The sequence below is a fragment of the Onychomys torridus genome, chromosome X (genome assembly GCF_903995425.1).
Source record: "Onychomys torridus chromosome X, mOncTor1.1, whole genome shotgun sequence".
In the NCBI taxonomy this organism is placed as follows: Eukaryota; Metazoa; Chordata; class Mammalia; order Rodentia; family Cricetidae; genus Onychomys; species Onychomys torridus.
In genome coordinates, this window is record NC_050466.1 from 47,775,802 (window position 1) to 47,847,890 (window position 72,089).

General features: G+C 39.5%; 1 protein-coding gene across 1 annotated transcript; it reads left to right on the forward strand.

Annotated features, from left to right (window-relative positions):
* Window positions 1–20,778: 20,778 nt before the first annotated feature.
* On the forward strand, window positions 20,779–55,015 carry Tmem185a (transmembrane protein 185A). The gene is made up of 7 exons (XM_036174576.1): window positions 20,779–20,961; window positions 43,708–43,884; window positions 46,294–46,501; window positions 48,044–48,127; window positions 51,330–51,506; window positions 52,112–52,235; window positions 53,427–55,015. The coding sequence occupies exons 1-7, from the start codon at window positions 20,924–20,926 to the stop codon at window positions 53,669–53,671; spliced, it is 1,053 nt and encodes a 350-aa protein (XP_036030469.1). The 5' UTR covers window positions 20,779–20,923; the 3' UTR covers window positions 53,672–55,015.
* Window positions 55,016–72,089: the final 17,074 nt, after the last annotated feature.

The following is a 72,089-nucleotide window of genomic DNA, read 5'->3' on the forward strand; positions in this document are numbered from 1 at the left end:
TGAAACACATACCCATTCCATATTTCATTCCTTTGAATACCCTTTGCGTTACTTCTGCAGGTAGTGATTTCAGGTGTATAAAGAACAAGTAGGACATTTCCTTATAATTTTTTGGTTGTTGCCAAGTTGTAGAAAAGTCATTTTTAAAACCTTTTCTATTGACATGGTGTTATTTTATGTCATTCTGAGGATTCTAGCACATTTCTGAAAATAGTTGATTAATTTCTTCTTTACCTTGTGCTAGAGGGTCTGCCAGACCCATATGGGGTGAGATTTTTGTTGTATATGTGGGATGATTTCTATTCCTGATTTTTTTGTAACTGAATAAATAATTAAGTAAATTCTGTATCATCTGGTGTAAATTCAAAGGTTTCAATATGCAAAACAACTCTTTCTGTATATTGAGAATCAGTAGCTATATTAAGATGTTCTGTAAGGGCTGGAGAGATGGCTTGGTGGTTAAGAGAACTGGTTGCCCTTCTAGAGGACCTGGGTTCAATCGCGGCACCCACATGTCAGCTCACAACTGTCTGTAACTCTCTGGTTCCAAGGGATCTAACACTCTCATGAGACACTAATAAAATAAAAAAAATAATCTTAATAAATAGTTTAAAATATATTTTTTGCCGGGCATTGGTGGTACACACCTTTGATCCCAGCACTCAGGAGGCAGAGGCAGGCAGATTTCTGTGAGTTTGAGGCCAGCCTGGTCTTCAAAGCAAGTTCTAGGAAAGGCATAAAGCTACACAGAGAAACCTTGTCTCAAAAAGGAAAAAAAAAGATATTCTGTAAAATCTATCAAAACCATAAAAAATAGCATATAATTCTGACTTTTGGCAGAATCAGAAGGGCTTTGAACCACTTTACTTAAATTTCCTGATTTATACCCTGCCTTTATGATTTTTTTTGCATATGAATACAATGTAGGGGCTCCTGATATTGGTGTACACCATACAATTTGAGGGGGAACCCAGTTAGTTCTCTTTATAAACTGAATTCTCTTGCTTTGGGGATATTTGTTGTTAATCTCTCCCAAAAATTATTGCAAGCTCTTTGCCAATGTTCACTTTCTGCCCATAATCTGTCAATTTCATCAGTAGTTAAAGGTACTACAATTTCTGCTGGTTCTACTCCTGCTAATTGATGAAGTCACAATTATCCTTTTAAAATCTACTCAGAGATTTTTTCCATATAAGTTTTTAATTTTTTACTGTTTATTTTGTAGAACTCTCCACTCCAATATACTATCTTCCCTCTGCATTAAAATTCCTGTAGGAGAATGCATAGAGGGCAAAATAACCAATATGCAATCAAGCTGTGGATCCAAATGAACCACATGTGCATCCTGTAATTTCTTTTCCACATAACACATAAGCCAATTCTCTCTCAGATTCAGCTGATAATTCCATTGGACTACTTAAGTCCTTGTATCCTTTTAAGGTTTGGAACAAATTACTCAGTTCTTGATTTCTTACTCTAATAGTGGGGCATAGATGGGAAATGTCATTAAGAGTCTGCAAGTGATCTCTCCTGATTTATACCTTTTGGGGTCAAATATTTGTAGACCTATTTTAGACCTTAATTAAATAGTAGAATCTCCCCTTTGTATTTTTTTTTTCCAGGAGCAATTTGTAAGTCCTAACAAGGCAAAATTTTCTTTACTTTTCAAACATTCTTTCTAAAGTATCTACATATTAGTCAGAGGTAAAATATTGTCCTTATAATAGTAAACTTTAGATTGTGGATATAGCTTATGTATCATTTCCAATGTCTGGCATATAAAATACACAGGGTGGGGCTATTTAACATTCCCTGTGGGAGACCCTTCTATTGACAACTCTCAACAGGCTGGGAATTATTATAAGTAGGCACTGTGAAGGCAAATTTTTCTGTCTTTTTCTTGCAAAGGTATAATGAGGGAACAATCTTTTAAATTAATATCATTTAATATTATAATAGGCCATTCTTTAGGTAATGGAGAAGGCAATGGAATTTCAGGTTCTAGAGAGCTCCTTGACTGAATCACCTTATTTATAGCTCTTAAAACTATCACCATTCTCCATTTTCCAGATATATTTTTTTAAGATTTGTTAATTTATTATGTACACAATGTTCTGTCTGCATGTATGCCAGCAGAGGGCACCAGATCTCATTACAGATTGTTGTGAGCCACCATGTGGTTGCTAGGAATTGAACTCAGGACCTCTGGAAGAGTAGCCTCTGCTCTTAACCTCTGAGCCGTCTCTCCATCCCCCAAGATATCTTTTTAATAACAATTACTGGAGAATTCCAAGGGCTGGTTGCTTCTTCAATATTCTGAGCATTTAACTTCTCCTATACCAGCTGTTCTAAGGCCTGCAGTTTCCCTGTTGTTAAAGGTCCATTGCTCAACACATACAGATTTGTCCATCAACCATTTTAAAGGTAGGGCTGTTGGTGTCTTTGAAATATAGCATCCATTGTACCCTGTTCTTGTACGATTTGAATGGTTGGTAACTGTTCATTATAATATATCCTAATATTTTTTTCCCAGAAACATAGGTTAATTTAAGTTTTGTTTCTGAGATTGGAGGAATGTTGATCTGAGTATTCCATTTCTGTAACAAATCACATTCCCATAAGTTCATTGCTATGTTAGCCACATACGGATTTAATATTCTTTTCTTTCCTTCTATCCCTATACATTTGACCCACTTTGCACTTTGTTTTACTTGAGACTAACTGCCAATTCCTAAAAGCTGAACATTTACTTCCTGAAAAGGCCCACTTGGATGGGTGCAATTATTGATACATCTATACTTATGTCTATCAAACTCTCAACTTCTATGCCATTTATTCATATTTTTAATTTTGGTCTTTGGTCATTTATAGATGTTTGCCAAAGTATTTTTTTATGATTTCTTCTGCAAGCATTGTTTTATCTTCTAAAGCTATTCTGGCATACAAATAGGTGTGGTTTTTAACAACATATATGAAATAGTTTGTTTTGTGGAAGATTTTCCCCAATGCTAGAAGAGAATGATTGAACTACATTTGATATTGGTGCCTGCGAGAGGCCCCAAAGGGCATTTTCTGGAGATAAAGGGTTACCATGTCTGTCCCTTTTTGATCTTCATTAATTAGTACAATGCCAACCTTTGCTACACCTTCTGTATACTCCAGAAGGCTGGGGCCTTCTGTTTGATTTATTTCTAGAACAAGCATTGTTTCTAGGAGCACTTTGCCTACACTCCCTTTTCAGATGACCTTGTCTACCACAATTAGAACACCTAACATTTTGATTTTTTCATATTCTTAGAATGCAGTGCTCCTATCCAAGTATCATCATTAGAAATATAGAGGCCAATATTAACTGTATTTCTGATCCATTCTTCTATGGGTGCTGATCTTACCTTTAAGGGCCTAATCACCTTTTTGCATTCTGCATTAACATTTTCAAAAGCCAGAGTTTCAATTAATATTTGTCTAGCATCTGGATCCAATATCATTTTATTTATAGCTGATATTAATCTGTGTAAAAAATCAATGAATGATTCTTCTAGGCCTTGCATAATTTTAGCAAATGATTCAGTGCTCTTTTTTGATTTTTAAATCCTGTCCCAAGCACTCAAAGCTGCTATATTACACAGAATCAGGGCAAATCAGCATACTGACCCTCACCAAGAATTTGGTCTTGGGGAATCTCATGACCTCTAGCCCTACCTCATTGTTCCAGAGCCCTAGCTTCCTCTTTCCACCAGGTTCTCCATTGTAATTTAGGACCAGCTACTAATACTGCTATATCTAAATCCTTCCAGTCATGTGGAATAATTCTATTCTTAGTTGCCCATGAATTTAACATCTGTCATACAAAGGGTGAGTGCATACAATATGAAACTACTGCTTTCTTAACTCCCTTTAAGTCTAACATATCTACAGGATTCCAATTAACTTGTGCTTAGCCTTGGGGATACATATCATCTGGTTGTTGTTGTTGAACAGAAATTGGGTATATTAAAGTTGGTGTTCTAATAATCTTAGGCAGTTTCTCTTCAGTTTCACAATGCAATGGTATGGCAAATTCTGCTCTAAATTCCTGCCTGTATCTGAGCATTTTTCTTTTTTTCATTAGTATATCTTTCTAAGGCCTGTATCCTATGGATCCACTTGTCATATTCAGCACAAAAAAAACCCCCAAGGCTATTATTGATAAGACATTAATTGTCATATTAATAGTAATTATTATCAGTATTTATCAATGTAAAATAAATCATTAATCTTCCCATATTCTGTTTCTATATTCAAGCCTTCTAAAGTAGCAGAATAGAGAACCCTAGCACCCTGCATTGTTATGTTTCCCATTCTTAATGTAGAAAAAAATCTTTTCAATATTATTTAAGTCTCTCCTACTCTCCTAAATGATTTCCCAAGTCTCTCACCAATTTTGTTGAGTTCTCCAGGCAGGTGGCAGCCAACTGCTACCATGGAGAGGCTCAAATGGTAGATGCAGCAGAGCCAGCTGGCATGACCCTTCTTTCTCTGTGATCCTTACCACACATTGGAGTGGAAATATTGTTGACTGCTTATTATTTACAGTGGCTGCCCCTTAAGCAACTGCTGTTCTAATTAGCGACTGCAACTCTCCACTACCAGCAGCAGTTTGGCGGCAAGAGCCATAGCCTGAGGGAATTCTGTTCCCTCAGGCAGTGACTCTTACAAAGCTATTAAGGGAAACCTTATCTAGATCTCTATCCCTCTAAAGAACTCATGATTCAAAGGTTGAGGTGGAATTCTGCTCTCACTCAGAGAGGCTGAATATCAAGTAGCTAACCTTCTACATTTCCTTACATCTTCCAAAAAATCTGGGTGTCCTACTGCTCAGTCCCACTTAAGAACCCTAACTACACATGATTTCTCTCTACCACTTCCTGTCAGCTACTTGCTGACTCAGCCTCCTGCTCGCAGATTAATTTTATTTAATCAAACAAATGTAACACATCTTTGCATTGTTAACAAAAACAGCAGGAAAAAATGCAACATACTGTAAAATAATATTCCACAATATCTGAATGCTGCCTTCTGCATTTACTGTGGATCTTCATTTTATAAGGCCACTTTCAGCATATTTTCTGTTTCTCAAAAATGATTATCACAACACACATTTAAACACACATGCATTACTCTTGGGCCAAGGGCATGGAAAGTTTGTAATTCAAGATTACAGGTATGCACTGGCTTAGGTTGTAAAAATTGATTAACATTGGAAATCCCAAGAAATTAAGTAAGGCTAGTTGTTACAGTGTTCTCTTAAAGGCATGTTAAACAGGCTTAATGCGCAGTAGGATAAGAGTCTTATTTGACCTAAAGGTAAATTAACTCTGGCTGTGAGGTCCAGCAAAAGTTCCAGTCTCTTGGGATGTAATAGACATTTTTATCATGTATTGTCACAAGATATCACTGAGTTAGCAATGAGAGTAGCAGAGTTGAGAAGAAGAGACTGAGAATCAGGATGATTCAGTAAGATGGTATTTCACATATCAAAGTTTCAGTTAACAAGGCCTATATCACTTAGCATCCAATCACAAAACGTGAAACTACTGTAAGTTTTATAAGACAGTATATGAAATGCAGAAATCTAGGTTTATAGAAGATAGAATTCATATAAAGGTAAATTGAATCTGCTGACTCTTTTCAGTGGGAAATCATTACCATCTCTCTTTATATCAGACCTAGCATCCCAAAGCCTCCCACCTTCTTACCACTACATAGGAGCCATTTTGAAGGTTCTTAAAGAAGAGAAGTCCATGTCTCTTTGTGAGTCAAGGTGAGATCTGGGAACGTGTTATGGAAGATGCAACCTATACAGGGATTATCCATCCTCCCAATGCTCCCATTGATAACCATCCAGCAAAAGTGTTCCAGTGTTCTGTGAACTTCCCATCTTTCCTCATTTGTGTCTGATGACTTGGGGAAATAAAACCAGTTTTGGGGGTTCCTGGAAGGGAGACAGCTATCCATGCCTCTTTCTGAAGGTGGACTATAGACTCTTTCTTGAGAGAATATTCCTAATGAATGCACCCTATTCCAAAGTGGGGTGTACCTAGGAATCACATTATTGGACTTGAGATCATACTAGGACCTATAGACTCCTGTCAGCCCTAGGAGATCTTGGGAGAGTATAATCAGACTCACTGCAACTTAGTATCATCCTGTATTGTGTCATGGAGCACCAAACATTTCTCTGGAGAAGTAGGGCCTCAGATCTGTAGAGGTAAGGGACTAGGATCCTCAAGGAAGAGCAAGGAGACCTCTGATACAAGACACATGAAAGCTGTTTCTGATGTCAGCCCTTGTTCTGGTGAAGTCTGTGGCCCAAATCTGCCACTTCTGACTTCCTGTTTAAGTGGTAAGGTAGGGAATCAGAGGTGGCATTTGCCTGAAAGATGTATCTCAGGTTCAGCAGATGCCTTCTGAGGAATTAATACAAAATTCTTCAGAATCCATGAGACAAAAGAGGACCCCTTCACCTTTTGCCAGTTCTGGGAAACACGCTATGTATGTACAGGTGTGCTCCATCTTTACATTTGTCTTTTCTCTTAGGAAAGTGAATTATACTGTAAAGTATTGTTGGTAGAGCACAGGGGGAGCCCATTACTGTTATCAGAGGGGTTGTCTAGTATCTGCCAGAAATCCAGGTGATCTACCATGGTAAGAAGAGAATGTGTGTCTAACATCCTCTCAAACAAGGAGGCACATAGAGCCCATATGCTTTTTTTGTGATTCCTGGCAAGCCCTGGAAGGGTGGTTGTTGTGGCTAGCTCTCTTTTCTGCCTCAGGACTGGGGATATGAGGATTCAGGTGCTGAGGGCCATGGCAGTATACAGCAGGTGACAATTAGTGTTGACAAGTCAATCCACCAGACTTGATGGGGAACCCCACCTGGCAAAGCCATAAGATCATTGGCTGTGGAAACCAGTTGTTTTCTGTCTGCAATTTCTTTCATGTGCTACCACAATCCTTCCCTAAGAACTGCTATGGGTGTTTTCCTACTGCTTATGTGATTTTCTCATGAAAAATATTCCATCTTTGGGCATTTTTATAGTTGTGGATCGTCAGGAAGATTATTTTTGTTTAACTTGTATAATTTTGATGATAGAAATAAAGTTATTTTCATAAATGACATAAGTTATTGTCAGTCAGTAAGAGCTGATTTTAGACTTGAGAACAAATTCAAAACAGACTAAGCTGCCCCTGTAGAAAATACACAAAGACAAGATCCCAGGTGTTGTTTGTTGCTGAATCAAGGTCACAACTAAAGCAACTTTGGTACATATAGCTCCTTGCAATAATTCTCCTTCTGCACATACTACTACTCAAGGTTAAGCCTGCTACTGTTATTGTTAAGTCCTGAATTTCAATGTCATTTTCTATCTGGGGAAAAAGTTATTTGCAAGGCCAAGCATTTACTCACTGGCCAGTCTTTGTGACCTTAGTAGTCTGAGGAAAACTGTGTGACTTATCATGTGTTATAAGAATGGGTTGTACCCTGAAAATGTAACATATAACTGTACAGAATTTGGCTGGGAGTGGGCAAGGAGGAATGAGAGAGTATGTGAGTGTGTGTGTAGGTGTGTAAAGGAGAGCTATGAAAAATTATGGAGAGAACTGCTGTGAAAAGGGCTAGCTAGACAGAGGGTAGGAGTGAGTGTGTGAATGTGTATGTGGGTGTGTGAAGGGGAGTTGTGAAAAGCTATGGAGAGAAATGCTATGAAAAGAGCTGAGCAGTTTAGGAGTGAGTGTGTGAGTGTGTGGTGCTGAGTGAGCAAGGTGAATGAATGGTGTAAGAGCTGGGCAGAGGGTAAGAATATGTGTGTGAATGTGTATTGGTGTGTGCAAGCAGAGCTATGAAAAGCTATAGAGAGAACTGCTGTGAAAAGAGCTGAGCAGAGGGTAAGAGTGAGTGTGTGTGGGTATGTGCTGAACAAGTGATAGGAAGGAATGGTGTAAGGCCTGGGCAGAGGGTAAGGGTGAGTGTGTGAATGTGTATAGGTGTACATGCTAAGTGAGGGATGTAGCTGTTTGGGCAGAGAGAAAGAAGGAGAAGTGTGAGAGATAAAAGAAGAAGATGTATGAGTGCTATGGATAATGCTCCGTGTAAATAAAGTTCTGATTGTCCAGTGGCCAGGCAGGAAGTACAGGTGGGACAAGAGAGAAGAGAATTCTGGGAAGTAGAAGGTTGGAGGGAGACACCGCCAGCCGCCGCCATGAAAAGCAACATGTAAAGACACTGGTAAGCCACAAGCCATGTGGCAAAGTATAGATAAGCAGAAATGGGTTAATTTAAGATAGAAGAAGGAGATAACAAGAAGCCTGCCACGGCCATACAGTTTGTAAACAATGTAAGTTTCTGTGTGCTTTCTTGGTTGGGTCTGAGCGACTGTGGGACTGGCGGGTAAGAGAGATTTGTCCTGACTGGGCCAGGCAGGAAATCTCTAACTACATATGAGAGCAAGAAGAATGAATGAATGAGAATGAGTGAGTAAAGAATGAATAAATATAATAATATTTAAAGGAATGTAACAGAGTAGAGAGAAGAAATATGTAGATGTAACTGTGCAAAAGAGGTATGTGGCTATGTGGAGAATTTATGGAAAATGTAAGAATGTGAAATGTAACTTGGCTGTACAGAGAATGTAACAATATGGAATATTTATGTGCAGATAGAAAGAGTCAGAGACCATTTTTTAAGGTGAAGTAAAAGAATAAGTTACCATCAGAAAGTATGTGTTTCCTTATTTTAACCCTCAGATAGATAGACACTTATTTCTAAATACCCTCTGATAGAAAAAGTCTAGCCTCTAGATAGAAAAGAATTTTTTTTCCTAATCCTTTGCTACTCTGAGGTCTTCTAATCACAGCCCTGGAGCAGTTTTGGGGAGCTTGACTAGAATTCCCACCATGCCCCCACAGTTGTGCATGTCTAGCAGGACACTTAGTCATTTCTGCCTAGTCATTTCTGGGACATGCACATGCATGGAATAGCCATGTGGGCCTGTGTGCATAAGTGCAGCTTGACCTTTAAAAGCTGCCCCCCATGTTCCCCAACCCCCTTCATACGTGTCCTTTCAGCAGGCCTGATCACATGTATCCTTTCTTCCTCATCTTAATAAACTTGTTAGTGGATTCTGTCATGTTTCTTGACTTTTCCTTGCAGGGTAAGACTGCTGCTAAAAACCAACAGAGCTGGCCTTCCCTGGTCTTTAATACTCAGGGACGTGACAACCCTAGTTAAGGTGTTTAGAGGGTGAGCAAAGAGAAGAGTCCCAGAAGGAGCCAGATCCCAGACATGGACCTCTCATGATGACTGCATGTGTCCACAGTTCAGGAATAAGGGACTGTGCTGTCTGGGTGTGCCTGGGACCAGCCCTCAGGGGAACTAACTTACTTGAACTACATTAGGTAGTAAGGTTGGGAAGACTAGTTCTAGTGTAAAGGGAACCTGTCAGGGAGGACATGTCAGATGAACGCACTATACTCAGCAAGGGAAAACTCTCCAATAATTTGGAGGCAACTGTTACTAGGCAGATTATTTTTCTAATTCTCTATTTAGGTTCCCTCAGTGAGCTGATACTTAACTGATATGTCCTGGGAAACATAAAAAATTTCTTCAGAAGGAGAAACTACTAGAAAACACCTGACAATAAATATCCCATATGCCAGTTACTGTGTCAGGTATTTTAATGCATTTGTACATTATACCTCCAGATAAAAATGCCTATATGACACATTTTACACATGAAAAAGCATCTCACAGATTTTAGAAATTTCCCAGGATTCCTACTGTTAGGGTCCTAGAGAAGTCCCACAAAAGACCACCATCCACATATGCAATCATCACAAGAAAGATTCCAGTATACTGAGGCCAACCACACAAAGGCAAAATGGCAATGACCCTGAGAAAAGCTTGCAGGTTCCTGTTATGCACAACTAAGGGGAGTTCCTAGAGCAGTCAGGTCATTTTAGATATGATTAGCTTATGTGAGTGGCAATTGTATTAGTACATTCTAATTGGCTAGGGTTCGTTGGGGGCTGGTTTAGGCTATAACTTTTCTATTTTGGGGCAGGCCTGGACAGGTCTCAGACTTTGTCCTTATTTGGTCACTATTTCAGGCCAGAGTACATGCAGTTTTCTTTGCCCCTGCTGTTAGGGACATCAGTGATTAATGGCTCTTTATTCTCAGCTTTGAGAAGCAGAAAGTGAGACATATTGAGGCCTAGGGAAGCCTATGGAGGCCCAGGGAGGCCCAGCTTTCAGCTGAGCCTCTATGAGCCTGATATTTGCATGGCTTTCTCACCTATCAAGTTAACAACAAATCCAGGACTTGATACCTGTGTGTATCTAAACACAGATACCTATTTATCTAAACACTATACTGTTACCACTCTTCCCAAGGCAGGCCTGTGTCTCTTAATTCAATTCTCGATCAAGTACTTCCCAATGCCTCTCATTGAATAGAGTGATCCATTCTGAGTGTATTGCACTATAAATCTACTACACTATTGCAACCTAAAGTGAAAAGAATCTGCTGACTGTAGCATGAATCTTAAAAGGTCTTATTAATAAAATCAAACCTGAGGCCAGTTATTGGGGTGAATGCTGGAAGATCAGAGAAGCAGAACAAGTCACAGCCACCTCGCCTTGCCAGTTCCTCAGCTGATCCTATTTCCTCAGACTGGAAGCCTCTGAGTCCTCATCCAAATGGATCTCAGCTGAACTGCTGCTCCAAAGCCTAAAAGCTTAACCAGCTAAAAGCTTCTAGTTTCTGGTCTTCATGATATATATATATATCTTTCTGTCATCACTCCCTGGGATTAAAGGCTCACTTCTTTCTGGGATTAAAGGCATGTGTCACCATGCCTGGCTGTTTCCAATGTGGCCTTGAACTCAGAGATCCAGAGGGATTTCTGCCTCTGGAATGCTAGGATTAAAGGCGTGTGTGCCACCGTTTTCTAGCTTGTGTAACTAGTGGCTGTTCTGTTCTCTGACCCCAGATAAGTTTATTAGGGTGCACAATATTTTGGGGAACATAATATGACCACACCTGACTGCACCTTACACCCATGGAACCACCCAGAATCACCTGCCCTCCCCCTAACATTCCTATATCTTTGTTGTTCACCATGGAACCCTTTTAATAGCAATAGGATTTTTGACATAGAGTTCACTTTGAAATACCATATTTAGATATGTGGTGATATGTCCTCTGAACATTTTGAAAAAAAAAAAGCTTCTGTATTGGATGTGCTCACTCTGATTTTGTAAAGAAGCTTAAAAAATAATTATTCTTCTATTGCTATTTTTCTATGTACCTCCTCACAGGAAATATCCTCATTTGCAATATGCCTAAAGGCACTGATATAGGTGTTCATGAAAGTCCTGTCAAGTAGAGCATATACATGACACACAGGCATTTACTGGCCATTCAGACAAAAACAAAAACAAAACAAACAAAAATAACCCCACAGATCTCATCTTAAAGGTAATAAAATGTCATTTATCCTAAGCCAAATGAGTGACAATGACTCAGTAATATGGATTAAGTTGCTCTGAGTAAAATATTCTAATGTGGAAGTAGTTGCGTGAACCTCTATAATTACAGAAGAAAATAAGCCATTAACCAAAGGGCTTTTTAAATTACATTGGTAGGAACTCTTTATTTACTTATTTATTTTGTTTTTTTGAGACAAGATTTCTCCACATAGTTTTGGTGCCTATCCTGGATCTCACTCTGTATACCAGGCTGGCCTCGAACTCACAGAAATCTGCCTGGCTCTGCCTCCCAAGTGCTGTGATTAAAGGAAGGTGTGCGCCACCGCCACCCAGCTATTAGGAACTTTTAAGTAAGCAGGTTACAAGGCAGAGAAATATCGGCTTTGGTTTTAGATACTATTTGATGGCATTCTTAATTGTTGGGGTTAATGAAAACTAGAGACCTGTTAATATATTACAAGTGTTTTATCTGACATTTGCAAATATGGTAGGTCAGACACAAAAGTATAAATGTACGGCTACCAAGATGACACAAGATAGCCCAAGGTAATTTGGTAATGTATCTGCAACATTCCAAATGTCTACAGTCAAGTCATAAGCCCTAATCAATCAATCAGTCTTTTAAAAGCTTTAGCATAGGTGTGGCTTTATGGGGGAGATTTAGTTCATAACCATGAATCAAAACAATGAGAAAACAGTGTGCTGAGATGAGAACTTACTGTAAAATTACAAAAAAAAAGTGCCACTGAATGAAGATGAACCCTTCCTATTGATGTATTTACAATAATTTGAGGGGTTTCTTTTTGGGTTTCAGTTTTTGATTGTTCTTGTTAGTTGTTTTTGTGGTTTTGAGAAAAGGTATCATGTAGCCCAGGCTGGCCTCAAACTGTCTGTGTTGTGGAGGATGACCTTGAACACCTGATTCCCCTACCTGTATCTCCAAGTACTGAGATTACAAAGGTTCACTACTACATTCAGTTTTAGAGTGATTTGAAAATTAGGTATCTTGTATTTGAAGTATCTTTCATCTAGAAGGTAGGCATTTGGGAAAGTGAGGAATTTCCAGGCATATTTTTCCTTCTCAGAAACTACTCTGAGAAACAAAGATTTTATTATAACAAATATTAATTGCTTTTTGTTGACCAACTACTACATAACCATTTATGATTTCCTCCTTGGTTTCAATAGAAGGCAATGGCCCAAATAGTCCAAATCCCTGTTGTAATCAGAACTTCCCCACTGTTGTGGTCATAGCCAGCCTCCACACTAAGCCCAAGCTAAGACTTCTGCCAATGTTAACATGCAAATATCTTTTTTCCATTAATGGAAAATTGATCACATTACTGGGGTGACTATGAAGCTTTGCTTTCTGAGGTTGATCAGAAAGATAGGAGTGTACCTTATCAGCCACTCAGAGAACCTGCTAGGAGCATGCATAGTATTCCCATAGGACCATGGCTTTCCCAGATGGAAGCTTCAAGTAGACTAAAGGCTGTAACAAATAATGGAGTAGTGGTCACTAGCCCTCAGTCAGTAGAAAACTCCCAAAGATGCAATTTAGGAATTAGACAAGAGCTAGACAGGAGAGGACTTTGATATCCTGAGATGGCTGTGAAGAGGTAATTTTACCAGATCCATATCAATTTTTCTTGGCTTGTATGGGGAGGTATGTGAGAACCAGAGTCAGCTGAAGCCCTGGAGGAAGATAAATGAAATGATCATAGAAAAATAAGGGCAGCTCTCTATATGACTCCAGAAAGGTCACTGGTAAAATAAATATACCACTTGATATTTAGACAACAGGTACAGAAAATGCTCATTAAGGAGGCTAAGAATGCCAAAGCTATAACAGCCAGGATGCTCACTGTGTCCCACTATCTTGAGGGGAGGGATTTCCAGCATCTAGTGCCCTGCACATCAGTTTCCTGGATGGACCTACACCATCCAGGACTGACGGGTGCAGGGCAAAGCAGGTAAGAGCCTCCTTCCTTCATGGAGATCATAGGAAGATGGTGAGGTTCTCTGGGTGCCCCAGGGGGCTTATGTGAGGCCTTGAAACCATAATCATGTATATCTAAGAAGCATCTAGATGCTTTTCCTTTGTGTATGTGTCTAGATTTCCCTTTTCTCAGAACATAGTCATATTGGATTAAGAACCCACTCTAATGACCTCATCTCAACTGCAAAGTCTCTATTGTCAAACAAGGTTGCTTTCACAAGTATTATGAGTTGTATTTAAGACTGCAATTAATCTGTTTGGAAGGTACATTTTCAACCTATAATATTATCCAGGTTCACAAACAGTAGGAGACTAACACCGAATATAAGCCTTCTCTCTAAGACTGTAATATGATTGAGACTGAGTCAGTATGTATCACACAATTCATAATGTACATCAATTGAGGCAGTTGTTTTTTTCCCCTTCAAAATCTGTTATTAAATGACTGGCTTATCTCCCATCTTGCCAACATGTTATAAGTTGTTCTAGGCCTAGGGAGATAGGTCTGTCTGGAAAATGCTTGCTGTACAACATGATAACCTGAGTTTGGACTCTCTGCATCCATGTAAGAAGAAAGCTAGGCATAGTGGTACATGCTTATAATGCCAGTGTTTTTGTTTGTTTGTTTGGTTGGTTTTGTTTTTGTTTGTTTGTTTTTTGGTTTTTCGAGACAGGGTTTCTCTGGGTAGCTTTGCGCCTTTCCTGGAACTCACTTGGTAGCCCAGGCAGGCCTTGAACTCACAGAGATCCACCTGGCTCTGCTTTCCAAGTGCTGGGATTAAAGGCGTGCGCCACCATGGCCTGGCATAATGCAGTTTTATGGAGGCAGAGACAGGAGGAGCCCTGTAATTTGCTAGCCAACTAGTCATGCCTATTCAGTGAGTTCCAGGTTCATTGAGACACCATGTATCAATAAATAAAGTGGAGGGTGACAGAGGAAAACATCCAATATTGACTTTTGGCCTCCATATGCACAGTTACAAACATGTATACACACCCCCACACATGTGTACATACAAAATACACACATATATGCACATGCATACACCACAGACACATATTAAAAGTAAGGTATTCTATAATAATAACAAAAAGCTTCTTTGTGTCTCTGACCTTAAAGAACCTGGTAGGAACACAGGAGTGTGTGTGCCCAGAGGTAATGTCTACAGACTCTAGAAACTTTGGAAGGAAAGAAGAGGTATGCTACTCAATTCATTTCACAGAATTTTTTTCACTTTTTTATTTATTTTTCTATTATCAGCTTGATACAGTATAAATTCCTATCCTAATTGTGAAATGTTTCATTGAGGCTTGCCCAGTAATTGAGTAAAACTAAAACTTTTTATAAGCCACAGTCATCCTAAGGTCCCCCTGCTATATAGCCTCCCTGGTTCTGTGGGTTGCAGACTGATTGTTCTTTGTTTTACATCTAGAATCTACTTATGAGTGAGTACATACCATGTTTGTCCTTCTGGGTTTGGGTTACCTCACTCAGGATGATTTTTTCTAGTTCCATCCATTTGCCTGCAAATTTCATGCTGTCATTGTTTTTCTCTGCTGAGTAGTAAGTACTCCATTATGTATATATACCACATTTTCTAAATCCATTCTTCAGTTGATGGGCATCTAGGTTGTTTCCAGGTTCTGGCTATTACAAATAGCGCTGCTATGAACATAGTTGAGCATGTATCTTTGTGGTATAATTGAGCATTCCTCGGATATATGCCCAAAAGTGGTATGGCTGGGTCTTGAGGTAGATCGATTCCCAATTTTCTGAGAAACCACCATACTGATTTCCACAGTGGTTGTACAAGTTTGCATTCCCACCAATGGTGGAGGAGTGTTCCCTTTGCTCCGCATCCTCTCCAGCATTGACTGTCATTAGTGTATCTCAGAGTCGTTTTGATTTGCACTTCTCTGATGATTAAGGGTGTTGAGCATTTCTTTAAATGTCTTTCAGCCATTTGTGATTCTTCTTTTGAGAATTCTCTGTTTGGCTCTTCAGCCCATTTTTTTAAATTGGATGGTTCAGTATTTTGATGTCTAGTTTCTTGAGTTCTTTATATATTTTGGAGATCAGACATCTGTCAGATGTGGGGTTGGTGAAGGTCTACACTTCCTAAATATAACACCAGCAGCACAGACACTGAGCACAACAATTAATAAATGGGACCTCTTGAAACTGAGAAGCTTTTGTAGGGCAAAAGACACGGTCAATAAGACAAAAAGACAGCCTACAAAATGGGAAAAGACCTTCATTTCACAGAATTCTTGAGCATTTGTTATATAAAAAAGCTTCAGAGATGCAAGGAGGTTGTAGGAGGCATCAGACTTCCTGAGCTGAGTCTTCAAGGAACAGAGACCTAGCACAGTAAAACAAGACTTCATGTGGGCTATTTTGAGGCAGAACTGGCTGCTCTAGGTGACAGAAAAAAAGAAATCAAGTCCAGGATATCATAGGACTCCAGTATAGATATAATAAATACTGTAACTACATGATTTACCTGAATTAGAAATTCTTCTATTCTTGCATTTGTACAGTGAATTCAGCATAGCTTAATTATGGCTAATCATAAGAGGGAAACAATTTTGTGATAAATGCTCAGATTCCAGACTGGATTGATGGCTGAAAAAGAGGATGTTGCAGGCATCTTCCCCAAGATCATTTCCTCAAGCTGTTTGGGAACTGTTCAGGCTTATGGCTAGAGATTGTTGTTCATTCAAGTGCCCTTGGCCATGTGGCTGCTGTTCAGTTATTGCTGCTCATAATTGTTTTCTGACCTAGTAAGCATAGAGAAGTCAAGGATAGGTACAGACACTTGTGAAGTGTTTCCTCTGCTTGTAATTTCCTTTTCACTTTCATAGCCTGAAATCTTTTGTCCTTTCAGATTCAACTCAAGTTCAGATTCAATCAGTTCTCAAGTTTTGGAAACTTAGCCACAATGCTGTTTTTGATTATTCATTTCTGCTTGTTCTCATTGCCTCGTACAGCATCTGGCACAATGCAGAGGATTTAGAAACCATATTCTGGATGAAGGAAGCTGAAGGAATAAAGGTTATAGGCTAACTCTGCTTAAAGGATGCTTAGACAAAATAAAGGAAAGGATAGGACATCTATCTAATTTTAGGCAGAAGGTCCCAGAAGAACAAGACAGAAGCACAAAGGGGAAAAAGGAAATTGAAGGAGAGACTGAGATAAAGATGGAGATGAGAACAAATGCAAGTTTTGTGTGAATCTAGTCAATGACCTCTAGCAGACCCATCCATCCTGTTTTTCGTAGAGAGCAGAGGAAGCACTGAGTAAATAGCATGGACACAATCATAATGACTACAATGCCTCAGCCTCATGGGAGTGGCAAAGCCTTTCCTGGGTGAGGCTCAGAGGGATAGTAAAGCTTTCTTGAGGGTTTTCAAGCAAACTACTGATCAGTGTGTACAAAAACTAGCAAAAGCAGCTTCTTCTTTCTGGCTGTTTACAGCCTGTGACTGCTCACCTACAGAAACTTCCTACTGGGACTATCTAACCCCCCCCCCCCCCCCCCCGCCCTCTGCTGTGCTTAATAAACATGCTGAGGCTCCCTCTTATGGTGGCAGTAGTAACTGTCACTCTGTCAGAGTGCACACCACACTTGACCCAAGCTTTTCTGTATTCATGCATCTGTTGTTCTTTCCATCATTCCATTTCGACCCCTAATCAAGATTCCAGGACCTAAGCAGTGCTGGATGCAGCAGTCTTCCATTTGTGTTTGGCTATGTTCATTTGATCTTGGCATTACAGAAATAGAGTCTATAATAGAGCTTCTCTAGATCCTATCCTCCCCATCTACTTAAGAAGGCTTTCTAAAACCCTTGGCAGCTGGGAAAGTTTAGAGAGGAAACAGGGAGACCATGTTGGCTCTGAAGGTCAAGGTACAGTTTTACCACTCTGCTTCCCAATAGAAAACAGCCTCAGTTCCTTCAGTATGTAGGAAATCCTACTAAGGGTTGGTGATCACCAATCCCATTATCATCAATCGCATGAGGGTTGGTGGCCTACCTTTCTTTGGTGTTGTCCTGGATGCAAGAATGGCCACTGGCTCTTTAGAATTCTCTTGTCCTCTCCAAGACTATTCTGGTCACAAGTCCTAAAAGAAGCTTCCCTAAGTTGGTTGCTACTTATAGTCTCTGTAAGAAGACAAAGAAAGGAACAGTTGCAGATGTCATTAGAACCATAGATACTTTCATCCTTTCCACTGGCCTCCCAACTCCTCCTCCAGATTTTCAAGTTCCCAAGTAGAGCTGTGCAGTCTATTAAACTCCTCTTGTTCAGAATTCAGACACAACCACCTCATAGGAAGATCTCAAGACAAGAAAATATACAGGTTTATGAAAATCACACTAAACTCAGGAACAATAGGTTCTCTTAGGAAAATACAGGTTGCATTTTTTTAAACAAAGACTCTCTATGTATATCAGGCTATTTTGGAACTTGATATGTAGGCCTCACCGGCTTTGAACACTCAGAAATTCACCTGTCTCTGCCTCTTGAGTGCTGATATTAAAGGTGTGTGCTACCACACCTGGCCCAGGTTGCTTTTTGTAAGTGGACAACATCCTGGTGTCTGCAGCAATTCTTTAGTTGGTGGGACTTCAGGGAACATAGGGTAAGACAGTTTTGGGAACTGGTATCTGTTTCTTGTCTGAAGAATTCATCAATCTATCCTGGAGGATAGATTGACCATCTTTAATAAGTCCAAGAATAGATACTAGCTGTCACTTCTCCCACTGAATTTAGAGGTAAAACTAGTGTTTAATCTAAGTCTTCTAAATCTATACCCTTTCCACTTTACTAATGAAGCCCATGGAAGAACCACTGGTAGTGTGTATATCTGAACCAATAAGAAAAGCTTCCTTCCTCTAATCCGGGTCTCTTAATTTAAGTGTCATAATGCACTATGATTCTCTCCTTTAAGTCTCTGATCTTCAGAAGTCTGTCACGGAGGCCAATGTGAATACTAGTAGAGTATAGGGCAGGGCATCTAGTGCATTTGAGGCAGTCAAGGTAACTCTCCCTCTTGAAGACTGAAGATCTGAACTTTGTGATAGTCCAATTCCTTCAGTATTTTTCATTGCAGCTGGGTTTGTCAAAGTAAAATAACATAATGACAATAGTTGGCATACTTTTGTCATGGTATTCAGGATAAGAAGTCCCCATGGCCTATCGTAGAGAGAACTACTAAAATTGAGTTCATGAGCCTGTAGAAAAGTGTCTCAGTTCCAAGAGTTCCCAAGAATTCACCAAAAGTAGCATTTGGACTCTAAGCAACTTGCCTGGCCACTTTCCATGAAGCTTTTGAGAAAACCATGATACAAGTTATTCAAGAGTTAGAGCTGACAAGCTGTTTTCTTGATGTCTGTTTGAGGTGAAACCCTCAGGAAATAAGATGATGCTGGCTACTCTGTACAGTTAACTTTTGTTAGCAGTGTAACCACTGGTTTCCTGGAATGTTAAGTTGCATCTTTGTTCCTCTACCTTCACTAGCTACTTTGTACAGGACACATTATGCAAGCTTCTCTATGCTTTAGATTTTCTGTACTTTACTATTCACTAGGAGAGTCCTCAGGGCTAGACATTGGGCATCATCTGGAAGATGGTCAGGGAAGGTGCTGTAGTTGGACTTTTTCTGTCCTGCCAGCTAGCTCCCAAACAACCACGTGGAGACTTTTTATTAATTATGAAATCTAGGCTAATAGCTTAGGCTTGTTTCTAACTACCTCTTATAATTTAAATTAACCCATATTTTCATTAATCTATGTCCTACCATGTGGCTTTTACCTCTATCCCATTTTGTGTGTCTGACTTGTTTTGCATCTGGCTGGCTTCTCAGCCCTTCTTTGTCCCAGCATCCTGTGTGCCTGGAAACTTTTCCAAGCTATTGGCTGTTCAGTTTTTTATTAAACCAGTCACAGTGAGATATCTTCACATAGTGTATAGGAATATTCCACAACAAGGTGGATCAAAATTTCTGAGAAAGGGTCATGGTGCTTCAGCAGCTGGATGCTTCATTCAGGTTACTCACTCATAAACCACTCATATAATAATATCCATTTCTCAGTGGGTGTTAGAGATTATAATTACCACTTGTGGAATGTTTTTAAGTTTCCAGAAGAAAGATGATACATCACAGCAAAGTATGATTCTACGAACTGTGATCTTCTTAAGCTTCCCCTGGGGCTAACCAACATAAAATTGCCATTCATGAAACTCAGCTATTGTAAAAAAAAGTATGGCTATTACCTGTAATGATTCTGATTAATGTTTAAGGTATCGGAGTGCTCATGAAAACAACAACAACTCTTAAATTGGTTGGAAGTAAAGATGGTAGACTAAGTCCTTTGTTATGAGCCTGTATTACTATTGGATTTGAAAAGCAAATAGAATCCTTTAAAAAGGTTGTCACTTAAAAGAACAACAGCTAGTAACAGCATTTTTTGAGCGTCTAACATATGGTAGGCTATGCATCATGCATGATCTCTCTGAACTTTCCTAACCAAGGTTGGAAAGTAGTTTTTTTCATCTTCGTTTTGCAGAGGACAAAATCTGAGCCCCCAAGATGTTAACTTGCCCAATAAGATGAACCTGGCAGTTCTAAATAGTATGGCTGGGAGTGGAAAAAGCCAGATTTGAAGCCACCACAAAGTCCAGACAGGAGCCAAGAAGACTCCGAACTAGATTAGGATAAGGATGAGTTCCACATCTCCAGTTTGGATATCCTGACGAATAGACATGCTGCCAATCACAGTGGGGACCCAGGATGGGAAAATGACTTTGGAGCAGGATAATGTGAGTTTGGAATAGTCAGGATTATCTGGGTACCCTAGGGGCATGGAAAGGAAGTTCATATGCAACCTGGATTTACTGGCAACTCAGGTGGGTGTAGCTCAAGATTCAGTCAATTTTGGGGAAACCTCCAGACCATAGTATGGGTCTGGGTGACAGGTGGCCAAGGGGACAGGTGTCTCAAATGATCTCACCATGGGACTTCTGTTTGGCGTTCCCTCTCCTTAAGGGCTTCCATCCAGTCAGCGCTCCCCACCTCTGAGGTTCTCCGTGCCTTCCCTCCTCTTTTTGTAGTCACTCTGCCCAGTAGGCCGGGATTGGGGAGCAAATATAACCACAGCCACCCAGCCTGTAACCTCCGGGTCTGGCGAGCTCGGGGACAAGGCTCAGAGCGCATGCGCATCCTAGCTACGGAAGCCGGAAGGAGTGTCTGAGGCGGTTGGTTGCTTGGGTTTCTGCTGGTGGCGGCGTTGGCGACGCGGCTGGTTTTGGCAGCATGAACCCGCTGTAAGGCGCAGGCTTCCCGGCGAGGGGGGCGGGGGAAGAGGAGGACGCCTCGGTGAAGTTCTCCGCCATGAACCTGAGGGGCCTCTTTCAGGACTTCAACCCGAGGTGAGGCGGTTATGTTGGCGGTGCAGACGGGGTCTTGGGTTCAGGCAGCGGCTGGGAGAGGAAAGGCGGCCGCGGTGTTGCAGCCTGAGGACCTAGGTACCGGCCCGAGGCTCCTCAGGGCTGCTAACTGCTCTCTGGAAAGCAGCAGTGTTGACCTCAGAGTTGGTTCACCCGCTTCTTCCTCCCTCACCAATTGGAACCAACTGGCTGTTGCCCAGGTTGCCCAGCTTGAAGCTGTGTTCTCCTGGAGGGAAGCCCATTGCTCTCCACTCGTCTTCTTTTCTTGGTATTCCAACTTCTCTGTCTGGATTTCTTTTTTCCCCTCACCGCTCTGCCTGTTCCTATTCTCATTGCCATCTCACTTGATCCCAACACCCACCCACCCCCAGCCACCTTTCCAGATGTTTCCTCTAGTTCCAGCCCTTGGGGTTTTCCTTGAATTTATGCCTGTCCGCCATTTCTCTGCTTATTTATTTAACTGATATCTGAGATATTGAATTTTTAGAGTCGTTGCCAGGGTATGGTCAATCTTACATAATACCTTTGGGGGTGAACTTGATCGTTTCCATAGGCATAGCCTTTGCTATAAGTTTATTTGCAAGAAGTAGATACTGCACTGCTTATTTCCCAGACTTGAAATACCTAATGGGCAGTGTGGAGAAAACATTGGCTAAAGTATAAATCCCTGTCCTTGCACTTGCCAAACTGTTGTAAAAAACAAAACAAACAAACAAAACCCCTGTTCCCTCTGCAGGCTGTGATCTCCTGAAACAGAAACCACTTCCTGGTTGTCCCCTTCCACAGCACCTCCCACCCACCCACCCCATCTGTCATATAGTAGACACTTATAAAACGTCTTTAGAAGTAAACTGAGTCAAGACCTAGATTGGAGCCCAGGACATAGTTAACTAGTGATTCTTTGCTCTTCTTTAATAAGCTGTGAGATGAGTTCACTTCACTGATCTCTTTAAGTCCATTACTATGTAAAAGGAGTATCTGTTCATTTATTTGTAAGTGGGAAGCCATGCACTCAAGTAAGCTAGTCCTGCTCTGTGTGCTAGGTCCTATGCTAGGTACTTAAGATGCTTGTCAGTCCTAGCCTGGAAGTAAAGGGAAGGTAGATAGATGATTTGCTGTATTGTGCATTCCTGAACTTTTCCAGCCCAGTGAAATCACTTTCTTGGCTGTTTGTTGGACATGAAAGGAACTGGAGAGAGGGGGAGAGAGGACTATTTGCAGTGCAGTCTCCTTGAGGGTGGTGACATTTTAAATTATAAAGCCACTGGTAGTGGCTGGGTGCTCTATTTGTCTTTGTGTTCATATTCTGCCCTTGATCTATGATCATCACTGTTGGCCTTGAAGGTATTCTGCAGAGAGGAGTTCATTTAGAGTAAGTATACTATAGTTTTTCCTCTGGTGCTCCTATGAGTTAGGGTTTGTCTATAGGAAAACTGATGGTACTGAAGCTAGACACATCTTGTGCATTTTTTTGTGTTTTGAATTGTTTTGTGTCCTTGGGAAACTCACTAATCTGTCAGTTTCATCTGTAGAATGAGTATAACTTTTCACAAGGCTATTGAACCTGAATTAATGGCTGATCGCAGTGTTACAAATAGAAAGTTCTTTTTTTATTACAGATCAGCTAGTCTAGAAGCTGCAAGGTGATGTTGCAAGTTACCTAGGAATTGTGAAAGCAAAATAGTGGTTCACTTATAATGAATGCCCTTAACCAGTTTTCCCTTTAGCATTTTTTCCCTCCAAATATAAGTTTAAAAATTATAATGAAATACTTTGAAGAGATTTATACTGATCATCAATACACTTGTTAGTGCTTGAATTCTAAGTGGAGTAAAATGCATCCCTCCCCCCAAATTTTAAAGGTCTCTTGTAGCCCACCATTGTCCTGACTCAATGCTATTAGTGGGAAGGAACAGTGTTACCTTAAAGATGTTTCAAGAATACAATGACCAGGTGATACTAACAAGTCAGAGTTTTCTAAGCTGGTGGTGTTTCATGTATTGTGGATGATCTAGTTTTTAACATTGTGTTTTAATCTTGCTCCATGCTGACAAAAGCCTTTCAGGTATATGGGGAGCAAAATGAGGGGAAACACTCTGTGCTAATAACCTCAGATCTTTATACTGCTTTCTTGTTCTCTGCCTCTAATTCTAAACCAATTCATGTATGTTCCTCCTACTCTAGGCCTTTATCATACCTCCTTATTTAATAGGAATGATTCCCTCTCTCCTTGATTTGATTAACTCCTATTTATCATTGAAATCTCTGCTTACTTAATAGTTGCTGAAGGATATTTTCCTGGCTTCTCCAACCTGGTCCACTACTCCTTGTTTGTGCAATCTCTGTAGAATACATAGGTTCCTGTAGAGCACTTACCTGTGCCCTTGCATTTGTCTTTGTTTATTTAATATTTCTCTTCCCTACTGAAATTCAAGCCATGTGGGGCCAAACCCATGACTTTATTGCTGTTGTTTATATGCATGAGCTAATCGCTGGCTCTGTAAGTATTTGTGAAATGAATGATAACTCACCATAGCCTGTAGGAAAAGTATAGAGCTGCTTCTTTCAATGACTGCTTTCCTGCTCATTGTATGGAGTATTTATTTTTCTTCTCTCTCTCTCTCTCTCTCTCTCTCTCTCTCTCTCTCTCTCTCTCTCTCTCTCTCTCTCTCTCCCCCTCCCTCCCTCCCTCCCTCCCTCCCTTCAGAGTGCAACTGTTCCATTGACAACATGGGAAAGACTTTAACAGTATAGGAAAATGTTCTCTGGAGATTATTTATGTATCACAGAAATAGCCACTGTTATGGTTTGATGGTTCCTACCTTTCAAGTCTTGGTCAGTGAGAATTTACTACAGTATTGTCAATTTTCTAGAAATAGTAGTAACAATGATTCAAAAGTGTTTAGCACCCAGCTGTGAAGGGCTGACACAGCTATTTCCTACTCCTCTACCTATTTCCTACTGCTACAGAACTGGTTGATCATGAAATTATTTTCATAATGGCCCTTTAGTTGCACAAGTTAAAATTCTTGAAACATACTATGTCTACCAAGAATCTTTCTTGACTGCCTAAAGCCTCTAACATCTTTACAGATTAAACAGACTATTAAAAGTGTACAGAAATGGAAAACTGATTCCAGAATGTCCCTGGGAGGTAGAGATTTGGGAGTATGTGGCTTTAAATGGGCAACCTGACTACATCACAAGTCCTCAGGGTTGTCTGCTCTTTTGGTAGAGCTGTTATTTGTTAGAGAAGGCCCTTCAGCCCTGGTAGCTATACAGCATTGGAAGGCTGTGAGAACTATGCTTGGCATACTGGTTCATCTGTAGTGGGCTCCTGATGGGAGTGAGGTATATCCTTTGGGTGTTCTAGACTGGAACAAAGACTGAAAAATGCCTTTGGGGGTGGGGGTGTTATATGGACATGTAATACTACTGAAGTAAATTATCTCTGCAAACTTATTGTATGCTTCATCTTCTAAAGCCATCCTTTAGGCTTTGTAAGTTGTCTTTTATCTGAAATCAGGAAAAAAAATGAATGTGGTTGTTGGTGACAGTTCACTAAAGGCTTCTGCAAGCACCAGGTGCTTACATGGTGTACAGACATACAGAGAGGCAACACACCCATTCATACAAAATAAAGTAAATTTTTAAAAAAGAATTGTTTAAAAATAAAGGGCAGTGTTGTATGATCACTGCAGATAATGTGTGCAGTGTTTTAAAAATACATGCTGTTGAGGTCAGTGTATAGTTCAGTGGTAGAGCTCTTGTCTAACATGTGTAGGGCTTTAGGCTTGATTCTTTCCAGCACTGTAGAAAAGTACATAGTGTTAGTTACTCCAAATAATCCTTACAGGTTGTATTTTTTAAAAGCAGGTCACCGATCTGTCAATATGAGTGTACTGTCTGTACTGGTAATGAATTACTGTCTGAATGACTGCACATCTGTTGTTGGGGTATATAAAGCCACTGGTAGAATATTGTTGTGACTTTTACTAATTAATAGTTGTTAATAAATGCTATGACTTATGAGCATCCACCATGTGCCAACACAGTATTAGCACTTTACTTTTCATGATAAAGACATATCATATCAGAAAACATATCAGAAGACATATCATGTCTTTCATGATAAAGACAAAACATATCAGAAAACAGCTTCATTTTATTTTATTTTCTAATTTTAATACATTTTTATTGACTGTGTGTGGGGGGTGCACATATGACATAGTGTGCATATGGAGGTCAGAGAACAGCTTGCAGGAGTCAGTTCTCTTCTTCCAGTGGGTCATGGGATTTGAAGTCATCAGGCCAGTGGCAAGTGCTTCTGTCTTTTGATTCATCTCTGGTCCAAAACAGTTTCATTTTAGAGAGTCTGGACTTCTCTAAAGTCAAACAGGCAATTATGAACCAAATTAGGATTCTAATCCAGGTCAGGTTTCTTCTGAAGCTTATTGTTCCACCCTACATGTCCCTTCTGTCTATAACAGAGTATGTCTCATGTACTGAGGGGCCATTTTGGCTAGTGTTTTGTAAACTTGGCATCAGCTAGAGTCATTTGGAAAGAGAGAACCTCATTTGAGAAAACACCCCCCAACACACACACACACACACACACACACACACACACACACACACACACCCCAGATTGGTCTGTGAACAAACCTGTGGGGCATTTTCTTGATTAACAATTGGTATAAGAGGACTCACCGCTCCTAGGCTGGTTGTCCTAGGTTCTGTAAGAAAGCATGTTGAGCAAGCCAGTAAGCAGCACCGTCTGTGGCCTCTGCATCAGCTTCTGCTTCTAGGTTATCTGTCTGATTGAGATCCTGCCCTGACTTCCTTAAGTGATGGACTGTTACCTAGAATTGTAAGATGAAAACCCTTTCCTCTCCAAGTTGCTTTTGGTCATGACGTTCTATTACAGCAAATGGACCTTTTATTTAGAAGTTGTAAAATGATTATACAAAGCATACCTTACATTGGTATTTATATATCCAAATAAACATCATTCAAAGAAGTTGGGAAAAGTAAAATATACCCATTCCACTGCTCGGATCCCTTGTTAATATTCTAGAATGGCCTTTAGAGTCAGTTTTACAAATCATTTAAGAAAATCTGTCTTGGTGCATTATAATAATCATTTTTGAATGAAAATAGTGCCACCAAGTTTGATCATATATCTTTTCACTAAATTTGGCTCTGGTTGAATTTTGGCAATTTCCAGAACTCAAATCCACTCTCAGCAAAAATTTGGCACTATTTATTATATTCAAAATAATGTACTTCAGGCTCTTAAGGCACTTTTGAGAGGAATGTTCTAAAGACGATTTGAGCAATGACATAGTAGAATTAATGCCTTTTCTCCAATGGAAATGGTCAAAGGATGTAAATACCATTTGCATGTATAATTTTTGGGTTTGAAAATATTGCCATTACTTGATAACTTACATACATAGTTTTTATTGTCTGTGGTTTCTTTGAGGGCCATGACTTTGAGGCACTGAATAAATGTGCTGAATGAGTACATGTTGAGTACAAACTGGCATAAACCATTGAAAAATTCTGTTGTAGGAAGGAAGCAGTATATTGGAGAAGTATTAGTTTCTTAGGACACTGGGAACAAAGTTTACTAATATTATGCTATGACTTTTCTGGTTGCTTTGCCTAGTGATGGATCATATGTGTATAAGGTGACTAAAATTTTCAGATAAAGGTCTTGTATTGAATTTTAGGTATAGATGCTGTATAACTGATAACATATGATTAGTCATGTCTGATAGTTAAACTATGATCCAGCAGTCAGGAAAATTAATACCATATAAGATTTTTACAACCTGTGTCATTAATAATACTACAGAAACAATATATTAAATATATTATTTGCACAATGTTTTCACTTACATTTATCTTAATGAATCAATGTGTAAGAAACCAGATGAGATAAATGGGAGATAAAAAAGTTGAGTGTTCATCTTCTCACTGGCCTGGACCTTTCTAATATTGTTTAAGAATGATTTTTTTCATCTGCATTTTTGTATATATTCTATTTATGTGCTCTTAAACATTTTTTATCTTAATAAAAATTTCCAGTAAAACATTTTTTGTTTAATCTAAGAGGTATAGTCCTTTTAATAGTTTGCGAAAATATCAATAGTTTGTCAGTTGGAGCCAGTCTCTCAAGTCATAAACAGGAATATGTCACCTAGAGTATGGTTTGTGTGTGTGTGTGTGTGTGTGTGTGTGTGTGTGTGTGTGTGTTACTTGCATCCATATATACCTGTATCCATACCCTATAGTTAAGCCAGGAGATTTCACTGGAGAAACTCATTGGTTCTAAAAAGAGTCCAGTTGCATCCTTTTAATTTTCAGAAAACAATATTTAAAACTTTTATAGTTAGAGTCAGCTCTTTGGTGTCTATTCATGAGCCTGAGCAGTAAGCTCCTTATACATTTCAAAAAAGACATTAGCTTTTATGGCCTGATCCATGATATACTGCCCAGTGGTAAGACACTAATGTTAGTAATTCAGATGTGGGTAATAACTCCATTTTAAAGGCATTTCTTTGGTTTGAATATAACACCAAACTTTTGCGTTTTGGAAACTTAATCCTCAAATTAATTTCCTTAAAACATTTATTTATGCTGGGCAGTGGTGGTGCATGCCTTTAATCCCAGCACTCAGGAGCCAGAGGCAGGTGGCACTCTGTGAGTTCCAGGATAGCCAGCATTGTTTCAACAGAGAAGCCCTGCCTGGAAAACCCAAAAGTTATTTATTTTATCTGTATAAGTATCTTACCTGCATGTATATCTATGCACCACATGCATGCAATACCCACACAGGACAGAAGAGGAAACTGGATTCCCTGGAACTGGAGTTATAGAAAGCTATTAATTGTTATGTGGATGCTGGGAACCAAAGGTGAGTCCTCTGTAAGAACAGAAAGTGTACTGAGCCATCTCTCTAGTCTTTTAAATTAAAACTTGGTGGCATTTAGAGGTAACTTGAGAGATTATTAGGATACCACATATTTTCATTTAAAAATGCCAGCTTCAGCAGTAGGAAAAACACAATAATTTCATTTTATCTTGATACTTGGGTATAAAACTAATTTAATACTTCATGTGATAAATTGGGAAGAACAGTAAGTCTGCAGTAGATTGATACAACAGTGAATGAATGGAGGAGAAAAACAGTGGCATGCCTGATTTTAAAGCTATTGTATGTATGAGATACTTCATTTAGAAGAACAACTAACAGATAAGAGTAATTATTTGTATTAGGGTTATTTGTATTAGAGTCTTTGGCAAACATTATCTTAAAAATGCTAGAGGTGTACCTGACATTTCAAAGAAAAACAATTTATGATAGTTTTAAAAATGGTAAACTCTGAATTTTTATAAGAAAATAAGGTATTTGTTAAAAGCTTGTAAACACTACCGTTGGCCTGAACAACTTCAGCATTTAAACCACTTGAGTGAAGTAGGTAGTTATAAGTGATGTGTTTGCTCTTGTATAGTGAAATATATACTGTAAAAAAAAAAATCTTCCTAACTTAGTGAACAGATATTTCCTATCAACCTTCATAGTATTGCACAGCTATACAGGAATTAAAGAGCTACTCAGCTCACAAGAAAGACCAATGCGTTTTAACATAGAAGAGTACAAAAAGTTCATTGATGAGATTTTAGACTTATTGAAGTTCACCTTCAAGAAACCACCACTGTGCCTGGAGAGATGGTTAAGTGATTAAGAGCACCTACTGCTTTTGTAGAGGACTGTATTTCATTTCCCAGTCCCCACATCAAGTGGCTCACAACTGCCTGTAACTTGAGTCCACAGAGTCTGATACCCTCTTCCAGCCTCCAAGGGCATCGCACTCATATTCACACAAACACACACACACACACACACACACACACACACACACACACACACGACACACATACACATAATTTAAAATAAATAAATGTTTTCAGAACAGAAAACTAACCACCATGCATTGAATTGCAGTATGCTCTTGAATTCCCACCATTATCTGAAGGAGCTATTAAAATACTCATTTATTGTCTAACTATGTATCTCTGGAAAGCCAGGTGTTCTTCATATACTTGAACTAAAACAATATACTATAATAGAATGAATGAAATGTGGACCTTATAATTTGGGTAACTACTGTGAAGCTAGACACTTCACATTTTATAAACCTATAGAATTGATGCTACATACTAAATATCTGAGGGTTGGAATGCAGTTTTGGAAATGAGTGGTTTTGGAGAATAAGATTTTTGTAAAATTGTAGTTATATCATATATAATGTGTTTACTATTGTTCTTTTAAAATAAAAACTTTTTTGGTCTCCAATTTACATTTAAGATTCACTCTTTTTTAAAGATTTGTTTTGTGCGTGTGTATGTGTTTATGGTGTTTTGTCTGTATGTAAATCTCCATATCAGAAGAGGGCATCTGATCCCATGGGACTACAATTATAGATGGTTGTGAGTTGCCATGTGGGTTCTGGGAACTGAACTCAGGACTCTAGAAAAGCAGCCAGTGTTCTTAACCACTGAGCCATCCCTCTAGCCCCAAGAGTCACTCTTTTTTTTTTCTTTCCATATCTTTTTCTTTTATATTTTTTCTTTATTATTATGTGTTTTAAATTTTACACATCAACCATGGGTTCCCCTGTCCTCCCCCCTCCCGCCCCCACCCCACCTTCCCCCAATCCCCTCCTGTCCATTACAATCTCCTCCAGGGCCAAGACTCCCCTGGGGATTCATTTAAACCTGGTGGATTCAGTACAGGTAGGTCCAGTCCCCTCCTTCTAGGCTGAGCAAAGTGTCCCTGTGTAAGCCCAAGGTTCCAAACAGCCAGCTCATGCACTAAGGACAGGTCCTGGTCCCACAGCCTGGGTGCCTCCCAAACAGATCAAGCTATTCAATGGTCTCACTTATCCATAGGGCCTGATCCAGCTGGGGGCTCCACAGCCTTTGGTTCATAATTCATGTGCTTCCATTTGTTTGGCTATTTGTCCCTGTGCTTTTTGCAATCTTGGATTCAACAATTGACGCTCTTGCAGACCCTCCTCTTTCTTGACAGTTGGACAACTGGAGATCCACCTGGGGCCTGGCTGAGGATCTCTGCATCCACTTCCATCAGTTATTGGATAAGAGTTCCAAGACGACTGTTAGGGTGTTTGGCCATCTGATCACCAGACTAGGTCAGATCAGGCTTTCTCTCCACCATTGCCAGCAGACTACAGAGGATATATCATTGTGGATTTCTGGGGACCTCTTGAGCACTCTGCCTATTCCTGTTCTCATGTGGTCTTCATTTATCATGGTCTGTTATTCCTCATTCTCCCTTTCTGTTCTTGATCCAGCTGGGATCTCCTGCTCCCCTAAGCTTTCTATCCCTCAAACCTTACTCCCACTGTGGTCCAGGTTGTTCATGTAGATCTCATCCATTCTCTGTCATTGGGTGCTCCTTGGGTCTTTCCTAGGGTCCCATTTTCTAGGTAGCCTCCCTGGAGTTGTGTAGCAGTCTAGTCATCTTTGTTTTACATCTAGTATCCTCCTATAAGTGAGTACATACCGTGTTTGTCCTTCTGAGTCTGGGTTACCTCACTCAGGATGATTTTTTCTAGATCCATCCATTTGCCTGCAAAACTCATGATGTCATTGTTTTTCTCTGCTGAGTAGTACTCCATTGTGTATATGTACCATATTTTCTTTATCTATTCTTCAGTTGAAGGGCATCTGGGTTGTTTCCAGGTTCTGGATATTACAAATAAAGCTGATACGAACATAGCTGAGCAAATGCCCTTGTGGTATGATTGAGCATTCCTTGGGTATATGCCCAAGAGTGCTATAGCTGGGTCTTGTGGGAGATGGATTCCCAATTTTCTACGAAAGCACCATATTGATTTCTAAAGTGGCTGTACAAGCTTGCATTCCCACCAGCAGTGGAGGAGAGTTCCCCTTGCTCCACATCCTCTCCAGCATAAGCTGTCTTCTGTGATTTTTTTGATCTTAGCCATTCTGACAGTCATTTTGATTTGCATTTCGCAGATAATTAGGGATGTTGAGCAATTCCTTAAATGTCTTTCAGCCATTTGAACTTCCTCTGTTTAGTTCTATAGCCCATTTCTTAATTGGACTGTTGGGCATTTTGATGTCTAATTTCTTGAGTTCTTTATATATTCTGGATATCAGCTCTCTGTCAGATGTGGGGTTGGTGAAGACCTTTTCCCATTCTGTAGGCTGTTACTTTGTCTTGTTGACTGTGTCCTTTGCTCTACAAAAGTTTCTCAGTTTCAACAGGTCCCATTGAATGATTGTTCCTCTCAGTGTCTGTGCTACTGGTGTTATATTTAGAAAGTGATCTCCAGTGCCAATGCATTCAAGAGTACTTCCTACTTTCTCTACTATCAGGTTCAGAGTGGCTGGATTTATGTTGAGGTCTTTGATCCACTTGGATTTAAGCTTTGTGCACGGTGACAGATATGGATCTATTTGCAGCCTTCTACACATTTACATCCAGTTATGCCAGCAACATTTGTTGAAGATGCTTTCTTTTTTCCATTGTACATGTTTGGCTTCTTTGTCAAAAATTATATGTTCCTAGGTGTGCGGGTTAATGTCAGGGTCTTCAATTCGATTCCATTGTTCCACATGCCAGTACCAAGCTGTTTTTATTACAGTAGCTCTATAGTAGAGCTTGAGGTTGGGAACGTGATGCCTCCAGAGGTTGTTTTATTGTACAGGATTCTTTTGTCTATCCTGGGTTTTTTGTTTTTCCATATGAAGTTGAGTATTATTCTTTCCAGATCTGTGAAGAATTGTGTTGGTAATTTGATGGGAATTGCGTTGAATGTGTAGATTGCTTTTGGTAAGATTGCCATTTTTACTATGTTAATCCTGCCTATCCATGAGCATGGGAGATCTTTCCATTTTCTGACATCTTCTTCAATTTCTTTTTTCAGCGACTTAAAGTTCTTGTCATATAGGGCCTTCACATGCTTAGTTAGCGTAACCCCAAGGTATTTTATATCATTTGTGGCTATTGTAAAGGGTGATGTATCTCTGATTTCCTTCTCAGCCTGTTTGTCTACTGTATATAGAAGGGCTACTGATTTTTTTGAGTTGATCTTGTATCCTGCAATGTTGCTGAAGGTTTTTATTAGCTGTATCAGTTCCTTGGTTGAATTTTTGGGGTCACTCATGTATACTAACATGTCATCTGCAAATAGGGAGAGCTTGACTTCTTCCTTTCCAATTTGTATCCCCTTAATCTCTTTATGTTGTCTTATAGCTCTGGCTAGAACTTCAAGTACTATATTGAATAAGTAGGGGGAGAGGGGACAGCCTTGCCTTGTTCCTGATTTTAGTGGTATTGCTTTGAGTTTCTCTCCATTTAATTTGATATTGGCTGTTGGCTTGCTGTAGATTGCCTTTATTATGTTTAGGTATCTTCCCTGTATTCCTGATCGCTCCAAGACCTTTATTATGAAGGGGTGTTGGATTTTGTCAAATGCCTTTTCTGCATCTAGTGAGATGATCATGTGGTTTTTTTCTTTGAGTTTGTTTATATGGTGTATTATGTTGACGGACTTTCATATGTTGAACCACCCTTGCATCCCTGGGATGAAGCCTACTTGATCATGGTGGATAATTGTTTTGATGTGTTCTTGGAGTCTGTTTGCCAGAATTTTATTGAGTATTTTTGCATCAGTGTTCATGAGGGAGATCAGTCTATAGTTCTCTTTCTTTGTTGCATCTTTGTTTGTTTTAGGAATCAGGGTAATTGTATCCTCATAGAAGGAGTTTGGTAATATACCTTCTGCTTCTATTGTGTGGAACAATTTTAAGAGTATTTGTATTAAGTCTTCTTTGAAGATCTGGTTGAATTCTGCAGTGAAACCATCAGGTCCAGGGCTTTTTTTGGTTGGGAGACTTTTAATGTCTGATTCTATTTCCTTAGGGGTTATTGGACTATTTAAATGGTTTCTCTGGTCTTGATTTAACTTAGGTATGTGGTACGTATCCAGAAAATTATCCATTTCTTTTAGATTTTCCAGTTTTGTGGATTAGAGGTTTTTGAAGTATGACCTGATGATTCTCTGGATTTCCTCGTTTTCTGTTGTTATGTCCCCCTTTACATTTCTGATTTTGTTAATTTGGATGCTCTCTCTCTGTCTTTTGGTTAGTTTGGATAAGGGCTTGTCTATCTTGTTCATCTTCTCAAAGAACCAACTCTTTGTTTCATTAATCCTTTGTATTGTTCTCTTTATTTCTATTTTATTGATTTCAGCTCTCAATTTGATAATTTCCTGGCGTCTGTTCCTCCTGGGAGAATTTGCTTCTTCCTGTTTAAGGGCTTTCAGGTGTGCTGTCAAGTCACTAGTGTGAGATTTCTCCAGCTTCTTTATGTGGGCATTCAGTGCTATGAATTTCCCTCTTAGCACTGCTTTCATAGTGTCCCATAAGTTTGGGTATGTGGTGTATCCATTTTCATTGATCTCTAGGAAGTCTTTAATTTCTTTCTTGATTTCTTCCTTAACCCATTGGTGATTCAGTTGAGCATTGTTCAGTTTCCATGAGATTGTAGGATTTCTGTAGTTTTTTTCTGTTGTTGAAATCTAACTTTAAACTATGGTGGTCTGATAGAACACAGGGGGTTATTCCAATTGTTTTGTATCTGTTGAGATTTGCTTTGTGGCCAAGTATGTGGTCGATTTTAGAGAAGGTTCCATGGGGTGCTGAGAAGAAGGTATATTCTTTTTTATTTGGGTGGAATGTTCTATAGATATCGGTTAAGTCCATTTGAGTCATAACATCAGTTAATCCATTATTTCTCTGTTAAGTTTCAATTTGGCCGATCTGTCCAGAGGTTAAAGTGGGGTGTTGAAGTCTCCCACTATTAATGTGTGGGGTTTTATATGTGATTTAAGCTTTAGTAATGTTTCATTTACATATGTGGGTGCCCTTGTGTTTGGGGCATAAATGTTCAGAATTGAGACTTCATCTTGGTGGATGTTTCCTGTGATCAGTATGTAATGTCCTTCATCATCTCTTTTTTTGATTTTAGTTTGAAGTCTATTTTGCTGGATATTAGGATGGCTACACCAGCTTGCTTCTTAAGACCATTTGATTGAAAAGTCTTTTCCCAGCCTTTTATTCTTAGGAGGTGTCTGTCTTTGAATTTGAGGTGTGTTTCTTGTATGCAGCAGAAAGATGTGTCCTATTTTCATATCCATTCTGTTAGTCTGTGTCTTTTTATAGGTGAATTAAGTCCATTGATATTAAGGGATATTAATGACCAGGATCGTTTGTTCCTGTTGTTATTTTTATTTTTTGGTGACTCTAGCCCCAAGAGTCACTCTTAAAGTTGGAAAGTCAATGTTTTTAAAAATTCTCACAGAATTGTGCATCATTCAGTACTTTGTAAAAATTGAGAATGTTTTTATTATTCACCTCATAATCATTAGCAGTCATTCACATTCCTCAGACTCAGAAACCATTATGAAGTATGTTGTTTGTATGAATTTGTTCTGTAAGCCTTCATACATGTATAGAGTATACTTTGTTCATATTCAGCCCTTTTATTGCCCTTTTTGCTGTCCCTTATTCTCCCTTTCCCATTTCATATGTCTTTCATGTTATTTCTCTTCAACTTTCCACTGACAGAAAACATATAACAGTTTTTTTTTTTTGGAGTCTTGCGTATTTCACCTAAAAGGATAATCTAAAATTCTATCAATTTTCTTACAAATGACATAGTTTTATTCTTCGTTGTGGCCAAATAAGACTGCATTGTGTATATATTCCACATTTTCTTTCTCTATTAATTCCCTTAATGGGTACCTTGGCTGATTCCATGATCTTGCTATTGTTAATACTGACTGCCACAATAAACTTGGTTCTTCAGCTATCTTATTAGAAGCTTATTTCATTTCTTTTGATTTTATATTCCATAGTACAGTTGGATCATATGGAAGTTCTATTTTTAAATATATTAATTTCCATAGTGGTTGGTCTTGTACATTCCCAATAGCAGTAAATAAGATCCCACTCACTGCATCCTAACCAGTATTTATTTTCATTTGTTTGAATTTGTTAGGGCTTTCTTGAAAATAACCATTCTGTCTGGAATGAGATAAAATCTCAATGTAGTTTTGATTTGCTTTTCTCCTTTATCATGTATTCATTGGCTACTTGTATTTCATTGTTTGAAATTATTGGTTCAGTTTATTGGTTCATGTATTAATTGACTTATATATTCCTAATATTTTGAGTTTTTATATATTCTGGACGTTAATACTAGAAGTTGAATAGCTGGCAAACATTTTCTCACATTTTGTAGGCTCTCTGTTCACTTAGTTATGTATCTCTTACTGTGCAAAAACTTTTAAATTTAAAGCAATCTTATTTTTCTATCCTTGTTATAACTTCCTAGACTATTGGATTCCTTTTCTGGAATTCATTGCTTCTGACTACATCTTGAACTGTTCCATATGTTTTAATTTATTAGTCTCGAAGTTTCAGATCTTTTGTTGAGGACTCAGCCATTTTAAGTTTATTTTTGTACAGGATGAGAGATATAGTTTCAGTTTTCTCCATATGGCTATCCAGTTTTCCTAGCACCATTTAACTGACTAGCTTTTTTTTTCACTCTGTTCCTCACCAATTTTATTTTTTTTAATCTTCATATTTGTGTTTTAATTTTACATATCAGCCATGGGTTCCCCGTCCTCCCCCTCCCACCACCGCCCCCCCCTGCCTTCCCCCTAGCCCCTCCCCCTCACATCTCCTCCAGGGCAAAGACTCCACTGGGGATTCAGCTCAAACTGGTAGATTCAGTACATGCAAGTCCAGGCCCCTCCTTCCAGGCTGAGCAAAGTGTCCCCAAATAAGCCCCAGGTTCCAAACAGCCAGGTCATGCACTAAGGACAGGTCCCAACCCCACTGCCTGGGTGTCTCCTAACAAGTTCAAGCTATTTAGTTGTCTCACTTATCCAGAGGGCCTGATCCAGTTAGGGGCTCCACAGCTTTTGGTTCATAATTCATGTGTTTCCATTAGTTTGGCTATTTGTCCCTGTGCTTTTTCCAATCTTGGTCTCAACACTTCTCGCTCATACAATCCCTCCTCTTTCTCACCAATTGGACTCCTGGAGCTCCACTTGGGGCCTGGCCGAAGATCTCTGCATCTACTTCCATCAGTCATTGGATGAGAGTTCTAGCACAACAGTTAAGGTGTTTGGCCATCTGATCACCAGACTAGGTCAGTTCAGGCTTTCTCTTGACCATTGCCAATGTTCTACAGTGGAGGTATCTTTGTGGATTTCTGGGGGCTCTGGCATTTTGCTTCTTCCTGTTCTCATGTGGTCTTCATTTATCATGGTCTGTTATTCCTTGTTCTCCCTTTCTGTTCTTGATCCAGCTGGGATCTCCTGCTCCCCTAAGCTCTCTTTCCCTCGAAACTTGCCCTTCATTACTCCCACTGTCATCCAGGTTGTTCATGTAGATCTCATCCATTTCTCTGCCATTGGGTGACCCCTGTGTCTTTCTTAGGGTCCTGTTTTTTAGGTAGCTTCCCTGGAGTTGTGAGTAGCAGTCTAGTCATCTTTGTTTTACATCTAGTATCCTACTATGAGTGACTACATACCACATTTGTCTTTTTGAGGCTGGGTTACCTCAAGATGATTTTTTCTAGATCCATCCATGTGCCTGCAAACCTCATGATGTCATTGATTTTCTCTGCTGAGTAGTACTCCATTGTGTATATGTACCACATTTTCTTTATCCATTCTTCTAACTGACTAGCTTTTATCCATTTCATGTATTTGGCATCTTGGTCAAGAATCAGATGGCCCTAGCTGCATGGACTTATACTGAGTCCTCTATTCTATTGCATTGGTCTACATGTCTGCTTTTATGCTAGGACTATGTTACGTTTGTTACATGTGGCTCTGTAATGTCATTTGAAGTGAGGTATTGTGGTACTTCAGCATTGCTAATATTGCCCTAAGATTTAGTTTGTATATTTAGGGCCTTTTCTGTTTCATATAAATGTTGGGGTTATTTCTTTTCTATTTCTGTGAGGAATGTCATTGGGATTTTTATGGGAATTGAGCATTGTATCTGGAGACTGCTTTCGGTAACATGGCCATTTTGACAATAGGAAATCTACCAATTCATAAATATTAGAGGTTTTTCCATCATCTAGTGTCAGTAAGTCACAAGAAAGAAACTGTCAATGTAGATGTAACCATCTTGTTAAATAAGAAACACAGAGCCAAATACAGAGTTTATAACCAAGAGGTCAGAGCAATAGCTGAGAGCTGAAAATCTTACCCTTCACTGCTATTGCTGTCTTTCCTCTCTGCAAGAGACCTACTTCTGTGTGTCCTGTGTTTTATATAGACTTTCTGTTCTGCTTTCTCATCGGTTGTACACCCAGCCACATGACTTCCTAGTCACTGCATGTCTGTACAGACCTCCAGGTCTTCTATGGTTGGTATTGAGATTAAAGGCGTGTGTAGCCATACTGGCTGTATCCTTGAACACACAGAGATCCGCCTAGCTCTGCCTCCCAAGGGCTGGGATTAAAGGCGTGCACCACCACCGCCCAGCTTCTGTTCTGGCTTTCTCAGACCCCAAGGCAACTTTATTAACATACAAATAAAATCACATTTCAGTACAAATAAAATATCACCATACTTACCCTTTTCTATTTTAATAAAAAGAAAAAAATGAAAAAAGTTATAACTAATATAAGAAAAACTATATACAAAAGTACAATATCTATATATACCACATATACAAGCAATAAATACCTAAACAATGTCTAGTCCATTTGCATTTGACAAATTCAGAGAAAATAATTCCATTATCTATTCTACTTTGGTAAGTCCAAAATGTACCTGATTCACTTTCTATCCTAACTTATATAATAACTAACAGAACAGTCTTATAACGTCTTTCAAATTTATACACTTACAGCTCTTAGTGAGTTTTTCTGAAATCCTTAACAAAGAAAATTATAACTATAATTAACTGATCTTCAACTCCCTCAGAGACCCAAGAAGGAAATAATACTACCTAAAAAATAAAAATAGGAAGTGCATACAAGCAGCTTCCAAAAAAAAAAAAAAAGTGAGTTGACATAAACAGCCAGCTGCCTGGACAGTCAGCTGAGGTTTCTCCACAGTGTTGGAGCATCATCTTTAGTGTATCTGACAGACTCATTTGTGAACTAGGATGTATACAAGGTCAACAGTTTGACCGCACATTTGGTGAGAGCAGTCCATGTACCAGAAACACCTGAATTCCCATTAGTGTCATGTCATGATTCAGGATTTTAAATCCTGGAATTTTTTTTTTTAATTCAGCTGTCCATTTTTCTTGACTGTGTATATGTGGCTTCATCTCGGCATCCCGTTCTTCTCCACATCCCTCTATTAAATGCCAGTCTACTGTTGAGAGGAGTGAGCTTAGTTATTCTTCAAGTATAACTGTTTCATGTGCTATTCCATTGCGCATCAGAAGCCATCGGCCCACTCCCTGTTCAGCTGCCTTTGAAGAAAAGGGCACAGTACCTTTTCCAGATTGCAAAGGCCACTCACTTCAAGGATGGTGCCATATTGTCCTGGCTTCAGAAGATGCCTTTTGTTAAAGCCACAACCACACTTGTTTTGGCAAGAATCGGTAGTCCTTTGTTTCATGTCCTGTCTGTCAGAATGATTCGAGGATACTTTGTTGTCCAGTGGCTAACTTCTGCCACAATGAAATTTAACTCCATATGCAGTTTCTTCAATGCCCATATTTTCTCCGAAGTAGATTGGTACTGTCAGGAGCCGACATGTCTCATAGTCATAGCAAAAAAGAAAAATTCCTAAGTTACTAAAACATTTTAAATGCCATCTTCTGTAGATCTCTGAAGGGTTTGAAGATGACCTGTCTATCTAAATTATATCTGTTCCATCTTGAAAATACACCTAAAATGGCTACAAGTTCAATTATAATGTCTAACTACTAACTTTCATTTCTATATATCCTAATACTTGGTAATAATAACATTCAAGGATTAGCAAATTGCATTACATTGTTAAATGAATGGTATAAGTACAGTATCTCGAGCAAGATTAGAAATATATGTATGGCATATTCTAACAATCTCTCTCTCTCTCTCTCTCTCTCTCTCTCTCTCTATATATATATATATATATATATATATATATAATTTGTATACAATATAAAACAATCCAATCCAATGTAAATTATTTAAAACTAGTAATTGTCTTTTTCTTTTTTCTCCATTTTTTTTAAAACAAGAACCTTAAATCTCCTTTGCCTAGCCCTTTTCCTAACCCTTAACAACAACTTGTAACCAACCCAACTAAACAATGAAAAATATCCCAGACCCAAAACCCATAAAAAGACCCAAAAACCACCCGCTCCACACCTCCCCTTTTAGAATGTGGGTGTCATATTCTTAAAATTGTTTCCTGCTGGGTATGGGCGAAGGTATCTTTATTCTGAAAAGAAAATTTTTGGGTTAATTGTCAAAGTCTAGGAAAGGCAACTATATTCTTTGTTATCCATAATTTCAAAGTTCATGGTTTATCTCATTATGCAGGGTTTTCTCATTATGCAGTGGCAGGACAAATGATACAGGACTTGACAATTAACTCCCCCCCCAAAAAAAGTGTGCAGGGATCCATGACCACGCCTAACAGTGACTTTGAAATTTTCAGAAAAATGACAGGATCCCACAATGACGATTCCACATGGACTATGATAAAGCCATTAAACTGATTAACACCACCAAAAGTTTGGACTACAAACTACTCAGGACAATTTTGAGATGGCTAGCTGAGATGATCCAGCCTAACAGACTACTTGAACAAGGACTTGAAACAAGCCCTGCACTTTCTCATTATGTAGCGGCTGGACAAATGATACAGGACTTGACAATTAACTCAAAAATAGAGTTTTTGTTTAAAAAGGAAAAAAGGAGAATATAGATATGAGGTAGATCACTGAATCTACCCTGAGAAAAAAAAGATAAAGAAATAATAGAATAAATGGGTAGATCATTGAATCTACACTAAAAAGAAAAAGGGAAAGATATAAAAATGACAAAAGGTAGATTATTAAAACTTTTATGAAATGAATAAAGAGAAAATATGGATATAAGATAAAAAGGGAGATTATGGAATCTACTTTTAAAAAAAGGAACTACTTGTTTTAAATAGGATAAGTACTGAAAATTTTTTTGCCTGAGTTTATCAAATGTTACTGGACTGGACATTGTTATATATGATGGAGTTTTTCGCCTGAATCTGTCAAATATTAATGGATTAGACATCATTAATGTAATATTGACTGTGTATATTGTATATACTTATTGGATATGATTTTTCTTATATTAGTTATAACCTTTTTTAAATTTTAAACAAAAAAGGGGAAATGTAGTGGTATTGTGTTCTCCACAATATTGTGCACCCTAATAAATGTATCTGGGGTCAGAGAACAGACAGCCACTAGAACAAAACCAGAAATGGTGGCTAGAAAATGGGTCAGAGCAAGCCATAGCAGGTTGAGCAGTGGTGGTGCACTCCTTTAATTGCAGAATTTGGAAGGCAGAGCTAGCCAGATCTCTGAGTTCAAAGCCACTTTAGAAACAGCTAGGCATGGTGACACACGCCTTTAATCCCAGAAATCCAGCCTTTAATCCCAGGGAGTGATAGCAGAAAGCAGAAAGGTATATAAGGCTGAGGACCAGGAACTAAGTAAGTTAAGCATTTGGCTGGTTAAGCATTCAGGCTTTGGAGCTGAGAGCCATTGGGATGAGGACACAGAAGCTTGCAGTCTGAGGAAACAAGACCAGCTGAGGAACTGGGGAGGTGAGGAAACAGTGGCTTGTTCTGCATCTCTGATCTTCCAGCATTCATCCTGATAACTGGCCTCGGGTTTGATTTTATTAATAAGAATTTTTAAGATTCCAACTACATCCTTTGGTGCCACTTTTCCTGCTCATCCCAGCTGCAGCTGCTTTCTGATACCGAGAGGGACATATGTAGTATTTGGTTAGTAAAAGCACTTTCACTCAGAGTAATTGCTGAGGAGAAAATCTAGGAATAGCACCTGTCTGAGGAGGAATTAAAACTTAGTTTGCACAAGAAAGAAGCTTGGCACCTGTCCTCTGTCTGGCCTTGTAGGCAGTCTCCTTGGGTCAGTGGGAAGTAACTGCCTTAACTCAGTAACTAGCAAATGGCTAAAACCTCATCCCAGGAATGTGAGCAGTAAATCTCTTAAATTAGGGTCTTGCATAAATAACCCAGGAGAAGGTAAGGAGTTGAGGATTTAATTGGTAGTGGTTCTTTTCTCTATCTGTGGGTGAGATGAGCTAATGTTTATTTCTCTGCATTTGTCCTTGGAAAAAAAGGTATCTTTGCTGAAATACTTTTGTTTGGAGAGTGTCCCTGGCCAGATATATGTTAATGAAAAATAAACACAGCTGGGGACAGTTGTCCAATTACCCCAAATGTATAGGGAAAGTTGTGCCCAAGACTGAGATGCAATAGTGAGATTACATGTACAGGTAACATGGAGATGCATGGTAAATGGGGAGAATCACAGCTGTTATTGCACAAGAAGTTTACAACAAGAGACTGCCAGTTCATTCAAAAGGCAGTAATTCTCTAATGCCTTGCTTGATGGTTTCTTCTAACAGAACCCTTAGTTCTGATTGGTTGACCTTCTGAACTCTGTTTTTAGTCACTGCTGTATACTCTCATGGACTTTTGCTGCCAGCGGCTCTCAAAAGGAAAGTTAAATCTTATTCCTGTTTTTATGCCAAGGCTAGAAGAGAAGTGCTTGACAGTGTAATTTCATATTGTTTCCAAGACATCTACCAAAGTTCTCTTCTATTTGTGACATGAGTGTGTGTGTGTGTGTGTATATATATATAGATAGATAGATAGATAGATAGATAGATATATAGATGTATCTGTAATTTACTCAGCCTATTAAAGTATTATATATATATATATACACACTTAAATGTATCATATGAATATGACAAATAACTGTTCATTTTTCCTTTTGTGTGTTTTTTGTTTCTTTTAAATATTTTTTATTTATGCATATATATACACTTGTGTGAATGCATAACACTAGTGTGCTTGTGCCTGTAGAGGCCAGAAGAGCGTGTCAGATCTGTTGTTCAAATCCTAGATGATCATTTAATAAAAAACCCAGAGCCAGATATTGGGGTGAAACCTGAAAGATCAGAGAAGCAGAGCAAGCCACAGCCAACCTCATGTTGCCGACTTCACAAATCCTCTGACTGAAATCCTCTGAGTCCTCACCCAAATGGTTCTCAGCTGAACTGCTTTAGTTGCTGTTTCCTAACACCTAATGTACCTTTCCCCTCCCAGTCATGCCATTTCTTGGGATTAAAGTCATGAGTGCTTCCAGTACTGGAATTAAAGGTGTGTACCACCACTGCCTGGCTGTGTTTCTAGTGTTGCCTTGAACTCACAGAGATCCAGACAGAAATCTTCCTCCAAAGTGATAGGATTAAGGGTATGTGCTACCACTACCTGACCTCTGTGTCTAATCTAGTGGCTGGCTCTGTCCTCTGATCCCCAGGCAAGTTTATTAGGGTACACAATATATCACTACACAGATCCACTGGGATTGGAGTGACAGGCAGTTGTGACACAACTTGTGTCCATGCTGAGAACCAAACTCAGATCCTCTAGAAAAGCAAGAAGTACTCTCAACTGCTGAGCCATCTCTCTAGCCCCATTTCTTTTGTTTTTGAGACAGGATTTCATATTTTTCAAGCTGGGTTGGAACTCACTATTTAACCCAAGATGGCCTGGAAGTCACAATGTTCCTTCTGCCTCAGCTACCTAAATGCTGAGATTACAGGTGTGAGCCACCATGCTTGGCTATTTTTATTTTTATCAGGACATTAATGTTCAAAGGGATACATTCTTGAGAATTTGATCAAATAGTCACCACTATCCATATTGTGGTATAACTAGTTCCTACTGCTTGAGATGCTTCCTCATCTAATTTGTTTTTCTGTCTGATAACCCTCCAATTACTTCTGAAGCTCTAGTCACCGCATCTCTTCTTCCTACTGCCTCAGTCAGATACCATACTTTCTTTTCCTCAGTCCCATCTCACTTTGTCCATACCACCATTTATACAAAAATTGTACTGTATTTGAATTGCACCTTTCTGTGTATAGAGTCAATCAGAAATCCTTTGGAAACAGGGGACTTAATTACTTTCTTTTGTTTTCTCATCCCCAATACAATATGTTTTCTACATAGAACTTTTAAATAAATGATTGTTGAATTAGTGACTTTAAATATGTTTTTATTTATATTTATTTTATTTAATGTGTTTGTTTTGCCTGCATGTATGTCTGTGCACCCTGTGTGTGTAGGGCCCTCAGAGGCCAGAAGAAGAGGTTTTACCCCCAGAAATGGAGTTATAGATAGCAGTTAGCTGCCTTTTAAGCACTGGGAACTGAACCTGTGTCCTCTGGAAAAGCAGCCAGTGGTCTTAACTGTTGAACCATCTCTCCAGCCCTGAATTAGTGACTTTTTTATGAGCTGAATATGTTTCTGTTATTACTCCCCATTTCATTATCAGCTGTTTATTACAAATTAATTCTTTTTCATCATTTTACTTTTCTCCTAGTAAATTCCTCATCTATGCCTGTCTGCTGCTGTTCTCTGTGCTACTGGCCCTTCGTTTGGATGGCATCATTCAGTGGAGCTACTGGGCTGTCTTTGCTCCAATATGGTTGTGGAAGTTAATGGTCATTGTTGGAGCATCAGTTGGAACTGGAGTTTGGGCACGGAATCCTCAATATCGGTAATACTGCTTTATAAAACCCACTGGTCTATATCTTGAGAGAACAAAATCTTGGTGGTTCTCACTAGAGATACCATAAGGTTTTATGAACACTGCAGTTTTGCAAACATTTCTCATCAGTGTTTTAAAAACTTAGATGCTTGTTATGAAATTTTTTATAAAAATCATAAAATTATAAAAATATGTTAGTTTAGGTGATTTAGTGCCTAGATAGCCCAGAGATATAACCTCAAACATCCCAAATACAGAAATGCTATACCATAGCAGAATGAGAAGCACAGAAACACTCTGTATGACTTCTCCAGTTTACTTTTAGAACTAGGGTTCCCTTTCTCCTACTCTTCTAGTTCTGGGGTAAACTGGTAATGATATCAGGGAATGAGCTTGCTCCAAAGGCCATGAGTCCTTCAGATAGGAACTAAGGAATGAGATAAACTGAGAATCAGATGTTAAGAAAGAAGGCAGATCTTTGGGGGTCATGGAAGTGGAAGTAGCCTGGTGTGACTGGATTCTATGGGAGTCTCTCCCATTCCTTTCTCATAGAAAAGGGAGGCAAGGGGAGAAAGTGGAGAGTGAGGGCCATTATAAACCTCCATGAAGAAGATGAAGAATGCAGTTGTTCTTGAAAGGACAATGAAGAAGGTAGAGAGACAAACAGCTGCTTAAGGAAAAAAGTATAGAAGATGGGGCCACTTCAGCTTTAAAAATTCTTGATTATCAACTTTTCAGATAAGATAGGAAAAAAACAGACAGTGGTGATGCATGTCTTGAATCCCAGCACTTGAAAGGCAGACCCAGCACTTGAGAGGCAGAGGCAGGTAGATCTCTATGAGTTCAAGGCCAACCTGGTCTATAGAGTGAGTTCCAGGACAGCCAGGGCTACACAGAGGAACCCAATCTGGAAAAAGGAAAAAAAAAAAAGCTGTAGTTTAGACTATGTAAAATGCATATCCCATAGGTATGTAGGACTTTTAAAAGGCTACACACTAAGAATCTTAGCAAATGAAGGACATTTTTGTGTGAATGGTTTTTGTTTTGTTTTGAGATTGTAATAGAATCTTTCAAGATTTTATTTTTTGAGGAAGAGTTTCATTGTGTAGCCCTGTCTGTCCTGGAACTCACTTTGTAGACCAGACTGGCCTCAAACTCACAGAGATCCACTTGCCTCTGCTTCCCAAATGCTGGGATTAAAAGCATGTAGCACCACTCACTGCTCAGCTATTTTTTATTTTTAATCATGTGCCTGTGTAAATGTATGCCCTGTGTATGAGGGTACCTGTGGAGGCCAGAAAAGGGTGATAGATCCCTGGGGCTGAGTTATAGGTGGTTGTGAGCCACTCAGTGGGTGTGCTGCGAACTGAAGTTAAGTCTTCTTGAAGAATTGCAAGCACTCTTAAACACTGCACCATCTGTCCAGCCCCCATCTGTAGTTGTAGATCTATCTCTTTTTTTATGACAAAAATTTCAGATATCTAATATTTGTTTCTCAAAAACAAATTAACTAATTGATACTTGAAAGTTTTATACATCTTTTCTTTGTTTTTATACTTTTCAAGTAAGGAAAGAAATTGTGTTTATAGCTGGCTAGATGTATGTTATACACTGGTATAGTCATTCCCCTGTGACCATTAATCAGCAGTATGCTAGTGAGTCCTACAGGAATTACCTGTGACTATCTTTTCTCTTTGTTCTAATTTCTAGAATATTTACCACCCATAGGTCAAGTGTGTCAGGAATGGTTATCTGTATTTTGAATGAAAATTGTAGGCCTTTCCAAATGCATTATAAACATTTTCAATTTTAATGTATTCAAAGTTTATGTTTATGTTTATACAGCTAATTAAACTTATTTTGTTTGAGCACAACATTAACTTTTTAATTTGCAGGTTTTAATTCATTATTATACTGGAATAAAGATTAATGAAAGACTTTTAATTTTTTATTTGCATTTTAAAGTAGCATCTAAGAAAATTGACATATTTTCTTGAATGTAATTTACCCTTGCAAATGAAGCTAAAGTTATATTTCTAGTATTGTATGAATTGTGATTTGTATTATTTTTAATTCAATGAGTAATGAAGATCAGGCTCGAACTCACAGAGATCTGCCTGCCTCTGCCTCCCGAGTGCTGGGATTAAAGGCGTGCGCCACCAATGCCCGGCTGGAAGTAACTTTTATAGTTGAGTTTAAAGTTATGAATATAAAGTTATGAACATATTCCTGGATATTTGAAAGATTGTCTATTAAAGATAGGTTTAAGAGCTCTCTACTTCATCTTTGTGTTTTTTCATATTTACAGTTGAAATTCAGAATGTGAATTAAGTTGGTATTTGCTGTGGAATTTTTCCTTGTACTGAGGATTCTGAACTGTGTTTTTTCTTTCTTTCTTCTCCTTCTATCCCCTTTTAGAGCAGAAGGAGAAACATGTGTGGAATTTAAAGCCATGTTGATTGCTGTGGGAATCCATTTGCTCCTGCTAATGTTTGAAGTTCTGGTCTGTGACAGGATTGAGAGAGGAAGCCATTTCTGGCTTCTCGTCTTCATGCCATTGTTTTTTGTTTCCCCAGTATCTGTTGCAGCATGCGTCTGGGGCTTTCGTCATGACAGGTCACTAGAGGTGAGATCTGTGTATTTAACCAATAGTCCCAAGAGAGAGGAATAGTGATAGAGCTAGGCCACAGGAGCAGTACATAGAGTATCAAGAAGGACTTGATCTTGATGGATGGGGATCTTACTATTATAGAAGTGGTGAAAATCCATGGAGTGAGTGTGGCTGGTAGGGACAGGTACACTGTGGTGGGAGAGTACCTTTCTCAGCCCACTTTTATTCTCTGTAGTTCCTAACAACCTTCAGTAAACCCAACCAATTCTTATTTGTATTTCTCGCCTCTGGCTACTTACCAGAGAATGCTGAAAAAGTCACTTGATTGATGGACAAAACCATCATAGGTTTATGGTCTGTAGCTTCAGCCAGATATTGGGTTAACAGTGTCAGCACATTCTTGATCTCAAAGAGTAAATATCGATTTGTTGTTAGGAATGAAGAAAGCTGTGTTCTCTTTATGGGTAAAGCACAGGTATACACATAGTATATTATCTACAAAATATATTCAGCACTAAAATTTCATGAGAGGTTCACCTAGAAGACAAATATGTAACAGTGGTTCTTAGAGTTGGGGAGTCAATATGGAAGCAATAGATCTAGTTGGTGCAGTCTAGTACCATCTGTCTGTGCATATGACCTCTAATTTCCCAGAGATATTTGAGGCTTTGCCCTTCTTAAAAACCTCCATGTTCTCCATCTTCTCTTTGCAAGCCTGTCTCCTCAGCATTTGTTCTGGAAGTTGGCCACACTTATCCCAGAAACTTTGCACATTGTACCCTCTCTCTGTCTCTGTCTCTCTCTGTCTCTCTCTCTCATCTGAAAGAGAAAAGAAGTTGTCGTGTTTTTTCTATTTACAGAGCAGCTCTTCCATACTACTCTGTTTCCAATGCCTTATTCCTTACTTAATCTACACTTACTCAGCCCTATTTTATTTTCTCCAGGACCTATCACAAATGCCTGGGGCCCAGTACAGTGGGTTCCTTTCAGTAATTTATATTTTCAGACCGCTGACCACTGTATGTTAGCTTTTGCACCTCAGTGACCAAAATACCTCAGAGAGACAGTTTAAAAAAAAGAATTAAAATGTGACAGAGTAAGTAACCTTCCAGATTGAGGTGAGATGGTCCTCAAGAAATTGGAAAAGAAGGCATGGGATTTAGGGCAGAGTCCTGGGTAGAAGGAAAAAGAAGTTTGAGGGTGGTGATAAATATAGATGATTGCCAGTAGGGGCAGAAAGGAGGCTTGGAGGAAATGTACTGTAGATTATCTGTTTTTCTTTTTTCAAAAAAGGTCACTGTCTGGCCAACAGCACTCAGATCTTAAACAATGAAATGGCCAAGATACCAGCTGACTATAAGGATGAGAGAAAAGACTTGTGCATAATTCCCCTAAGCATGATAATACTGTGCTTCTCTGTTAGGGGGAAAAAACAGAAGCAGCACAGTAGTGTTAACATTTTACCATCTTATAATTTGCATTGCCTACTATCGTGTTAAACACATAACCACTGTATTAAATGCAACTTGTTTAACTGGTTCTTTTCTTCGTTTTTAGCTAGAAATCCTGTGTTCAGTCAACATTCTCCAGTTTATATTCATTGCCTTAAGACTGGACAAGATCATCCACTGGCCCTGGCTTGTATGTAGCTTTTTAAACCCTTAAACAAATATTTTATTATAAAAGTAATTTATATTTATTGCAGGAGGCTTTTAAAAACCAAGCAAGCATGAGCAGCAAGCAGCCTAATGATAGTACCAACACTGGGAGCTAACATAGTGGGTTTTATCCCCTTATACACAAGCTGTTGAAGTTCCTTTGTGTGTAAGATTTTGTATCCTGCTCTTTTGTTTTAATATAGTATAAGCATTATAACATTCTTTATTGATTCATAAGTCGCATTTATGAAACATATTCTTGTTTCTAGATGTTTCAGTTGCCACTATTATTTGTGATTTCAAAATGTTTCCGTGCATATATATTCTTAAGTTTTTGGAATTTCTAACTGGCATCCTAGTTATATTTGTTTATGGGGAACAGTCAGACCTTTCATTTTGTATTTATAATATGTAACAATTAAAACAGTTTTATTACCATATCTATTACCTCAGACATTTGTCATTTGTTTGTGCAAGCAATGTTCAAAATGCTATCCTCTTTTAGCTATTTTAAACCATTTAATTATTATCAATCATAATTATCCTGCTATTCCATAAACACTACAAGAATTTTTTTTTTTATCTCAAACCTCTGGTGTGTTTTTGGATATAAAAATCCTTGTTTAATATTTTCTTGTTTTCTTTGAAAGTATTCTAGAAAAATTATTACTGGGTTATAAAACAGAAAGTTTTAAAAAAATTTTAAAGATTTTTTTTAAGACTTTATTATTTTTATGTATATGAGTATTTCCATGATGTATGTCAGTGTAACATATACCTTTAGTGGCCAAGGAAGCCAGAAGAGAGGGCATAAGAGTCCCTGGGACTAGAGCTACAGATGGTTGTAAGGCACCATGTGGGTATTGGGAATTAAACCCAGGTCCTCTGCAAGTCCAGCACGTACTCTAATCCACTGAACCATCTCTCTAGCCCCAAGATTGAAACTTTTTAACAGATTTATTTCCTATTTATATGTTTAGTTACAAAATAATGGGGTTAATTTTAACATTTTTATGTGAATATCATTCATTGTTGTTTGCCTAAATTTGCCCCCATTACCCTCTCTTGTTCCCCCATCTTGCTAGCTCTTTATCCTCTCCAAACAGATACCTTATACTTTCATGTCATGTTTAAATCTAATTCCACATATAAGAGAGAACATATATTTGTCTTTCTTTTTTCATGTTTTACACTCTCTTGTCCCTGCCTTTAGACCTCTTCCTTAGCTCAGTTGGTAGAATGTTTGCCTAACATGCAAAAAGCCCTGGGTTCAATTCCCATTACTGAATAAGCCAGGCCAGGTGGCACATGATTATAATACTAACACTTGGGAAGTATAGACAGGAGGATCAGAAGTTCAAGGTCAGCCTTGGCTACATGCAAGTTCGGAGCCAGCCTGTGCTACATGAGACTGTATCTCAAGGGGTTATACCAGTTTTTTAAATTTTGGATGGATTGTGTTTTCAAATGCTTAATGTATATTTGGGGTAAGTGTGTGTGTGTGTGTGTGTGTGTGTGTGTGTGTGTGCGCGCGCGCACGCGCGCGCACGCCATCCATTTGTGTATGTTAGGAAAAAAGAAATCTTGAACTCCACATTAAGTAGAGGGATCCTAACTCTTAACCCTATTCAGAGCCAAATGGATGAAGCAGTCTGACTACGTATATCTTATAATTGGTGAGAGCAAAATAAGCTGTTAAAATCACTATCCTTCTACTCATGAAAGGAGTATCAATAAATTAATGCCATCACAGATGTGCTTTAGAAGAGCTATTGGAAGCTATACATAGACAAACTTTGTGGCAAACTTGTAATCAAGAACTCTAAGCTATTCAAGAGGCCTAAAAGTTGTGGAACAACGCAAATCACAGGTCTAACATAAGATGTCAAAATTTTAGCACTCTCAGAGGAAAAGGGAGGAAAAATCTTTAAAGCCTGCAATTAAGTGAAGCAGTCTTTATAAATGGCACCAGTAATATGATATATAAGACAAAATTATAAATTTAGACTTTGTAAAATAAAATAAAGAAAAAGACAGATCACTCACTGGCTGAGGAAAAGGTTTTGCAAGTACATGTCAAAACTTTGACTTCTGAGTAATATATACAAAAGACTCGATTAAAAAATAAGGACTTACTCATATGCACACATACCCATACACATATACATAGGTGATTGATGGGGTGAGTGGCTGTGTTGTTGAATAACTCCAAGTGAGAATAATAGTGAAGAAGTGAGTAAGTGAGATTAAGTGTGAGTGAATGAATATGTGAGAGACTAACTGAGAGTGAGGGAGGAAGTCTGCAAGTGACTGTGAGAGTAGAGATGTGTAAGAAAGTGGAAATGAAAATTTGACAGAATGAGAATGTAACAGTGAGGGAGACTGAGTGAGCATGAGGGATTATTTGACTAAAGGAATATGTGAATGAGTGATGGGAGGAAGTGGGGATGTAAATGAGACTAAGTATGAAGAACTGAGTGGAGAGTGAAAGCAAGGGAGTGTAAATGAGTGAGAATAAGTAGTGAGGAAGAGACAAAGTGGCTATGACAGTTAAGGAAGAAATCATTCTGATGTTATGGAATATGTGTATGAGTGAGAATGAGTAGGAATGGGAGAGATAATTATATGAATGTCCAAGAATGAGAGAAAATGAATGGAGTGACAGTGGGTATGTGAAGGACAGTGAGGAACTATGAATGAGCATGATAGAATGAATGACTGTGGGAATGAGGGAATGACTAGGTATGCATGCATGGTTGAATAAGTGATTGAGAGTATATGTATAATAGTGAACATGTTAGAGAGCAAGAGACTGGGAATAAGTGAGTGAGAATAAAGGAGTGTGGGAGTGACTGAGAGTGAGGAAGCATGGGAGTGAGTGAAAGATGAAATAGGTGACTTGAGAGTGTGTTAAAAAAAAAAAACCTGTCTCAAAAAAAACAAAAAAACACCTTAAAATATGTAAGGTTGTTGCCTAAGGGAAGTGGGCCTAAGGGCAGCATTTCCTGGATAGAATCTCAGGGTGAATATGATGTTTCCAATGCTATCTCTGTGGCAGTCCTGGGCAGGAGGACTGTCTGTAGCCATGCTTTCCCTACTACCTGAACACAGCCAGCAAAGTGATAACGGTAGCCACCAGAGGATGTAGGGAAGCTCTGAAGACACGTGTTTCTATCCCTCTGCAGGTTGTGTGTGTCCCTCTGTGGATCCTCATGTCCTTCTTGTGCCTGGTGGTCCTCTATTACATCGTTTGGTCCGTTCTATTCCTGCGTTCCATGGATGTGATTGCAGAACAACGCAGGACACATATAACCATGGCACTGAGCTGGATGACCATTGTTGTGCCTCTTCTTACTTTTGAGGTAAGCTTTCAACAGGAAACCTCTTGTGCTACCACACCCCACCCTTATCTGGGATTCATCTGTTATAGCTAGGTAGGTAGGTATACTGCTATCCTTATGGGAGACAAAAATTCCAGAGGGAATTTAGGAGAATGAGAATGTGCTTATAGAACTCACAGCCAGCAGTATAATTCTGTAGCTACAAGGCATCTGCCCATGTCCACCTTCTGCTTTCTAAAAGTAAGTATTAGATATCCTGGTTTTGTATTGAGTTTTGTGGGGAATTCTAGACTAGATACTGTAATCAGAGGCTTTTCTTTGTCCCTCCTGGTCCCCAAGATACTATTTACTCCTTTGAACAAACCCTGAGAGGAGTTTCTCATAAAGCTCCCAGCAGTGGGAATCTTTCAGCTGAATGAACTTTTGTTCGGCCCTAGGGAAGGATGCAAAATCTCCCATGGTCTTTTTTCCCTGGATAAATGGTTTGTTGCTGTTACCTGTAGTGGCCTTCCCTCTTCCCAGACATGACATGTGTGACATAGGGAAGGGTTATAACAGAGACAGCTGCAGACTTGGTCCATTTTTTGGTGACACATCAATACCATCTTGATTTTGTCTTTTTCTAGATCCTGCTGGTTCACAAACTAGATGGACACAATGCTTTCTCCTGTATTCCAATATTTGTTCCCCTGTGGCTCTCATTGATCACACTGATGGCAACAACATTTGGACAGAAAGGAGGAAACCACTGTACGTCCACAGACTAAGAACCTTTCTGTGTGTGTTAGGTGGGGGAGGTCTGTGCCTGTGCTATGCTTTATGAAAGGATGAATCTTAAGGACCCCAGTTTAGAAGTTGTTATGGGTACTTTAAAGATGGCGAAGGAGAGTGGTGCTCCACAGGAAGGGCATGTTTTCACATTTGCTTTGGAATGCTAGTCTGTATTATACCTCATTTCCAGTACACACTACAAATAGACAAGTGGAGGTAGGACCAAACATGGCAGGTGTCTTTTTCGAGTTCCCATTCTATCCTCCTTAAGAGTGGGCTCTAGATCCTTTCCGGATCCATGAAAAACCCACATCTCCCACCAAAATGCCAAGAGTCATCCCAGCTCTAGTTCTACCCATCTCTCAATGGAATAGAGTCTTTTCCATTTCATGGAGCTAGGCTACTCTGTCTTAACGAATATGCTATGGCATGCACTTTGGAGGTGGTCTTTGAGGAGGGTACCATCCTCATAAGGCTGTAAGTTCTACTATGTGTAACCCAGAGAACTGCCCATCTGAACAGCCTTAGAAGGGAAAAGCCTAAACTGTAGTGCAGGCTGGGCTGCTATTTGTATTCTGGGAGAGCCAACACCAAGATGACAGTCTCCAATGAAATAGGGAGAGCACACCCCAGTTACCTTGTTTTAGGGGTTCCCATGAACTCAGACTCCACTCTGGCCAATTCCTTCTTATGTCTACTCAGATTTCAGATAATTATAGGAATACTTTGCTAAAATATCACTCTGTCACCAAGTAGTTTAACCTGGATCTAAAAAATTGGAAGGAGGTGGCATGGTCTAGGTTTTGCCAGCATTTGAGAACTGCTATCCATAGTCAGTGGCTCTGCAACTCCAGCTTGCATCTGAAATAATAGTTGGTTAAGTAAAGCTGTACTCTTTAGCCTACCTCACTGTTTTTCAACTACGAGCTCTAATTGGAGGCTGGAGAATCACTTCCCAACATGCTGCCACCACTGGCCTGGGGTCCCACTCTAAGAACTTTGGAGCTAAAAGTCTAAATTCCTCTGCTTATTGGGCAATTAGATCCTGGCTAGCCTTCACTTCTGAGGAAACTGAATGAAGTGATACATAATACCAGTAAAACTCATTGTTCAGGAAAGAAATGTGACATTAAAGCCTAGTGTTTGAAAGTAAAATTTCTTATTTTTCAGGGTGGTTTGGTATTCGCAAAGATTTCTGCCAGTTTCTGCTTGAAATATTCCCATTTTTGAGAGAGTATGGAAACATTTCATATGATCTCCACCATGAAGATAATGAGGAAACAGAAGAAACTCCCATTCCAGAACCTCCTAAAATTGCACCTATGTTTCGCAAGAAGGCCAGGGTAGTCATCACCCAGAGCCCTGGCAAGTATGTCCTCCCTCCACCCAAATTGAATATTGAAATGCCAGACTAAAGCACACCTCTGGGGCTGGAGTGTGAATGTCCTGGAATGTACACTCCTACTTCCTTTGCTCCTGACCCAGGCCTGGAACTGTGGACCTCCATCTGAAGTCTCATTTGCATTGAGTGCCAACCAGCCACTCATAACAGAACATAGGTGGCAGGAACTAAAGTGTCTACCAATATGGATGCCAGTGACACATCAGAGAACCCACTTCTTTCTGTATGGGTACCTGAAGTGTGTTCTCATTTCTGTGGTTCCCACCTAAGGATGACTGCTGCCTAGACCTGCAGAAGACACATCTGTGGTCTTGGCAAATTTTCTAGTGCTAAATTCCTATCACAGTATTGGAAGATGTGGTTCTTATGGGATCACTTCCATTTGTGACTCAACTGTGCTGCTATAGGTAGCCAGTAGGGACTGTAACTAGGTCTGTATACACCTGTTGTGTTCAGATACAGCCCAGCCTTGCTTTCCCTGTACCTGCTTTAGGCAGGATGACAGCAGGTTTGCAGGGTTTCATCAGTGAGCCCTTCCCAATGGCATGATTCCATGCCTGTATAGTATTTATACAGCTATTTTAGCATTGTAATATACAGTGTCAAATCCTACTTCTGTACAGCATATTCTCTGTTAAAGTATTTTTTTACAAGCTTGTGCTGGAGATAGATGGGTAGAAGCAGATGGCTCAAATGCTTTGGCCTAGACAGATGCCCCACCTTCACTTACTATGACCACCAACACCCTGGAGTTCTTTCTCTTGTATAGTAGCTGCTCCTGCTAGCACAGCTTCTACAAGTGATTAACGGTCTGTGCTTGTTCAACATGGAGGTAGGAGAATGAGCTTAAAATCCCAAGAAGTGAACCCTCCTTAAGACCAGGGCACAGGAGAAGGTTTCCAAGGCAAGTCAGAATAGCTAGGGACTTCTGTCTGAGTCCAGAGATGTCTACCCACCTGCAAGAAAAATTAGACATATTGGTACTTAGATGTCATCACCTGTCAGCAGTTTCTCCAGGTTCTGTTGGTATAGCCAACCCTAAACCCATCATACAAGAACAATAGCCTTTAGTCTAAATCAAATGATTCACAATGGAAGTAAAGGGAGCATTGATCTTCCTGATCAGGAGGTGCAATGGAGTTGCATGGTCACCTGATCAGTGGCTTCAGTCACACATAATTGAATTCTACTATGACCCTGATCCTACCCCTGGCACAGGCCTCTAGCAAGCTTGTTTTTCAGGAGAAAGGGGGAACAGAGTGTAGGTAGCATTTTTTGCCTGGTTTGTTAAAAATGTGGTTAAATCCACTATTTTTGCTCATGTAGTTGTTCAATAAAGTGGTTCATTTTACACGTGTACTGTGTGTATTTCACTTTATGGAGAAACTGGAATTATTCTCACCCTATGCCAAGAACATCCTCTGGCTGCCACAGGCAAGTAAAGTAGGCAGGTAGGGTGAGCATCCTTCACTGAGTCTCTTCAAGAAGCAGTAGAGGGTATACAAAGGGAAAAACAAAAAACAAAAAACACCTACCATCCATCTGTAGTGGCTACATGATGGCCTTTTGCCATCGTGAAAGCTTTGGAGGCCTTCTAGACTATGCCTGTGGTTCTAGAGCATGCCTGCAATTGCAATGCACAGTTTTGTCTAGCTCTCTTAGCTGTCCCTGCAGTTCAAGAGGGATTTTACTGGGTGATCTTTCAGGTCATGGTTGACAGCAACTGACAGGCAAATCAAATAATTGCTGTTGGTAAGTGATACCCTGCATGTAGCCAGAGATAAGGCCTGAATTCTTTCCTTAGATTTCAGAAAATTCCTTGTTAAGTCAAAGCAATAGCTGAGACTCAACTTCCAAGTGCTTGACTCCTGTTTTATGCACCATTAGTTCTTTTCTCCCTGTGGGGAAATTAAGAGGTTTCTGCTGCTACTGCTTAAGCCTACTGCTCCCAAAGGCCTGGGACTCTGGGGTCACTCTTTCTCCATTGTGGAGATTTTGTTTATTCATAGAAAATGGGGTGGTATCTGGAAGAGTCCTATGTGGGAGGACAATGGGATATCAAAGCTACTTTGAGTAGACATCTCTGCTCATCTCTTAGCACCACACCCCAAATGAATGATTGCAAAGATGAAATGCAGGTACAAAACCCAACTCATCTTTATTGATATGTTTCCTGGTCAAGGGGATTAAAGTTAGCCGTGAGGGCCAGCTGCCAGATTTTCTGTCCTTTGTATAACTGCAAAGACCCAGTAGTAGTCTTGCTTAGGAAGGATACATATGCAGGTGAAAGATTCAGGAAGCAGGCCATCATCTACATTTCTATGGGTGGTGACACTAATAGGTGGCTGATGCTCATGTCTACATAGCCATCTATCATTTTTTCTCCTGGCCAGTAGCATGACCAGCTTTGTTAGGAGGGTCTTTAGAAGATTTCATGCTACCCTTTATTTGTGTGATGGTCAAAAGAAGCACATATCTATAGCTCAATCATTGTTCACTATCCTTGAATTAACTATGCTTTGACAAGGACATGTGGTCTGTGGGTTCTGACCAGGACCCTTGTATCGCTTAGCCATTACATTCCTATGATATTGCCAGACTTGAAGAGTGTTAAGACATGGAAGCATTCCATGGCTTGTGCTTAAACTTTGGTATATCACGTTAAACAGTAAAGGGAAATGATGTCTTTTTTCATGATAACTGTGGAGCAAAAGGTTCACATGCTGACATATCACTTTTCTTATATTTTTGGTTGTGAGCCTAGCCTTTAATGGCTGAGCTATCCCTCCAGCCCTGACATATCACTTTTCTAACCAAGACATTTATGAGGTGGCTGGCTAGATATGTTGTAATACCCCTCTCTCAGGAAACCTGGAGTCACTTTATAATACCTTTGGCAGTATCCTGATCAAAGGGTGCTACTACCTACATTACACTCTCGTGTCTACATCACCCAAAGGCAGGCCATCACTAAGTATGGCTAGAGAAGAGGAAGATGATCTAAGAGGCTTGGGACTAGTTTCAGTTTGGCAAGGTACATTTTCCTCCAGACAAAAGGGGCCCCAGGATAAATGTAACCTACATGGCAGCTCATAAACATCTGTAATTCCAATTCTAGAACTGATGTCCTCTTTTTCCCTCCTTGGGCTCTTGCACATAAACTAATTCACACACACAGAGTGATATTTGTACTGAAATGTGATTTTATTTGTATATTAATAAAGTTTCCTTGGGGTCAGAGCAAGCCATAGCAGAAGCTGGGTGGTGGTGGTGCATGCCTTTAATCCCAGCACTTGGGAGGCAGAGCTAGGCAGGATCTCTTGTGTGTTCAAGGATATAGCCAGCATGGCAACACATGCCTTTAATCTCAATACTAACCATAGAAGACCTGGAGGTCTGTACAGACAGGCAGTGACAAGGAGGTCATATGGCTCGGATTACAACCAATGAGAGGCAGAACAGAAAATGGTAAGGTTTTCAGCTCTCAGCTATTGCTCTGACCTCTTGGCTTTTAACTCTGCAATTGGCTGGCTGTGTGTTTGTTATTTAACAAGATGGTTACATCTACACACACGCACACACACACACACACACACACACACACACACACACACACACACTTTACTAGTATCTATTTACTAGATCCTATCTTGTAGCTTGTTGGGCCTATTTATATTTCATTTAAATATTTTAGTGATCTGACATTGGGTGGCCCTATATTTAGATGGGAAGATGGAGGCTCCCCTGTGATCTTAAGTGCAACTCCCCCCTACCTCCACTGTCCCCCATTTTTCACCCTCATTGTATAGGACCCAGGTCCTTTCCTCTGCTGAGGCAATGTTCTATGTAGGAAAACACATAAGCTCTCTCAGACCTGGATGCACAAATCAGTTATCACTTATCACCTCTGCACAGTGCTTGTCTGGACTCAGCAGGGATATTGCTGGATTCTATCCAGGGTACTTTCAGTCCAAAAGGAATGGGAAGGATTTAGAAAGCTTAGGATGGGGGTGTCTCACTTGAGAAATATCCCTCATAGTACAGGACTGACAAAGAAGACACTGCTGGATTGCTTGGGGTCTGTGTAGTGGGACTTCTGCAGCCCACACTCAGGATATTACCATTTCCACTCACTGAACCAGACCCTGATTGCTTTGCAGATTCTAAGACAAGGCTTAATCCCAGAGTCCTTTGAAGTAGAAGTGAGCAGAATGCCTTCCTTCAAGTCTGTCTCCTTGGTAGGCAGGGCTGCACTATTGGGGGTAATTCTTTCTGGGTTAGGCCTTTAACCCATCCTTAATTCATCACCATGTTTCCCCAAATAGCCAGTTCTCTCTCTCTCCTCTACCTCTCTCTCTCTCTCCTTTCTCTCTCTCTCTCTCTCCTTTCTCTCTCTCTCTCTCCTTTCTCTCTCTCTCTCTCTCTCTCTCTCTCTCTCTCTCTCTCTCTCTCTCTCTCTCTCTCTCTCTCTCTTTCCATGTCTGTATGCTCCATGGACCTCAGAAAATATGCAACTATGAGAATCCCTTCCTGAGGGAAATGCAAAAGAATGTTTACCCCTTCTTCATAAGGTCCCAACAACAAATCATAGTGTGATTCCACCATAGTTCACCCTAGGTCAACAATGAGGTTTTTGTTTATTATTTTATTTTACATCCTGACCACAGTTTCCCCTCCCTCTTTTCCTCCCCCCACCCTCCCTTTGTTCCCCCACCCAGTCCACTCCTCCATTTGTGTTCAGAAAAGACAGGCCTCCTGTTGAGTATCAACAAAATATGACATATCAAGTTGCAGAAAGACTAAGCAGCTGACCATGTATTAAGTCTGGGCAAGGTGACCCAGTATGAGGAGTAGGGTCACAAAGCCAGTAAAAAAGTCAGAGATAGCCCCTGCTCCCACTATTAGCAGAAGAGAGAGAAAAAGGATTGTGGAAGCCAGAGGGGCCAAGGACACTGCAAGAAAACTGACAGAATCAATTAATTCAGAATTCCTGCTTCTGAAAATTCCGAAAATGGTCTGTCAGATACTCTAGGCCTGTAGCCAATTTTAATGCACCAACGATGCTGAGAAACATTAGGTGACTGTCCAGGCTGCTAGCTGTCTCTGTCTACTCTTGCAAGACTCCCGAAAGTTGCTTGCGTCCTTTTCCCATTTCTCAGGTATTATTATATTCCTTCTCAGGTCTTTGATGAGGTTGGAGATTAGCAGTTATAGTTACAACTTAGTATATATACATATATAATATCTTAGATAGGATATATTAAGTATTAGACTCAGGTTCTTTAGGATAGGACACCTTTTGGAATGATCTTTGTAACATGCCACCTACCCATGCCCTAGACTTCCCTGGATTTTACTATGTGTTTTTTGCTTGATATTGTTTGCACTTATTGTAATTCCAACTTATCTAGGTTATTATCCCTCATTACTCCTGGACAATATTTGATCACCATCTCTTTGTATATATAGTCTTGTATTAGGTTAGAACTTTCTTATTTAGACAAAATGGGGAGATGTAGTGGATAGCCATCCCAGCCTTGGCCTGGAAGTTCCAACCCCCATTGAGGCTCCGGTAATGGTCACGCCCACAGGGAAGGGCGGATGAGGAAGCGGAAGACCAAGGATCGGGAAGAGTGCTCTCACTTGGTTCCTGGACCCTGGACACTGGAGGTAGACCGAGCAGAGTTCTCCAGAGAACACCGCCTGACTGCGCTATACCTTTGCCAGACCCTGCAACCTACCCCTTCATTTGTAAGTTAGCCCACAAAATAAACCTCCCTTTTAACTACGTGGAGTGGCCTTAATAATTTCACCAATACATAGGGGCTCACAGAGACTGAACTGACAACCAGGGAGCCTGCATGGCACTGACCTAGGCCTTCTACATGTATGTGACAGTTGTGTAACAATGAGTTTTTGATACATGGGTAGAGTATCACCAGCAGGTGTCTGATAGGGGGTGGCTAAGCAGCTACTGTGGAAAGTAGATACCCAGCATGGAGCCTCCCTGCATTTCTCCACTCTGATGAACTTAGTGGGGCTGGCCCATGCTGCTCCACCAAAGGTGGAAAGAAATGAGGCCCTATTTTCATTTGCTGCTAAGGCTGGTTCCCTGGGTCCAAGAGGTTCTGCTTTAGCACTGTGGAATTACCTGCTTCTATTGACTTTCTGTTCACACACAGATGCTGAAAGATACCCCAGTTTGTCAAACCATCTTCACTCCTAGCATAACTTTTTGCTTGAGGAAACTTAACTTGCTTAGTCTCAGGAAAGATAATGACCCACTCTGGGACAGGCTTGATCGTCTTCACCTATATTGCTTTATGATAAATAATTTCTTTGAACTAATTCAACAGTCGAGAGGGTGCCTGAACTGGCCTACTCTGGGAATCAGATTAGTGAATACCCTGTCATCATAGAGCCTTCATCCAGTAACTGATGGAAGCAGATGTAGGGATTCATGGCCAGGCACCAGGCTGAGCTCCAATAGTCCAATCGATGACAGAGAGGAGGGAGTCTATGAGCAAGAAACATTGAGATCATTATGGGAAAATGTACAGAGACAGCCAGCCAAACTAGTGGAACCTCATGAAGTGTAGAGCAATAGCTGTGGAGCCTCCATGGGACTGGACTAGGCCCTATGGATACGAGAGACAGTCATTTAGCTTGAACTGTCTGAGGGCCCCCAGGTAGTGTGATCAGGATCCATCCCTAGTGCATGAGCTGGCTTTTTGGAGCCCAGTGTCTATGGTGGGACACCTTGCACAGCCTTGGTGCAGGGAGAATGGCTTGGACCTGCCTCAAATGAATGTACTAGGCTCTGCTGACTCCCCATGCCTTGGAGGAAGTGGTAATGGGGGGTGGGTTGGGATGGAAGGCTGGGGGAGGCAGGAGGAGGGAAGAGAGGGGATTTGTGGTTTGTATGTAAAATGAATAGAAAATTTTTAATAATAATAAAAAAGAACTAATTGCTTTTCAGACTTAAAAGTCTTCCAGAAGCTCATTAGCATAGAATTTGGCTTTCTGTCAGTGTTTCCCTACCGTACTCAGGCTTGGTATGAATCTTGCCACATTTGCCTTCAAGTTACCCAGACAGACCTCTTCTTCTTCTTTGCCTTTTTTTCTTTCTTTCTTTTTTTTTTTTTTTTTTTTTTGGCCATAGCTGAGGACTGAACCCAGGGCCTTGTGCTTGCTAGGCAAGTGCTCTACCACTGAGCCAAATCCCTAACCCGAAACATTTTTTTTTGTTTTTTGTTTTTTGAAACAAGGTTTCTCTGTGTAGCTTTGCCCCTTTCCTGGATCTCGCTCTGTAGACCAGGCTGGCCTCGAACTCACAAAGATCCACCTGCCTCTGCCTCCCGAGTGCTGGGATTAAAGGCGTGTGCCACCACTGCCCCCCTTTTTCTAATCTATAGGTTAGTCTTCTATTTTATGAACAAAATGTACACACTTGTGGAAGTCACTTAGATCTGACAAAGCCTCTCCTACTTTATATAGATCCTGCCTCACTTAAGGGCCTAGCAAAGCCATGAAAGCTCCATACTAATATTTCTATTACAATTCTCTCTTGAGATAGCCACCTTAGCCTCAGACATATTTCTCACTACATGTATCAGTGATTGAGAAGCCTCTGTGCTCCATTGCCAAGATCCTCATTCCTCTCAGGAATCATGCAATAAAGATGGCCTTGCACACAAATGGCTGGATACTCAAGTGAAGGTCTTGTGGTGCTATTTTGTTTGTGCTCTAACAAATAAAGCTTGCCTGGAGATCAGAGTGCAGAGCTAGCTACTAGTTAACCATAAACAACAGGCAGTGGTGGCACACACCTTTAATCCCAGCACTTGGGAGGAAGGAGCAGGAAGATCAGCAGTTCAGGGCCATCCTGGGCTACAGAAGATTGATCCAGTCCAAAAGAGAAACAGAGCCAGATGGTGTAGGCTCATGCCTTTAATCCTAGCACTAGGGAGGTACAGACAGTAATTTAAGGTGGGAGATGTTGGGGAATATTATTTTAAGGTGTGTTACTTCTGTTTATGTTAATTTGTTTAATTATATGAAGCTGTGTTACTGTGCTTTTGTAAAATACCTGATTGTCTGATAAAGAACTGACCAATAGCAAGGCTGGAGAATGGCTAAGCAGGGCTGGCAGCCAGAGAAATCTGGGAGGAGAGATCTAGCAGCCAGAGAAGGAGGAGGACTCCAGGGGCCAGTTACTCAGCTACACAGCAAGCCACAGAGTAAGGGTAAGATTTACAGAATTAAGGGAATGGAAAAATCCCAGAGGCAAAAGATAGATGGGATAATTTCAGTTAAGGAAAGCTGGCAAGAAACTAAGCCAAGCTAAGGCCAGGCATTCATAAGTAAGAATAACACTCTGTGTGTGATTTATTTGGGAGCTGGGTGATGGGTCCACCAAAGAGCAAAAGCAAACAAGAACAAATTGGCATACCAACTTGGGGCTTGTATATCCATCTAGAGCCTAAAAAAGCTGAACAACAAAAAAGGGATATGGCTCCTTTAAGAGTTTCTGCCAGACAGTGTCTGCCTGTTACTGATCGCTTAAGCAGCTAGTACATTAAGTAGGAACAACAACAACAACAACAACAACAAAATACTAAGTAAAAATGCCTGCTGCAGTTCAAGCATTGGCATTCGAGAGCTCTAAGAAGGTTGAATGCAATTCCTGGTCAGACAAACCTCAAAATGGCCAAAAGTGCTTGGCTTTCATGACTCTAGAAGTGGACAGAGCTGGCTGAGAGCCACATGCAGAGATTCAGGATGTACCTTAGCAATTTAAACGTTTGCTCATGTGATCAAAAATGGTTAGAGATACACAATAAAGTAAGAGGTCTAGATGGAAAAACCTCTAAGCAGGTTACAGTGTTTTTAACAATGTGCATAAGCTTAAGAAAAGGAAAAGAGTATAGCCATAGAAAGAAATTGTTTCAGAATAATAAAGTCTTTAAAGAAAGAGTAAGAGTAACATAAAGGAAAAAAAGTCACATAAGATTAGAAATACACAGATCCTCTCTGTTATTGTGTTCATTTTGGATTTTTTGATTGTTGAAAAGCAAAGGATAGCTGGAAGTGAAAGAGGGATTGTTGAAATAAATCAGCCTATATACTTTAGGAATGCCTTAACTTTTAAAAAGTCAAAAGTTATATTTGTCAAATGGAAATAAAAATGCTTTTGAGTTTTGCTTTTGTGTGAGATTTAAGAGTCCAGCCTTAAATTTATACAAATCCAGGGGCCCAGGAGAGACACTACCAATATTGTGGGAATGAATCCAGTTGGTCAGAGCTCTTTAGTTCAATTCCTTTATTCCTCAGTCATCATTGTTCAACTGTCTTAGATCTTTCTTTATTTCCTTAGTTCCCTTCTTCTTGTTCCCTCAATTGTTATTCCCTCTAATCGTCAATTCCTCAATCATTCAGTCCTCAATTCTTCAATCCTTCCATTTCTTATTCCTTCAATTCTTCGTTCCCTCAATTCTTTGTTCCCTCCATTCCTAGTTCTCTCCCGTCTTCAATCCCTCAATTCTCCATCCTTCAGTCTTTCCTCCCTGTCCTTCCATTGTTCTCTTTTTTTTCTCCCATTCTCCTGGACTGGACTCCATCCTATCCCAAACAGTAACACCTTATGTTTTGTATACAGCCCAAGATTGTAGGGGTCCCTGCTAGAGGCTTCCTGGCAATTTTATTTGCAACCCAGGTGGGGAGAGAGAAGAGTGGAGTCAGTTAGTAGTTGGGATAAATCAGAAAAGGAATTTATGTGCTAGAAATATATCCTTATTGTGGTTAGGTGAAGGCATTATGAATCTATCAAGTATAGATAATGTACTATAATAATTTACAGGTAATAGGGTAAGAAAAGTCTGTAGTTCACTAAAAGTTAAAACTCACTTTTTTTCCTCTGCCGCCAGTTTTCTGACAGGCGGGGGAAGAGTACTGATAGCAGTCAGTCTGCAGCACAGCTTGAAACACCTGCTGAGGGGAAACTAACTTTGATCTAAGAGGTTCTCTGGGGCGGTAAGAGAGAGAGGAGGCATTGATTTGCACAAGAAACAAAGCTCATTCGTCTAGTTGGTAGGCATTTATTTGGCCTGTGACACCTGTAGTCTCAGAAAGGACATTTTATCTAAGTTGGGGGGTTTTCGGGCATCTAACAGATGGCCTGGTAGCTATTTGTTCCTTGTTTGTCTTTTAAGGCTTTGTTTGAGGTTGACTCTATCTTAGGAAGTAGCTCAAGGAGGGTGTTTGTAAATGGCAGATACCCAAAACAAATGCTAAAGAGAGGGCCTGAAGCTCAGAGGCAGAAGATTCTGTCTACATGACTTGGAAACAGAGGTTCTTTGAAACAGAGACTAACACACATACACACTTTAGGAGAATTATGAGCACAAGGAATTCATAGCAAGACACAAATTAATATTAAACCGCATAACACCAATAGACCTTGCTGATTGGCTTTTCCACTCCACTGACTCTTGGTCTCATCAAAGTGTAGCTTATAATACACAGTTGGACTTCTATTTCATATTCCTGTGGCTCACCACAGTTCCCACAGGAGACAAGAGGCTGTGGATTCCTTCATGGTTAATATGGATCAAGTTTGATCAGGCGAGGCCTCCTAAAACTTGACAGGTGATATCTATTAGCAAAGGTTAAAGCTGGTCTTCTCCGGACTTGGTCATTACCTCAAAATTTTCTTTCTGGGGCCCTAAAGGTACTTTATCCACAGAAAGCAGGAAGAAGTATGGAGAAAATACACCCACATTTCCAAGAGGGATGTGGGTGGTGTCAGTATCTTGCTCTCACTCTTCTGGATGTAACATCCTATGTCATTAGGGTGTTGCAGGCGACTGCGTACCACAGCATGATCACACAATCTCTGCCTTAAAAAGCCACACATGGACCCCCTCCCTCCCTTTTTCCATTTCCTCACTGTTGTTTGCTCTGTGCCACTTCCCTCCCTGTACCAGGCTTGGCTTCTCCATCCTATCCCCTCTTCTCTCTAATAAAGCCCATTCTAACTCTGGTAACTATTTTAAGTGAGGAAAAAGGCCATGGGCTAGTGAGTGCCCTTGCCAGACCATCAGTAGCCTTGTTGAAAGTGCTGTCTAGAAAGACAACGGGTCAGCTGACTGCCCCCAGGCACCAAGAGACAGGGGGACAGACAAAGACCTCCAGCTAACCTAGGCTTGGCTAAAGGCTTACAAGGAATCCAGAAAGCAACAGGGAAGCAATCCATTTCTTTCCTTCTAGACACCAGAGCTACTGACTTGGTCCTGGGGGTTTTGTGGTGTCACCTCTCCTCATTTTCCTATTGTTGGGGTAGGGAGGACACCTACCCCAACAATAGGAAACCTCACCACCTCACCACCTCACAAGATTTAATTGCAATTTAGGATTACTTCATGGGAAAAAATTTCCAGCTAAGATAGGAGCTCCATGTGCCTCACTCCAGATCTACCTGCCTGTGTTTCTCATATGCATACAGACAGGGCACTGATCTTTGCCTTATCCCTAATTCCAAAGAAATAAGTTCTCATGCACCATAAGCTTTTCTCTTCCAAGTTCCCTTTCTAACTCACTGCTCAGCTAATGGTACAGGATCAAAACAGAACCAGAGTCATGAGATTATCAAGTAAGAATCTGTAACAGCTAAAAGGTATTTACACCCCCAGAGCCAAAAGTGTCTGGGCTCTACAAAAACAGACTTTAATCTGGGCTCTACAAAAACAGACTTTAATATAACCATCTATTACTGTTAAATGCTTTTAACCATTGATCACCTGTGTCTCCTGGATGCCAAACTAGTAAAGGAAACAGGTGCCTTAAACAAGCTGTCTCTGATAAAGCTTAACATGTTCCAATCTCTCTGCCTCTCCCATTAATGCTAACCAATACAAGCAGAGTACCAAGCACCACATATGGTCACTAATTTTCTCATGGCTGCTTCTTAACATGTTCAAATTTTTCCCAAGCTCCAGAAACCAGCTTAAATCCATCTGGACAGGTCTGACCTACTTCAGGCTTTTCCTGTCTCACCAGCAACCTGTCAGATACAAAAGCAGCCAGAGTGCCAAGCCAAGAGGGATGCATGGCTTCAGGATGGACAGCTCATGATCCAACAACACCTGTCTACCTGGGAAGACGCCCTCTTCCCTGTTCCCCCTAAGAGCCAACCGATGCCCTCCAAGTCAGCTGGAAGCAGTTTTTGGGAGAAACAATGCCCCTATTCCTATTTACTTGCTTTTATATAATAAGCAAAAGTGTTGAATGTTAGTATCCTGCTCTCACTCTTCCAGGTATAGTATCCTTCATTATCAGGGTGTTGCGGGAGACTGCATACCATCACGTGATCACACAATCTCCACCTTAATAAGCTGCACATGGGGCTGGAGAGGTGGCTCAGAGGTTAAGAGTACTGGCTGCTCTTCCAGAGGTCCTGAGTTCAATTCCCAGCACCCACATGGTGGCTTACAACCATCTGAAATGAGATCTGGCACTCTCGTCTGTATACATAATAAATAAATAGATAGATAGATAGATAGATAGATAGATAGATAGATAGGGAAAGAAAGAAAGAAGCTGGACATGGACTCCCACCCTTTTTCCGTTTCCTCTCTGCTATCTGCTCTGTGCCACTTCCCTCCCTCTGCCAGGCTTGGCTTCTCCATCCTATCCCCTCTTCTCTCTAATAAAGCCCATTCTAACTCTGGTAACCATGGCTTGTGACTCTTCCATTCATGACTCTTCCACTGACCAAACCTTTGAGGAGGCTTTTGGTTATTTGGTGGATTATGAATGTGTTGGAGCCCACCAAGGTTTCCTGGTGGCTTTACCCAGCAAGACTGCATAATAGGTTGATTGGACACAGGCCTGAATACCAGGTATTTGTAAGGGTCTACACTTGGCTGTAACTATCAAGGGGGAGGTCCTTTACCCCTCCCCTTGGCATTGTTATAAATAGCCCTTTGGAATAAAGTTCTGGGCCAGTGGATAAGGATTTTGGCCCACCTGAGGCTATGCTGTATTTTCTATCACTTTCTCTCCCCTCTTTATTTCTACCTATATCTCTTATCCCTCATTCATCAAGAGTCCTTGGGGTAAATAAATATGGGATCTGGTCCCCCACATGGATATTTGTCATCATTTAGGGGAATATAGACTATTGACACAAATTTAAAGTTATTTTTTGTTACACTGTATATATGTTTCTACTCTTGTTTAAAGGTCTTTGGTATATTGATACAAATTTAAAGTTATTTTTGTTATAACATATTGCATGTATGTTTCTTCTTTTATTTGAAGTATTGTACCTATGTAGTTCATTTGGAGTGTAAGGAAAAGTCCTAATTTTTGAAAGCTATTATTATAAGCTATATAGGATAATCAGAAAACATAGGTTAGTGGTTAGTTATTTATTATAATCAAAACTGTCGATATGTTAAGTATGCTTTCCAGATCATACAGAGATATATTTTAGATAGATAGATGGTCTTCAAACCTTTCAAAGACATATAGAATATGACATTTAAAATGATTTGTTAACACTAAGTTTTTCATGATAAAAATATACATCTGCTCCTGGCAGCACCAATTTACTTCAGAGAGGATGAGCATTGAAGAAGCTCCTTATGGAGTTTGCTTTCATTGTGGCAAGGTTAGCCACTGGACAAAGAAAAATACAAAAAGGAGATTCTATTAATTACTTAGGACCTAAAACAGGTCTACAAATATTTGACCCCAAAAGGTGCAAATCAGGAGAGATCAATTGATGACTATTAATGACTTTCAATGATTTCTGGGAAACATTTCCCATCTATGGCCCACTATTGGAATAAGAAATCAAGAACTGAGTAATTTGTTCCAAACTTTAAAAGTTGACAACAGCTTAAGTAGTGCTGTGAGATGGTCTGTATGTTAAATGTGTTGCTCTTATTGGTTAATAAATAAAATACTGATTGGCCAGTAGTCAGGCAGGAAGTATAGGTGGGACAAGGAGAGAAGAGAATTCTGGGAACAGGAAGGCTGATTCAGGAGATGCTGCCAGCCACCATGATGAGAAGCAGATGTTAAAATCCTGGTATGCCATGAGACACGTGGCAACATATAGAGTAATAGAAATGGGTTGATTTAAGATATAAGAACAGTTAGTAAGAAGTCTGCCACAGCCATATAGTTTATAAGAAATATAAGTCTCTGTGAGTTTACTTGGTTGGGTCTGAGCAGCTGTGGGACTGGAAGGTAAGAGACATTTTTCCTGACCGTGGGCCAGGCAGGACAAGGAAAACTCTAGCTACAAAGTAGTCTAGTAGAATTATCAGCTGAAGTTGAAAGAGAATTGGCTTTGGTGGAAAAGAAGTTACATGATGAGCATGTGGATCATTTGGATTCAGAGCTTGATTATATTTTGTTTTTGTTTTTTTAAACTTTTACACATTTTCTTATGGGAATATTAATAAAGAGGGAAGATATTATATAAAAATAGCTCTTTTCCCACATAAACAGAGTAAAAAATTAAAAACTTATGTGGAAAAGATCTATGAGTTGATTATAAAAGGAAAATTGGGACGTTATCTATTAACAGGAATAGACTCAGAAGAAAATGTAGCACCTTTAATTAATGATGAAATTGACAGATTATGAACAGAAAGTGAACACTGGCAAAGAGTTTGCAATCATTTTTTGGGAGAGATTAATAACAAATATCCCCAAAGCAAGAGAATTCAGTTTATAAAGAGAGCTAATTGGATACTTCCTTGCATTGTAGGGGGAACACCAATATCTGGAGCCCCTACATTTTATACAGATGCAAACAAATCAGAAAGGCAGGTTATATACCAGGAAATTTAAGTAAAGTGGTTCAAAGCCCTTCTGATTCTGGCAAAAGTAATATTTATATGTGACTCTCATGGTAATAATGGATTTTACACAACCTCAACATAGCTATTGATTCTCAATATGGAGAAAGAGATGTTCTGTGTATTGAAACTACTGAATTTATACCAGATGATACATGATTGACTTTATTGTTTATTCAGTTACAAGAAATAATCAGGAATAGGAATCATCCCACATATATAATACACATCCAATCCCATACAGGTCTGGCAGACTCTCTAGCACAAGGTAAAGAAGAAATTGATCAACTATTGATAAAAAATGTGCTAGAGTCCTTGAAATTTCATGAAACACCATATCAATAACAAAGATTTGAAAAAAGACTTTTCTATCCCTTGGCAAAAAGCCAAGGAAATTATAAGAAAATGCCCTACTTGATCTTTACAAAACCCAATTCCACTACCTGAATGAAGTAACCCAAAGAACACTCGAAGGAATGAAATCCTCCATAGGGATATGCTTCATTTTGTAGAATTTGGAAAATTAAAATATTTATACCACACCATTGATACATATGCAGGGTTTCAATGAGCAAATGCTTTGAGTTCTAAAATGCCCAATTCTGTAATCAAATATTTGATAGAAGTTATAGCCATCATGGGTAAACCTGTACAAATTAAGCAAGACAATGCTGCAGCATAAGTCTTTAGTAAATAAAACAGTTTTTTGCTTATTACCATATAAAGCATATTACAAACAGGGCAAGAAGTTAAAGAAAGATCAAATTGAACTCTAAAGGATATGCTAAACAAAAAGAGAGTGGTAATTAAGACCCCCAGAAATAGATGGAATAATGCATTATTAACTTTAATTTTTTTCAATGATAATGAAAAAGGAACAACAGATGAGGATGGACATTGAATAATGGGAAAAAACTACTGAATTCAATCAGCCTGTATACTTTAAAGATGTGTGTGTAACATTGAAGAAAGAGTTTTGCTTTGTTTTCATAGGAGAAGAAAATCTATGGATTCCATCAAAATTGATAAAGATTACACTTGAACAGGACAGACATCTTGAGTAGATGAGCTGCTATTTCATCAAACAGCATGACCGTCCAATCTGAACAAATATATACCACTAACAAATGATTCTCATTTGATCAGATATAACTTGACAAAGGAAAACCTTCTGAAAGCTAGGGTTGAGCCAGGGTTTTTTTTTGTTTTTTGTTTTTTGTTTTTTTTTTTTTTTTTTTTGTCTTTTCAGGAAATGAAGGCATCCATCTAAGAAATCTGAAGAATACTGGACAAATGAGAGATCTGAAGAAAAAGGACAAATCATTAAGAAAACATGTCTCAAAAAAACCCAGTAAATTGGCCTATTGATATATCACATTTTCAACAAGATAAAATTTTATAAATTTTCCAATTGGCCTATTGATGTATTACACTTTCAGCAGGATAAAATTTTTCAAATCTCCTCAAATATTTGTATCTACTGTTCTCTAGAGACATATAATGCAAATGGTCTTTTTGTAGTCCCAATATAATTAAAACTTAAAGCTGGCTTTGGACTTGGAGTTTAGCTCTCTCCTTCTCTAAACCAAAGCAGCTTGTTAAAGTAAAATTCAAAATTACTGTCTTATGTCAGAAGAGCCACCTGAAAGAGGACAGAAGAAAAACCAAAATTTAGGGACTAATTTATAGCCACTAATCTCATACCTCTTTGATTTTATTTTGACCCTTTAAAACTTTTTCATAAGGTATAAATATTATCTCAAAATTTATGATATATATATATTTTTTGTCATGATATTAATAGTCATATCAAAAACAATCTAATTCTAGATAAAGGCTTCATCTAGATTCCTGTACATGATTTCAGGTTTCAGTCTCTATCAGGTAACTAGGAATTTATTTTACTCTTGACATACTTAACATAACATGTTCCTTTAGCCTCTTCTAGAACTGTTGCATATGACATTTAAGATGTTTAAGTTTTCTGCAGTAAACCAAGACCATGCCTAACAGTGACCTTTGAAAACTCCCAAAAGATGACGGGGCCCCACAATGATAATTCCACCAGGACTATGATAACACCACTAAGCTGAAAAACACCACTTAAAGATTGACTGTGGACTACAAACTGTCCAGGGCAATTTCAAGTTGTCTAGCTGACATGATCCATCCTCTCAGATTACTCTAGCCAGGACTTGAGACAAGCCCTGCACTTTTCCATTATGTAGAGACTGATTATGCAGAGGCTGCACAACAAATGATACAGCTACCTATCCCAGGACTTGACAATCAACATGGATTTTTTTCTTTTCAGGATCCCCTAATGATGCCATTGCCCCCAGACAGCAGGAATTAAATTTAAGAACATGATGCCCACATTCCCAAGAGTTGGGTGGGTGACTTTTGCTCATTCAGTGGATTATGGATGTTTGTCATTGTTTAGGGAGGTTGGTTACAACTTGTTATTGTTAGTGGTCAGGAAAAAATCGAACAAAGGAGATTAGATACAGAGTTCTTGTTTTGAAAGGAAAAAAATGGGGATATAGATATGACAGGATAAGGGTAGATTATTGAATCTATTTTTAAACCAAAAAAGTAGCTAATAATCTTTAAAAATTTACATTAATGAGAATCTTTGTATATTGATCAAAGTTGAGATTATTTTTGTTAGAACATATTGTACATATGTTTCTAATCTTGTTCAAGGTATTGTTTTATACAACTCATTTAACAATGTAATGCCAATTTTTAGCCCTTGAAAGTTATTATTGCAAACTATTTAGGATAGTAAGGAAATGCAAGTTAGTAGTTAGTCATTACAATCAAACTTGTAGTCATATTAGACATATTTTGGGATTATATTGCTAGCCATCCATGGAGTCTATTCAATGAGCAAAGGAATTGATTTAGGGTTTAACTCACAAGACAGAATAAAGGAATTTGTTGCAGGATCTTGGAAGGGTGAGATACGGTTCAATGCTGTTCTCTGCAGAGCTCTGCCCTGGTCTATTCCAGCTTCCAAAACTACAAGGTAGGGAAGAGAGAATGCATACGTGCATCCCAGGTCTCAAGGGTCCCATAGAGGCCATGCCCCAGGGGCATGTTCATCAAGGCCTTAGGCCTGTGTAACAGTTACCTGCTACCTCACTAGGGCCTGTGCTTCAGGGCATGGCTCAAACAGCTACCTACTACATCTTCCCCTTTAGTCTAAATAAGACAGTTCTAACCTAACACAAAACTATATATTATAGGAATGATTATTAAGTTTTGTCCAGAACAAATAATGGGTACTGATCTAAGCAAAATGGAGCTACAACCAAAAGAACAACATCAAACAAGAGACACATACTAAAATCCAGATGTCCAGAACATAGGTAAATGGTATGTAAGAGAGATTATTCCAAAAAGTTGTCCTATCCTGAAGAATCTGAATCTAGTACTTAGTATGTTCTAGCTAAGATATGAGAAGATTATAACTATAACTATTAGTCTTTAACCCCATCAAAGACATGAGAAGGAACATAATAATGTCTGAGAAAACAGGAAATGCATGCAAAA

Coding starts and splice junctions, on each gene's coding strand:
- Tmem185a (XM_036174576.1), top strand. CDS start 20,924: ATGAACCTGAGGGGCCTCTTTCAGGACTTCAACCCGAG. Junction 43,885..46,293: donor GCACGGAATCCTCAATATCG/GTAATACTGCTT, acceptor ATCCCCTTTTAG/AGCAGAAGGAGAAACATGTG. Junction 48,128..51,329: donor TCATCCACTGGCCCTGGCTT/GTATGTAGCTTT, acceptor ATCCCTCTGCAG/GTTGTGTGTGTCCCTCTGTG.